General features: G+C 38.6%; 3 pseudogenes; 2 read left to right on the forward strand and 1 right to left on the reverse strand.

Moving 5' to 3' along the window:
• Positions 1–9521: 9521 nt before the first annotated feature.
• On the reverse strand, positions 9522–9795 carry LOC128579016 (cytochrome c oxidase subunit 7A2, mitochondrial-like; annotated as a pseudogene).
• Positions 9796–12829: 3034 nt separating this feature from the next.
• Positions 12830–14064, forward strand: LOC128579017 (heat shock transcription factor, Y-linked-like; annotated as a pseudogene).
• Positions 14065–18216: 4152 nt separating this feature from the next.
• LOC128579018 (SUZ domain-containing protein 1-like) lies at positions 18217–47927 on the forward strand (annotated as a pseudogene).
• Positions 47928–72089: the final 24162 nt, after the last annotated feature.

Raw genomic sequence — 72089 nt, forward strand, 5'->3', positions numbered from 1 at the left:
TGGAGAAAGGATAATTGGTGGGATTTCACCAATTGCACCTTACAAGGGTACATGTGAAACTTAGTAAATGTAGAACATAAATGTCTTAACAAAATAACTACGAAAATGCCAAGAAGGCTATGTTAATCAGTATGATGAAAATATGTCAAATGTTATATAAAAACAGTGTATGGTGCCACATTATTTCATTAATCTACACAGATATTATTTAAGTAAAAAAAAAATAAATAAAAAAGTTACCCAAACAGAGTACACATGAAAGAAATCTTCCTGCAGGAGCACTCAAATATCCTCAGGCCATATATTCTGGGAAGAAAACAAATTACCCCTACCTCAGTGAGGAGCCAAGAAAAGAAAGAGAAAAAGGCCAGACCACTGTAGCTTGGCTAAGGTGTCAGCCACATACACCAAAGCTGTCAGTTTGGAATCCTGCCTGGGACTCCAAAACAACAATCATAGCTACAACTAAGCAATGGCCGGGTGTTGTGGTGGGTGCCTGTATTCAAAGCTATTTGGGTGGGTGAGGCAAGAGAATGAATCCCAAGAGTTGGAAGGTTCTGTAAACTGGCAACACCTTCAGGCTCTCTCTCAAAAGAGGGAAGGGGAAAGAAGGGAAGAAAAGGGAAAGGAAGGGAAGGGAAGGGAAAGGAAACGAAGGGAAGGGAATGGAAATAAAGCAAAAGGAAGAGAAGGGAAGGGAAGGGAAGGGAGACAGCTGTAATTACAAAACAGAAACCACCAGGTATCTGTTAGGACCGGGGCCTTTCTGGTGGATAAATTGTTCTGATATCATTCATTCATCTCCTTGTATTCAGCTCAAGAAAGCTAGAGACTAAATGATGTCAGTGGTCTTCCACCCTTCATTTCTACACATCAGAGTAAAAATAAGAATAGTAATTAAATGAAAACCTGGCTTGAAAGATACAGTGCATGCTAACTGAAATACAAAAAAAAAAAAACACACAGAAAACTAACTTGAGATTCCACTTCCATGAGGTGGAAAGTAGAGGGTGGATAACAGAGACCGGGAAGGAAGAGTTTGACAGTGACAGCTTCAGTTTGGGAAGCCGAAAGAGTCATGCAGACTGATAGTGGTTACACAACAATGCAGATGCACTTAGTCCCTCATAACCATACACGTAGAAGCGATCAAAATGGTCATTTTTAATCAAAATGGTCATTTTAATGCCCTCATCAATAAAAAAAGATGCCCAGTATGTTTATACTACACTCCTGGCCAGGAAGCACATATGTGTGGATGGGCATACACAAACTCACACACACACTCACACAGTCACCCTTGCTGAGATGGCAGAGAGCAGAATGGGGAACAAACAGACCCAAAAATGTGCCTCTTTTTTGGTGGTATGCACGTCTACTTACGTTTAGCTATAGAATTAGCTCAAAGGAAAAGGAAATTAAAGAAAAGTTGGATCCATGTGCCCCACACTCCCAAAGATGCGTCTACAGTCAGAACTCTCTGGCATTGGCAGTCACAGAGGATGTGCACTAGGTCACTTCCCACAAAGATCCAGCAAAAAGAGTGATCCCAATGTAGGGAAACATCTTCCTAACTCTCAGGACTGCCACAGGAAACCAGAACTCACTTTATAGGGATACCAGTGCAGCAGAGTGAGCAGGGACAAAGGCATGGTGGCTGGGAGAGAAAAGCTTTTGATGACTTGTTACCCTCAGGATTAGACTGAGTCCAAGTGGAAAACATGCCTGCGGTTATTGAGTACCCAAAGCAGGCAGGCTTAAGATCTCCCAGCTGGCTGGTGGCAGAGGGAAGTGGCCAGTCCGTGGAGGCAGTGACCTTCCTTTGACTCTGACAGGTGCTAAACCCTGGCACATCTGCTTATTGGAGGGAGTAGTACTGAAGCCATGTGGTTTCACCAGTGACTGGGTATGAAAGAGGAGCAAAGTAGAGAAAAAGACTCAGTTTCCTGGTCCAACTGTGCTACTGGGTAGGTCTTTCTGACTCCATAGAGCACCTGCATGAGCCAAATATGAGCAGCCAGAAGACCTCTGCCATCTAGTTGCTAGAAACCTCTTGAACTCTCCCACTTGAGAGTTCATACTGACCAGGTCAATTGGTTTGAAACCCCTAACCTGAGCCAATCACCCACTAACCCTCTCGGGTGGTACACTGGTTGTGTAGTAACAGGAAAAGTTAATTTTCCTCTTTCAGTTGTTGTGCATTGTGGGGGATAGTGTATTAGTTGCTTGCATTTCTTAACAGCTAAGACTTCACCAGAGTGACTGATCCACTAAAATCAGAAACCAGTTGAATACAAGACACAGCCACCTCACCCCACCACATCAAGCTGGTTTCCTCAGCCTCAGACTGTAATACTGTACAGTTCCTCTGCAAAACTAAAGGGAAAAAAGCTGAGGTCATCAGTCCCAGATCCTGAACAAGGGGCTGGTTAACCACAACTCCAGGAAATCCCAATCCAATTCCACCTTACATATCACCTCGCCAACAGTGAAAAGCATGAGGTGGAATCAGTGCAAAATCTCTGGCAACATAAATAATCAGAGTAAATCAACTCTGCCAAGGAATGATGAAGCAGACACAGAACAAGATCCCATTTATAAACGAAGGGGTGAGATTTCATAAATTGTCATAGATCTCAGCAATCTCTCCCAGTTCAGAATTTGGATAACAAATAAGATCAACAGAATGGAACAAAAGATGCAATTAGAATTTAAAGCAGTAATTCAAAACATGTGTCAAGTATTAAATGAATTCAAAGACAAAATGACCAAAGATTTTGACACATTGAAGAAAGAATTTGCAGCCCTCAAAGATCTGAAAAATACAGTAGAATCCCACAGTAACAGAATGGAGCAGCCAGAAGAAAGGATCTCTGACATTGAAAACAAAGCTTTTGAATGCTCCTAAAAGCTCAAAGTGAACACAAAAATGTATCCTTCTCTCAGAGAGCTCTGGGATAATTGGAAGAGATCTAATATTCGCCTTATAGGAATTGCTAAAGTAGATGAGATTGCTGCAAGGATACAAATGCTTTACTTCATGAAAAAATCAAAGAGAATATTCCAGACATGCCAAGAGATTCTGAAATTCAGATAGCAGTTTCCGAACACTTTTGGCATGACTCAAACCCACCCAACCCACCCCCCAAAAATTTCTCATAGACTCATTATAAATAACTTCTCCAAAGTTAATAGGAAGGAGAAGATTCTGCAAGCTGTGAGACATAATAATACCATAATGTACAAGAGAAAGAACATTAGAATGACAGCAGATCTCTCTGCTGAAACTAGCAAGCTAGACAAGTGTGGTCAGGGACCTTTAATCTCCTTAAAAAAAAAAAAAAAAACAACTTTCAAGCTGGGATCCAGTATCCAGCTAAATGGAGTTTCATTTATGATGGCAATATTAAGTACTTTAATGACTATTACATGCTGAAGAAATTTGCTACAAATAAACAAGCTCTCCAGGATAGTCTCAGACCTATCCTCCATAATGAACAACACAATCCTCCACCACCAAAGTAAAATCACTCAGAAACTTGTGATCAAATTCCAATTTCCATAGTGGTGAAAGGATTAAAAATGTGCACTGGACTTTCGAAAAACTTGATACACAAAACTCTATCTGGCTTATCAATACTCTAATTAATGTGAATGGCTAAAATTGCCCTCTAAAGAGACACAGTTTGGCTGACTGGGTACAAAAACTCAGACCTGACATCTGCCACATTCAAGAATCTCACCTTACATTTGAAGATAAACATGACTCAGGGTGAAGTGATGGTCATCTATAATTCAGGAAAATGAAAATCAGAAAAAAGCAGGTTTTGCAATTTTATTCACAAATACATTAGGCTTTAAATTAATAAAAGTAAGGAAATATAATGATGGTCACTTCTTATTTGTTAAGGGCAAGACTCTCCATCATGAGATTTCAATTATCAACATTTATGAACACAAACAGAATGTGCCTCAATTTATATGAAAAACTCTGACATGAGCAACTTGATTTCCCCCAGCATCATAATTGTCAAAGACTTTTAACACTTCTTTGGCAGTGTTAGATCCTCAAAAAGAAGCTAAGCAAAGAAATTTTAGACTTAACCATTCAACATTTTCATCTAACAGACATCTAAAGAATAATATATCCTAACAAAATAGAATACACATTTTTCGAATCAGCCCATGGATCATCTTCCAAAACCGATCACCTTAGGTCACAAGTCTAACCTCAGAAAATTTAAAATAATAGAAATTATTCCTTGCATTTTCTTTTACCATCATGGAATAAAGTTGAACTCAGTAACAACAGGAATCTGCACATGCATACAAAAGCATGGAAACCAAATAACCTCATGAGGAATGATAGCTAGGTTATAGATAAAATCAAGAAGGAAATTACCAAATTTTTTGAACAAAACAATTATGAAATCACAAACTATCAAATCCTCTGGGATACTGCAAAGGCAGACCTAAGAGGGAAATTTATAGAATTGTAAGCCTTCCTCAAGAGAACATAAAGACAGAAAGGCAACATCTTAGTGGAACATCTCAAACAACTGGAAAATGAAGAACTTTCCAACTCCATATCCAGTGAAAGAAATAAATAACTAAAATTAGAGCAGAACTAAATGAAATTGAAAACAAAGGAATCATACAACAGATCAACCAAAGAGTTGGTTTTCTGAACAGGTCAATAAAATAAATAAACCTTTGGCTAACATAACCAGAAGTAGAAGAGTAAAATCCCTAATTTCATCAATCAGAAATGATGAAGGCCAAATAACAATAGACTACTCAGAAATGATAAATATATATATATAAATGGCACATTTTCATCACACTGGTTAACATAGCCAAGAGGTCTATGAAACTCGTGTATGGTGCCCCATGATCACATTAATGTACACAGCTATGATTTAATAAAAAAAGAAAAATTATGGTATATGTAGACTATGGAATGTTATGCACGCTTAAAAAGATGGAGACTTTACTTCTATGTTTACATGAATAGAGCTGGAACATATTTTTCTTAGTAAAGTATATAAAAAATAGGATAAAAAATACCCAATATAGACAGTATTATATGAAACCAGGTGTAATCACCACACTTTCATATGAAAGATAAAAACAACTAACTCCAATGATGGAGGAAAAAAAGGGGGATGGGAGTAAAGGGAGGAGGTTGTATGGAGAGAGACTAAAAAGTAAGGAAACACCTATGGTGCATATTGCAAGAGTACGTGTCAAATCAATTAAGTATACAGTATAATGTCTTTATGAAATAATTAAGAAAGTGAGGTGAAGGTTATGTTAACCAGTCTGAGGGAAGCATTCCATATTGTATACAAAATCAGCACATTACACCTAATAAATGAATTAATGTACAGTTATGAATTAATTAAAAATATTTTAAAACCATAAGAAATAAAAATTACATTAGATGATAGAGTATCAGAACTACAATGTTAGCGTTTATTGAATCCTGGTAAAAATGGGTTATAGATGATGATAATTAAAGGTTGATAAACTTAAGAATAAAATTCTGAGAGAATATTGATGATGATAGATAATAATTGCCTCTAGGAGTGATGGAATTGACATTCCAAGAAAAAAAGTTATTGCTTACAGACTTACCCTGTAAGAAACATGAAAGGCAACATTTTGTAATGGAGCAGATCATTTTGTAATGAATGAACCAGAAAGACAGTATCTAAACTAATCAATTCACAGTAATAGAAGAGTTATAATAAAAGAGATAGGAGATAAAACTTCTAAGTAGGACAGTGCCTGTGGCTCAGTGAGTAGGGCGAAGGCCTCATATACCTAGGGTGGCAGGTTTGAACACAACCCCAGCCCAACTACAACAAAAGAATAGCTGGGTGTAGTGATGGGCACCTTTGGTCCCAGGTCCTCTGGAGAATAAGGCAAGAGAATCACCTAAGCCAAGAGCTGGAGGATGCTATGAGCTGTGATGCCACAGCACTCTACCAAGTGTGACACAGTGAGACTGTCTCTACAAAAAAAAAAAAAAAAAATTCTAAGTCGGAAAGAGAGAAGATGATAGGAAGAAAACAAAGTAGTCATACTCACCCATGAAGAACATTTTGATGACGAAATATGGCAGTCATGTGTAGGTGATGTAATTACTTATCTAAATGTGTTGTATATTTTTTTTTTCCAAATCAAGTCCACCTATACTCAAATGGTAAAAAGGACAAATCATTCCTAAAATTACTTTATAAACAACTATAAACTTAGTGACTAAGTGAATAAGAAAACAGGGGAAAAAAGAGAGGAGAGGTGGGTGGGAGGAAGGAAAGTAGAAAGAGAGAAACTGCAAAAATAGGTGAAAGGCATAACAGAAGGAATGAATAAATAACAACAGAGATGTCTGTGTTTTAGAGTTTGGGGGTGATGGACAAAAAAAATCCAAATTATTAACATAGGAAATGTAATCTGTTCTCTCCTATAATTCAAATATGACTTTAATGTATTTTGTACCTTTGTGTCCCCTGAAGAAACTTCCCTCTCATCTAAAACCTATAATCCAAATATGAATATAATGTATTTTGTAAATTTGTGCCTCCTGCAGCAACTTCTATCTCATCTGAAAACATAAGAGACACTGACCTAGAGAGTGTATTTTTTTGAACACATTGAGGAAAACATCTACATACCCAAGAGTCTTACTGTTTTGAAGTAGATGAACTATAGTTCTATAAAGGAAAATTAAAATCAAGAATCACAAAGCAATGGACTTTAGGCATATTAATAACGAATAACCATACTTGTTTATATTGTACAGAAATACTTCCTTAGCAGATGACTTAGTGAATCAAGTAACAACACATATAGTGCATCTCTTCTACTTTGAAAATAGGTTTCCGTGGGACATTTCTTAAACTGATAGAGGCCATCTACAAAAAACTTACAGCTAATAGCAGCATCTCAGGATACAAGATCAATACCTACAAATCAGTAGCCATTTTACATTCCAACAGTCAAGCCAAAACTAAAATCAGACCCTCCTGCTTTTACAGCAGCTCTAAAGAAGATGACATCCTTAAGAATGATATCTGACAAAAAATGTGATCATTTCAAGAGAATGATGAAACTTTGAAAAAAGAAATAGCAGAAGCTGTTAATAAATTGAAAAACATACCATGCTCTGGGCTGGGAAGAATCAACATTTTTTTTTTTTTCCAGACAGAGCCTCAAGCTGTTGCCCTGTTGAGTGCTGTAGCATCACAGCTCACAGCAAACTCCACTCCTGGGTTTCCGTGATTCTCTTGCCTCAGCCTCCCAAGTAGCTGGTAGTATAGGCACCAGTCACAACACCCTTCTATTTTTTGGTGGTAGTTATTGTTGTGTGGCAGGTCCAAGATGGATTCTAACTGGCCAACTCTGGTGTATGTGGCTGGCGCCTTAGCTGCTTGAGCTACAGGTGCCAAGCCAGAATCAAAAGTGTTATATTGTTCTTACTACCCAAACCAATCTACAGATTTAATGTAATCTTTATTAAAATACCACAGACATACTTCCCCCAAATAGCCAATATATTATTTAGAAATAAAAACAAATCTGGAGCCATCACATTAGCATACTTCCAGTTATTATAGTTCAAGTTTATAAAGATCAAAGCAGCATGATATTAAGCACAAAAATAGAAATGCAGATATATGGGATAGAATTAAGAATCTGCAGATGAACATATCCTCATTTGATTTTCGATAAGCCTAACAAAAACAAGCACTGAGGAAAAGAATCCCTGTTTACTAATGGTGTTGGGAGAATAGGTTAGTCACATGCAGAATGAAATTGCACTCACACCTCTCATGACCAACAAAAATTGATTCTCATTGGATAAAAGATTTAAATTTAGGACATAAAAAAAATAAAAATTTTAGAATACTCGGGCGCTGCCTGTGGCTCAGTCAGTAGGGAGCCGGCCCCATATACCAGGGTGGCAGGTTCAAACCCGGCCCCGGCCAAACTCCAAAAAAAAAATAGCCAGGTGTTGTGGTGGGCGCCTGTAGTCCCAGCTACTCGGGAGGCTGAGGCAGGAGAATCGCCTAAGCCTAGGAGTTGGAGGTTGCTGTGAGCTGTGTGAGGCCATGGCACTCTACCCGAGGGCCATAAAGTGAGACTCTGTCTCTACAAAAAAAAAAAAAAAAAAAAAAAGAATACAGTATGGCAAAAATGCTTTAACTATTGGCCTGGGTAAAGATTGTATGTGAAAAACCCGCCTGTCATTATAGCAACACTAGTAAATAACTCGGATTTGATTAAGCTAAAAAGCTTCTGCATAGCTCAGGCACAGTGGCTCATACCCGTAATTCTAGTAATTTGGGAGGCTGACACAAGTGAATGTCTTGGGCTCAGGATTTTGAGACCAGCCTGAGCAAAAGCAAGATCCCATCTCTAGTAAAAATAGAAAAATTGCTTGAGCTCATGAGTTGGAGATTGCTGTGAGATATACTGCCAGGGGATTCTATCCAGGGAACAGCTTGCAACTGTCAAAAAAAAAAAAAAAAAGAGAGAGAGATTTTGCATAGCTAAGGGTACCACAACTCAATGAAACAGACAGCCTACAAAATGGGAGTATTATTTTTTATGATTTTTGCATTTTGAATCTGACAAAGGCCTAATAATCAGAATCTACAGATAACTCAATTTAACAAGAGCAACCTCATTTCTATGTGTGTAATAGACTTCAACAGAAACTTCTCTGAATATAACAGATAAGTGATCAACAAATATGTCAAAATTCTAGTTGTCTTTATCACCAGAAAAACCCAAATCAAAACCATGTTGAGATATCACTCAGCCTAAATCACAAAGTTCCCAAATTACAGATTTTGGCATGCATGTGGAGAGAAGGGAAAACTTCTTCTACACTGTAGCTGGGACTGCAAACTAATACAACATTTAGAGAAAGAAGTACAGAGAATCCTTAACAATCTACAAACTTATCTTTCATTTGATACCACAATCCAATTACTAGTTATCTACATAGAAGAACAAATTATTTTTGTTGTTATTGTTGTTTGTTTGTTTGTTTTTAGAGAGAGAGTTGCAGTTGTTTACCCTTAGTAGAATGCTGTAAGTGTCACAGCCACAGAAACCTCAAACTCCTGAGCATAAGCAATTATCTTGCCTCACACTCCCAAGTAATTGGGACTACAGTCACCTACACAATAAGAGAGAGAGAGAGAGAAAGAGAGAGAGAGAGAGAGAGAGAGAGAGATTTGTAGTTGATATAGTTTAACAGGCCAGGTCTATGTTCCCAGCCCCAATGTATATGGCAAGCACCCTAACCACTGAGCTAAAAGGGCAAAACCAAGAACAAAAATAAATTTACCTCAAAGATCTTTGCACCACAATTTTTTTTCCCCCAATGGCTAAAATTGCTTTATGTGTGGCAATTAATACAATTCAAATATTGATCCCCAACAAAGAGTTCAGTAACTCATCAGTTTACTGGTCCATACAGAGCTAAATGAAAGTGAACCAAGTAATCACTTGGATGACTGAAGTAAATCCTGCTTCTTGGGAAATGAAGCCACAGCCAGCAGATATATGGCACCTGCTGTTCCACCAACTGTAAGAACTATGGTGGTTCTATACAGTTGGAGGGCATAAAACCAACCCTCACTTTACATGATCTGGAATCCCATTATTCTCCTGAAACAGCTTTTGCATCTCTGGAACTTTATTTTCAAAATGCCTGCGTGAAGCAGTGCTAATGGTCCTTTGCCAAATCTGACAGAGAGCCAACAGATTCCGCAGCATTTTTCCTCAGTTACTGCCCACCAACCGCCACAACCGGAACCAGTGCGGGGTGCACCAGAATTTTTATTGCAGCACATTTCATAGTTGCCAACTTGTTGAAGCAACTTGAGTGCCCATCGACCTATGAATAGATTGAAAAATTGAGGTATATGTGCACTATGGAATACTATTCAGACATAAGAAAAGGTGTAGACTTTTCATCTTTTATGTTTACCTGGATGGAGTTGAAACATATTCTTCTTAGTAAATTATCTCAAGAATGGGAAACAATTCTAATATGAAACCAATATATAAGCAATATCATGCCCATACAATTGTTAAAACATAAATATAGTGTAGCAAGTAGGGTGAGGAGGGTTGGGGGAAGGGTGATTGGTGGGAGGCAGGAAGGCATTTGGCAAGGTCTCACCTAATGTGCACAAGGCAAGGGGGATCAGCAGAAGGTTTCTTGTGTAATTTGAACTTTATCTTGAAAGGTAGAACAATGTAACCTAAATATTTGTATCCTTGTATTAATTTAAAATTTAAAAAATTGTTGAAAAATTTGGGTACCATATCTAGTGGGAGGACCTGTTACAATGTCTTGAAAGGTTTAATAATGTGGAATTGTTTTTTCTTTTTCTTTTTTCTTTGGCATAGTCAGGGTTTGACCCCACCACCTCTGGTATATGGCCCCGGTGCCCTACTTCCTTGAACCACAGGTGCCACCCAGAAACTTTTGTTAACACACTGTCAATACAGAAAATTCTGAGTTTAGAAAAATACTCTGTTAAACTGAACAAACTTCTTATCCTTTACTAACATAAGTGAAGTGCATTCTAAAATATGACATATATTAAAATCATTATTTGTTTCTCCCATACATATTAAACATTTACCAAATTAGAAGATAGGATTTTAGTACATCACTTTTCTTTCAAACACAAACTTAAAGAAGTTATGTTCTAGTGTATATGGTACTATGATTGGTGCCCGTTTATCTTTTAAAAGTCAAGTTTTTTTATTCAATATTAGTATTATTTTGCAAAATTAAGTTCTATTTCAAAGCTACACCATTAGATTGTGGCATGCAAAGATTCCTTAAAATATTTTTAATGTAAATATTTAGGTTTTGGGATAAAAGTAAATTTCCCTTTAGTTATATGCACAAATTTACATTATTTTCAATACTGTATTCTTATTTTTATCTCTTACTTTTCAGAATCTTAACAGTAGACCCAAACACTTCAAAAATCTCACACATTATTTTTATTTATCAGATGTTTATAGACTCATCAAATAAAAACGTGTGTTTTGTGTGTGTGTGTGTTTGAATTTTATCTTTGAGACAGAGACTTGCCCTGTTTCCCAGGCTGAAGAACAGTGGTATGAACATAGCTCACTGAAATTTAAAACTCCTATTCTTAAGCCTCCTGTATATCTGGGACTTACCGGCATGTGCCATCACACATGTTTAATTTCTCATTTTTTTTTTTTTTGGCTGATTTCAAACTTTTGGCCTCAAACAATGTAGCAACTTCCTTGGGCTCCACAGTGCTAGAATTTGTATTCATGAGCCATAGTTCCATGCAAAATCATATTTATTCTACTGATACATGTCTAAAATATTTTTGAATACTGACCTTAATACATAATTTTTCTACTGAAATCTAATTATGGTTCATTTTAATCATAAGTGTTACCTTCATTTTTTTAAGGTAAATACAACACAATATAAAACTAACTATTTTAACGTGCATAATTTAGTGGTACTAAACTTTCCCATCACCCAACAGGAAACTCTATGAACTCTATACTCATTAGTTAGTTCTCCTTAAACCCTAGACTCATGGAAACAGTCACCTGCTTTCTTATGTCTATAGACATGCCTTTGTTACATACAGGTTCTGCACTGATTAGAGTTCCAAATTGATACAGCTTTTAAAATTATTTTTTATTCCATTTTTTGTATTGTCCTATTACCCAGCTCTATCCTCCTGACGCCATTCAAGTAAAAATGTGTGTTAAATGTTGAAAACACCATTTACTTCAACGATTTCTTAACAAACACAGAAGGGATTTTTATGGTTCTCACCAGAAAGAAAGCCAGTACTGAGACAGCCGGATTGTCAAGGAGGAAAGGATTTACCACAGGAGATGCATCTGCTTTGTGGGAAGGGACATAGAATGCTTCAAATCCACCTCCAAGTCTAACATGTTCAGTGAGTTCATGAAGGTAAAAATAATACATGAGGGATGTGAATGCCATCACGTGTTAGGGTTTGAGAGCAGGGCACACAAATGCAGTGAGAAATCATGCCAGTACATACATCCAAGGAACAAAAATATTGAGCAAGTGTCTCCTAGGTTAGGGGTTTAGTATTGTAATGAGCTGGGGGAAAACAATGGTGATTCCTTCAGCATGTGCACAGGCAGCTCATTGTGTCCTTGGGCATAATGTGATGATACTGATTATTTTTAAGAAACACACAGATGGTATAAGGCCCTGTAGTTATTTCAGTGCTTTAAGGAGGATCTGCCATTCCTAGAAAATAAACTCAAAAGCAGATCCTCCTTAAAGCACTGTGACTGAATGTTATTAAGTTTTGGTCAGTACATTTTACTGGTCTGCAACTTGAAATGTAAAACAACTATAAACCCCCATCACCACTAGAACTATAACAAAACCAAAAAATATATATATATTTTCTTGTTTACAACACTGATTGCAGAAGAGATCTACGTATTAATTTACTTATTTCTTTAAAAAATTCTGTAGGAATGAGATTTTATACATCATACTAAGTAAAATAAGCAGTTACACTTTATTTTAATTAAATAAATTTCAATAGAAGGAAGCAAATGCTCTTGAATAAGTGTTACAGACTTATTGCTAGGATATAAAAGTTGTTTTGTGACATTACACCCATTCATGTTGAGAGTCATTGTGATGATATAGACTAGCTTACCTGTGCAGGTTAGCTGAAGCAGCATTTGATCTTCAGATTGAAAACTGTGCATAATAGAAGAGTATCTGAAGAAAAAATTATCTGACATGGCACAGGTTTCTTCAGAAATTCAAGATGCTTCTCCTGAAGATAGATCAAGTGACTCAGAAGCCTACCTAGGACCTCCATCATGTGAGCACATATTCCCTGAGGACGGAGAGCTAAGAGCCATGATTGAAGAAGAAGCTTGTCATGTTTTGTCTAAAGATTACTTGAAAAAAAGAGAACATTGTACATTTTGTGTCTCTGAACCAGATGAAGATAATGACTTTCTTTCTCTCACCTTTCTCAGAAAAGTTTGGAAGATAGTTGAAAGTGACAAATTTAAGTCTGTTTGGTGGGATGAGAATGGAACATTTATAGTCATTAATGGAGAACTCTTTAAGAAAGAAGTTTTGTAAAGAAAGGGCCTTTTCAGAATATTAGAAACTGATAGTAAAGAAGAGTTTAGTTTGACAACTAAACCTTTATGGATTTAGTCAAATAAGATAAACTTTTCAAAGATCTGCTTCTCTGGCTGATTTTCTGGCAGAAGAAAAAGTGTCTGTTTTAAGCGAGGTATTAAACTTTTTTCAGTTATCACTTATATAACGAAAATATAAAATTTTATGTTGTGCATCAGTAAATTGTTGGTATAATACAGTGAAATCAGATTTTGAAAATAATATTAATAACAAAAACTAGGGTAACATTTATTTTTGCACATCATTGAGGATAGTTCAGGCATAAATGTTTAGGATTTTTAAGAATTTTTAGTAACAAGTTTAATGTTAGTTAACACCAAATAAAGGTACGAGCCACCTAATGAATTATTTACTGTGATACTCAAGCATTTTTTCAGTTGAAAACTATAATAATTAAATGTTTGTTTCCTAATAATTACATTCTTAAAAATAATCAACAATGTACATGCGTTATTTGGTTACATTAAATTTGATAAAGCTAAAATTTGAGATTTTATATGTTTGTTTTTTGTCTCTTGGGCAATAAATGTCTCTAAACTTTTCTTTTGATTTCAGCTACTGTTCTATCATAATCCAAATTTTAAACGTCGCTGCCCACAACTTTTGGTAAGAATGAAAAGTTGGGATTAAAAATTATTCGCCAGCATCTTATTCATCAGTGCAAAAAGAAGCACTTTAGAGCAGGTAATAACATGGATTATAATTCTAGTTTAGTTGCTGAAACTACAAGAGAAAATTTATTGTCAACTTCTACAAATTTAAATGAGCCTCTAATAATGAGATCAGGAGAGGTTCCCATATTTGATGGATATGCTTGACTAGATCCTGGAGAAGTCTGATTCGGGGCTCCTCAATCTCTTTACCCTCCATATCCCCAATATGCCAAGCATCCACAGCTTTCTGGACAACAGAAGGCTCAAAAGCTTTTTTTTTTTTTTTTTTTTTTTTTTCCCTCAGTGATTACAATTTTATTTTATTTATTTTTTATTTTTTTATAAAATCATAACTGTATACATTGATATGTTCATGGGGCATCATGAAGCGAGTATAAAAAGCTTTTTAAAATGTGTTGAGCCTGTCACTATGGAAAGAAATTGTGAACAAAGCACTGAATCAGAATACTTCCGTCGTCTTTCCTTTACCGCTCTGTCAGTTCACCCTTTCCCTAGAGGTATGTGAATCTTTTCTCCCTGCTCTACCCACACCCATGCCTCCCCTTCCCACCAAGACCCAACTTCTTCTTTGAAGATATGGACATAGTTAGGTCACCACCAGACAAAATAGCAACACAGAGCAACAGCCCCATTCACTGATGAAGGTTCTCTCCCTGACCCAAAGCTGTCCAGGTCCCTCTGCGCCCTATTCTTGGCTAGGCTTCTGCCCTGCAGTACAAAGACTAAAAAAACACTAATATAGCCTCTAACAGCTTCAAGGGACCCTATCCTCCTGACCCCCAATTTAATTTCAAATGCCTACTTGAGGAAAATGGAGCATGTATAAAGTTGATTTACTGTTTGTTTACTTAACAGGTACAGACAGGGCCTCTGTATCCCAGGCTCTGTGGGAAAGTAGAAAGAAGCCTGACTCTGGTAATTTCCAGCTAGCAGACACATCTGAACTAAGTGCATCTACCATTTTGTACTTGAGACCCTCCCAACCCCCCTGCCTCCATCATTTACTGGCTGAAGTTCAGTTCAGTTCAGGCTAGGGACTCTTCCCTACTGAAGTAACACATGACTGATGAAATATACCCCTACCCCTTTACCTTTTGTGCCTGGCTTTGTTTATCTTTGACATCACACAACCCCATGCCTGTCTATCTTTCAACCTGTTTCTTCTTCAACAAAAAGCATTCCTTACCCATGAATCAAGTGGGATATGCAACCTCTATCCGAACATTGCCATCAAATGTGATGAAGCACTGCATACATATCTTCTATAACTTATCTCCAGTCAATGTGTACCTGTGTCTTTCTGTGAGGATGATGATGAGTGGGAGACATTCCTTCAGCTCGTGGGGACTTGTCCATTGATAATGTGCCTAAAACGACAAAGATATGCAACTCATCAAGAGCCACACCTTACCCAGATTCAGTGGGCAGCATGACCTAGTTCAGCTGTGTTCAGACAAACATAACTTCTTGTGTGAAGAACATGAGAGGGCAATTAACTACTCAACTGGGGGGGGTCTTGTCGTGAAGGTAGATACCTCAAACCAGGGAATTTCCATTGTATACTCTGTCTTTCACCTCCCAAACCCAGCCTCACCATCGGCTTCCTCATTTATTCTCATCAGAAGCACCATGATCACTAGCACTGCCTCCTCAATCTCTTGAGGCTCCCTTGAATACACCATCACATCTCATATCTTGCATGTGTTTATGGTATAAACACAGGCTACAGAGACTTGTTCTAGTACTCATCATTCCAACCTTCAAAATTTCACACAAGCCCCATCGCGGTTGACAGATCACTTCAGCAACATCCATTATGTGCTTCTTTCTTTTTTTCCTAACTGCCTGTCAGCTCAAGGATCATCAAATTCACTCAGGACCTAATTAAATATTCTCAGTTTCTGTGTTACACTGCCTTTTACCTTTTTATTTCCAGTACATATAAAAGCCTCAGATGATAAAGGTCTGGGGTTGCAGTGTCCATCTTGAACTTTACTCTCCAATTACCTCTTTACAGCTCCACATTAGACAGAAATACTTTCTAAAAGATTGCTCTGAAAGTGTTCCCACACAGTCCATCATTAGCTTTCCACCTGCCTCCTCAAAAAACAAATCCCAGATCATTAATCCCATTTCCATGATCACCCTGGGGGAAAGAAAAAAGCCAACAAGACTGAATACTAGGTTCCCAGCAAGTGCTCTTAAACGAGTGACTTGGTTGATGTGGTCATTCATTTAACAACAGAGGAAACATTGGCCCATCCAGAGAAGTCAATTACTATGTGGCCACAGAAAAGAGTATGGGAAGCATATACCGAAAAAAAGTCTAAAACCATAGCACAACAATCACCCCATCCTCTGTCTCTCTCTGGAAACAGCAGCACAAACAATACAGCTTTCTACTATGGAGTTGAAAGCTGTGCCAAAAAGAAGCCAAATAATCCAACAAAATAGCAAGTGCATCCTAGGTGGACCCTCAAGGCTGGATATTGTCTCTCATAGATACCACACATTTATTATTGTTCAGAAAATCACTGGTATTTTAATCACCTTGGTTCTGACCTAGGTTTCTCCTTCTTTACATTGCTCCCCTCTATCTTAGAAGGCCAAGCCTATCTATGGCTTCAACCAGTCTCACTACACCACAAGAGCTGACATATGCCAATCAGGCACTCCTGTCTCTGCTGCTTCAGACTCTTGCCTCTGGTGAAATGTCTAATTATGTACATAAGATCCATGGGGTACTGTCCTCACCATAAAATACAGCCTGATTTTCAGGTCAGTAAGTTAAGTTCCAATGACTATAAGATTCCTCAGCTAACCTAAATTCATGCCTATTTGTCAGATCCTGTAGCCTGATCCTGTAGGATCAGGCATATCGCTCCACTGTAAAACTCAGCTCATTTACCTCTTAAAACAAAGCTTAGAAATAAGTACACTGACATATGTGCAATGATGACTTTAGGCACTGTCATTTAACTCTTGTCTTATGTGGAAGTCCAAGAATAGTTCATTCTTCAAAGAGAAATTTAAAGAGCCAGCTTGTACCATCCTGGCTTCGTTTGGCTAGTGTTTGTAGTCTTACATCTATGAGAAAGAAAATGCAGGAAAACTTGCATAACTTGACCCAAGGACTTGGTTCAGAGTGGTCAACATAAGCAGGGAGGCCTACTGTACTGATACATACATGAGGGGTACATGTCCGGTCTATCAAAGTTAGGTCAATGTAGGCAATCAGAGAAGAAAAATTGTCCACTCATTTCTACTAGATTAAAATTCTATGGAATGGAGTAGATAAATTATTCAGAAGGGGTTGGTTGTGTGACAAAATCTTCCTCACCACAGCAGCCACACAGATCTTTTGACAATTTTAACACCCAAACATATTTAATAGTTAATTCTCTCATTTATTTTTTTATCTGTAATGAGAGGCTTCTCTGTTTCATTCTCTTTAAGACTTCAGTCACTCCCACCCACATTCCTGTCCCAAAACCCTATCTTTTTCTCCCTAGCCTTTAGGTCCAGGTGGACATAATAAAAAATTATCTCTCCTCTCTTCCCTCTTTAAAGAGAGTGAGATGGTTTTCATTGTTATTGTCTCTTCCCCAAAGGTCTCTATTAGATGAGTGGCATACATTTAGGCCCCTGATAAGCAGTTACTAAATGATTGCACATCCTGGTTCTCAGCCAAATCAGGGTTCAACACCAGTGTTCAACGGTCAAGAAGGAAGAGGTGAAGAAGTCATTTTGACTCATGCTTTCTGAAAAGGATGTACCAAATTTTCCTTTGAGGACCTCAGGAAAGAACACGAGGTCAATTTCTGTTCACATTCTTAATAATAAGCACTGTCCATAGGAAATACCAAGCAGTTGTATGTCTGTAGTAATTACTTATGAAGCAAATAAAGTAAAACTTAGGAAAATAACTGTTAGTTTCTCCAGTATCCAATGCTTCGGTGCTGTTAACATTTTCAAGTGCTCCTTGAAACACTGGACCTAGAAAGAACAGCAGGCTTTCACAGAAATTCTACTCTACTAACGGGAAAATGCATTCTAATCTTCAGCTGGTAAATACTGCTAACAGGAAATAATTACTCTGAGGACAAAGGGTTGTTCCACCTAGTTAGCCTTGTACATCTGTAACCAAGTATTAATTACCTCCTGGCAGAGGAGCAAGGCCCACCTGAGACAACCGAGACCCCGAAGAACTCACCAACCTTTGTAAACCTTGACGGGGACCCCTTAGCATCAACTAGGAAAGCTCTCTGAGCACATCTAGGACCTCTCAAATTCACAATGCCAGCAAAAGGCAGTGCAAGGCTCAGTAATCAACCACGAACTCAGGGCTTAAACCCTATGGTCTCACCCACTCACTTGGAAGTTAACCGCAAGCCTGGAGGAAAACAAGTATCAGCTCACCAGCAACAAATGCCCTCTTCTCCAACCTCAGCTCTCCCAGCCGAGTTTCATGGTGTAGAACAAGCAGCAGTCCCACCCGCTAAGAATGGACGCCCAAATGAGAAGGATGAAAATGAGTTTGGTAAAGCACTTCTCCCAAGAATGGAGGTAGATAAACCAGGAGGAGGACAGAAGTCACTGTGCTATTGTAAAACCATAGGCCAAACACACTCTACAGTCCTTACTTGCAGGATGTCAGAAAAGTGAGAATTTCAGTTGTACCCTGCTACCTTCAAAACATCAGAAAAACTAACTTTACTTTCTAGACTCAAAGACCAGAAATGAAATTACTACAATTATCAGTTTCTCATACTAATTCACAAGTGAAACTTGAGATAAAGAAATTTTACTTACTAAACCTTGAAGCCCAGAACTGAAATTCCTGGCACTATGAGTTTCTTATATTAAATCTCAAGAGTTAACAGTTCCATGGGACTTTTCGTTGCATCTTCCTCCCTTCCTGTCTGCTCAGTGATGGCAGTGCACTTACATCTTTAAAATTATCTGTCAGTGACCCAGGAAGTAGTTAAGAAGTAGGATTTGAATATTTTTTTAGTTACATCACTCATCTGAAACAGCCTATATGACCCATTGTAGTTCTGACGCGTTGTGACTGAAAAGGAAATCATTTGTTTCTCTGCATTAGTTCATGGTGATTGTTGCACAGTTTTGTGATTTGTAAAACCTCCAAAGTTATGCACTGAGGCTCCAGTCACATATGCCTGATCTGGCAGGCTCAAATCCAGCCAGAGTCTCCCAAACTACAATGATGGCTGCAAGGTAAAAATAGCTAGGCATTGTGGTGGGCGCCCGTATTCCCAGATACTTGGGAGGCAGAGACAGGAGAATCACTTAAGCCCGAGCCCAAGAGTTGAAGGTTACTGTGAGCTGTGATGCTACAGCACTCTACAGCACTCTGTCACTCCAGAGCAACAGCTTGAACCTCTGTCTGGCAAAAAAAAAAGAAAACAGCTAATCAAATAATAAAATTAGGCATGTCATGAAAGTATCAGATGAAAGTGAGCTTTAAAAAAAAATTTTAGGTGATCCTTATCTAGGTTTAAATAAAATTCTATCATGAGACTTTTGTTCACTCCCACAAAAAAACAGTTTACATTTGTCCACTGTTCCCCAGACCTCTTGAGCAAAGGAAAACTTCAACCATTTTGAAGGAATGAGGAAAATATATGGAGTTTGCTTGGTATCTTTTAGCTGCATGTTGCCATGTACTAAAATCATGCTACCTTTTTAGATAAAGTTTTATTGACTCCAAAATGATTAGGTGTGAGGAAATGCAGCCAACAATTTGGCAAAATACACTCTACTTTAACTCAGGGCTTCCCTTTATGATGGACCTTCTATCTAGATACTAAGGAATTTGGCATTTGGTGAGCACTTCTACTGCATCAGATATGCATTTTTACATTTCACATCACCTCATAGTGCTGGAAGAGTCCTAGGGAAACTGACTAGGAGAGTGGTAATGTAGACTCCTATCACCACTGCCCATTCAGAATATGTTTGAGATACCACCACCACTCCCTTTCAGTACCACCTGCAAAATTTAAGGGTGTTTCATGAAGACTTGGGATTTCCTGAATAAAAAGGATTGCATAAATACATTGTGACTTTTGAGGGCCTGAGATGGTTCAGAACATAACCAGAGAGGACTTAATTTTGACCTTATTCATTAGCTTGAGACTGGAACCGAGAGAGTCAGTGGGATTGAAATCTTGATTCTGTTGGAAAACTGTGGGGCCTGAGAAACTCCACATTGCTTTTCACCTTGAATAACATGTTTGGGGACCCGGTCATATGTCCCACTTTACTGACTTTTTCTGCATCTCTCTCTCTCTCTCTCTGTTTTTTTTTTTTTTTTTTTTTTTTAGAGACAGTTTCTCACTTTGTCACCCTGAGTAGAGTGCTGTGACATCACAGCTCATAGCATCTTCCAGCTTTATATATTTATTTATTTATTTATTTTTGTAGAGACAGAGTCTACTGTACCGCCCTCGGGTAGAGTGCCATGGCGTCACACGGCTCACAGCAACCTCTAACTCTTGGGCTTACGCGATTCTCTTGCCTCAGCCTCTCAAGCAACTGGGACTACAGGCGCCCACCACAACACCCAGCTATTTTTTTGTTGTGGTTTGGCTGGGGACTGGCTTTGAACCTGCCACCCTCGGCATATGGGGACAGCACCCTACTCACTGAGCCACAGGCGCCGCCCAACTTCCAGCTTTTGAACATAGCTATTCTCTTGCCTCAGCTTCCCGAATACCTGGACTACAGGGGCCCACCAAAACACCTGATTATTTCCTTTTTTTTTTTTCCTGTTATCTTCCAACTGTGTTTTAATGACATAATTTAAGCAAGCTCTCTTTTTTATTCTCCAAAGTCATTCATATACATATGCATATACATACATAACGGTGATGTATATGATATTACATTATGATATTTGTAATGTATTTATATTTATGTTGATTATACATATGTAGACCAGAATTTTCCTATCCCATAATTAGTTATCTTTTTATTTCAAGTTATTTCATGCTAATTCAACATCATCAGAAATTACATATTTTGATAGTACATTTTCCAAAGAAAATAAAGAACTACAGAAAATGAATTATGATAGTACTATTTGGCACATTGAAAACACTATAATTTGACAGAAAAGGGTTCTTATAAATATAAAAATTATAAATCATAAAAAAGGAATATTTTTTTTTCATTTTTTTATTGTTAAATCATAGCTGTGTACATTAGTGCAATCAAGGGGTACAATGTTTTGGTTTCATATATAATCTGAAATGTTCTCATCAAACTGTTCAACATAGACTTCATGGCAGTTTCTTAATTATTGCACGTAGACATTTGTATTCTGCCTTTAATAAGTTTTGCCTGTACCCATTCTAAGATGCACCAGAGGGGTGGCCCCACCAATTACTCTCTCTCTCCCATAATCATTTTCTTCCCTTCCTCTTCCTTGGCCCTTTCCTCATAGTCTAGTGCTATAGTTGGGTTACAGTTTGGCTGGGGCCAGGCTCTTACCCACCACCCTTGGTATATGGAGCCGGTGCCTACTCAGCCACAAGTGCTACCCTTTTTCTACATCTCTTAAACACAAAAACTGAGTTTGTTACTCAAGTGTACTCTCTTGCACAACTACTCATCCTCTTCTACCTTCTGCCACATATGCCACCCAAATTGAAATGGATACACCTTCTCCTTAGTTAAGATTACTTAGTTAAGTAATCCCACTTAGTTAAGATTCTAAAAATTAATTCTGAGAATTTCGATCATTTACCATGATACCACAAGGAGGGTCTGTTCTAGTGAGAACTAACAATTGAATCCATACCTCTTGTACTTTCAAGCTCACACTCTTGCCTTGCAAAAACAAACAACAAAACAACTACTTATATGTTTCTATATAATCTTTGAAATGAAACTCAGAAGAACAGATTGACGAGTGTGACTGCTTAGTGCTGAGAGAGGATACCTGGAAAAACTAAGGGAACAGAGTACAAGCTAAAGGACACAGCTGGGAGATCTTCCCCCTGCTGACTCAGCTCTTAGGAATTTGTAGAAACTTAACCTCCCGAGAAGTGGAAACCAATGCTTGTTTCAGCTCTCACAAAACTAAGAGCCCACTTTGCCAGCTTAATTTAAACTGATCAGGGAGAAAGATACCCGTGGGCCAGAGATTTCTGACTAGAGGTAAAAGGAGAAGACTGAGTGAATTTGGTAGCACAGCCATTTTGAGACTCTTACAAATGGTCTGGATTCAAACCCTTCCTCTTTTCAACACAGACTTTGGGTATTCATTCCCTCTACTGGGCCTTGTATTCCTGTAACATTTCTGATACCCTGACTTGGAAGTAAGACCCTGGGAGAAGAAAACAGGCTCAGGTGAATCTGGTTGTGTCTGTCAACCCTCTAAACCCCCAAGGTGGCCCTGTCAGGCTGGAAGATGTGAAACACTGAGTGTGTCAGGGAGGCAGCTTTGTCCTCCTGTATGGAGGCCTCGATAGGGCAGAGAAGACCCCTGGTTGGTGGGTATTCAAGGAGTTAAACACTGGTAGGAACTGGCACCTTCCCTGGGAGATGTCTTAGGCAAGAAATCTCTGAAAGAAAGAAGCCCCTTCCTTTTTACAGGGTAGAGATAGAAGAAGCAGCATTAACATGCAAACCTCTAATAACAGTGCACAAAACACTTCCTAACATCTAAACCAATTCATCCTTTAGAAAACAATATACTTACTGTTTTGTTTTTGTTTTTTAAGATATGGAAAGAAATGCATACTAGATGCTCTTTGCTATTTATGTTAATACTTCATTGATCATCCAAGCCTTCTATGTCTCTCTTAGGACAAGGTCCACCCCTCTTCATCTCTCCGACTTTCATGCTCAGCCTTCTTAGTCTTGCTGTCATCCACGCTCGCCCCTCTTCATCTCTCTGACCTGCACGCTAGGCCCTCTTCATTGCTCCCACGTCCAGGCTTGTCCCTTTCATCACTCCACGACGTCCACTTTCAGATGTCTTCCTGTCTCCTAACTGAAGGGTGTATTGCTTTATCTCCTTTTATAGTATGAAGGGCATATAAGATCCAATCCCATACAGGGAAGTGTGTGCTTTGTAATAAAACACACATGGCCCATTCATAGATGTTAGTAATTCATACACACAAAACCTCAACTCATCCAACACATATGTGAGAGCCCGTGACACACAGAGAAACTCCAAATGGATGTTCTCCAGAAATCTGTAGTGTGTAGATATCTATACACACACACACGTGTGTGTTCTTTTTTTAACCTCTCTTTTAGTTCACCTGTGTTCCAAATTCAGTCCTGTCTTCCCTCCAGAGAATCACTTGCACTTAATATTATAGGAAATCAGCCTTATTGCAGCCCCTCTCAGAGTACAGTCCTTCTTCCCAAATTGGATCTGGAATTTGTTATGGGAGTCAGTAGAGAAGGTCTAGAATTGTGTTTAGTGCACTTTGGCCAAGTGTATGTCCCATAAAAGAAATGAAAGTCACAAAAAACAAAAGTTATGAATTTGTCACAACTCAATTGGCATAAATTTCCTTTCAAAAGTTGAGAGACAGAGAAACTCCAAAGTATTTTGCAACATAATTTATTCCAAATTTTCACAGGCAGAACAAATGAAAATACATTAATGGCCAATATGTGGCCTGCACCTCCCAGCACAGAGAAGCAGCTTATCCTCAGGTCTCCTTACTCCTTTACTCTGAGAAAGGGTGGGTAATCACTTCATCAGAAAACATTTCCTCTGTGGTCCTGTTCAAAGATAGTACACCCCCAGTCCATAATAAACCTTGGAAAATAATAACAGTAGTGTCTGTCTAAAAGTGGAGCTGAAAATAACACTTCTAGAATGCAACCATCAGGAAGTGAAATGTAAGAAACCCATTTAATGGGCCTCTAAAATTTTATTTTTCTGTCTCAACAGTATAGTCTAGCAACAGTGTAAAGTAGTCTCTCCTGGGGTGTCCTAATATGTTTTCCTTACTTGTGTAAGCAAAAGGTATTTTGACTGATTTGTACTTTTATTTAAATGAAATAGCCAGCTTGTTAGCATTTATACTAGCCAGCCTTTAGATTACTGAATTAGAGCATAGAATTCCTATATATCTGGTTCAATACTACATACTACGATTTCCACTCCAAAGTACCTCATCTGGCTAAGATAGCATAACTACTACAAGACTGCTTAAACACATCTGCAATTTATCTTTGTAAAATGGAAGCTGGAAGAAAACCTATGATACATGCACTATATTATCTTTATTTGCATGAACTAATCCAATTGCATTGAACTAAAATTCCAATACTGTCATTAAAAGGCTTCAATGTGTGTGCCAAGCTCTGCTGAAGCGTGGGAGGAAATGGCATTCTTCTCTTCTTTAATGAGAACTTTGAGTAGAATTGTGATCTGTGAATTTGTAAAGATCCATACCTGGAATATTCATGTTCAGTGTGAGACAAAGAATCGCATTTTCTTTAGAAATTTATTTCACCAACATTCAAGAGTAATTGTGGAAAATTGGGACATAAGAAGATTCCAGGCATCTCTGGCTGGTGAGATCAGTCTATATTTTTCCCTTTGAGTATACAGAGAGTCAGCAAGGGACTTCTGGACGCCAAGAGTAGGACAAAAACTATGCAAAACTCGCAAGTGGTTTCACGTGTTTGAACAATATAATCTGCCCAGAATCTGTACATAACGGCAGCAATGAGACTGCAAACCAGAAATGCCTTACCTGTGAACTGTTTCGGTGTTTTTGGACTTGGCACTCACTTGAACTGCATTGGGTGGAGCTTAAGCAGGAGTGCAGAGAAATTTGGGCACTGTCTAGGGCCCAAGACTGAGATGCTGATCTAGACAGAACTAATAGTGTTCTGCTGTGGACTGTAGAGAGCCATTGTGAGAGAACTGCACCCAAAAATAATGTAACTCAATTTATAAGAGAAACTCTAACAGACATGAGCAACTTGATATCCTTCATTCCCATAGTATTTGGAGATTAAACACTCCTTTAGCAGTGCTGGATAGATCCTCCAAAAAGAAGCTAAGCAAAGAAATTTTCAATTTAAACTTAACCATTCAACATCTGGATTTAAAAGACATCTACAGAACATATCATTCCAACAAATCTGAATACACATTCTTCTCATTAGTCCATGGAACATACTCCAAAATCAACCACATCCTAGGCCACAAATCAAATCACAGCAAATTTTGAAAAATAGAAATTATTCCTTCCATCTTCTCAGACCATCATGGAATAAAAGTTGAACTCAGTAACAACAGGAACCTACATACCCATAGAAAAAGATGGAAGAGTAACAACCATATGCTGAAGGATAGATGGGTTATAAACTAGAATAAGAATGAAATCACCAAATTTTTGGAACAAAACAACAATCAAAACACGAATTACCAGAACCTCTGGGATACTGCAAAGGCAGTCCTAAGAGGGAAATTTATAGCACTGCAAGCCTTCCTCAAGAGAATGGAAAGAGAGGAAGTTAATAACTTAAGGAGACATCTCAAGCAACTGGTAAAGGAAGAACACTCCTACCACAAAACAGCAGAAGAAAAAAATAACCAAAATCAGAGCAGAAAAAATGTAATTGAAATAAAAGAATTAAACAACAGATCAATAAATCCAAAAGTTGGTTTTTTGAAAAGAACAATAAAACAGATAAAACTTTGGCCAACCTAACCAGAAAAAAAAAAAAAGAAAAAGAGTAAAATCTCTAATTTAATCAATCAGAAATGATAACAGTGAAATAACAGCAGAGCCCTCAGAAATTAAAAAAATCCTTAACAAATACTACAAGAAACTCCACTCTCAGAAATATGAAAATATGAAGGAAATTTACCAACACCTAGAAGTATGCCACCTACCAAGACTTAGCCAGAACAAAGTGGAAATGTTGAACAGGCCTATATCAAGTTCTGAAATAGCATCAACTATACAAAATCTCCCCCCAAAAAAGCCTACGACCAAATGGTTTTACATCAGAATTCTACCAAACCTTTAAAGAAGCACTAGTACCTATATTAATAAACCTCTTCCAAAATATAGAAAAAGAAGGAATATTACCCAACCTATTCTACAAATCAAACATCACCGTGATCCCCCAAACAGGGAAAGACCCCCCCAAAAGAAAATTATAGACCAATAAAATCAATGAATATTGACGCTAAAATACTCAATAAGATCTTAACAAACAGAATCCAATAACATATCAGAAAAATTATACACCATGACCAAGTGGGATTTATCCAGTCTGAAGGCCAGTTCAATATACATAAATCTATAAATGTAATTCAGCACATAAACTAAAAAATAAGGACCATATTGTTCTTTGCATTGATGCAGAAAAAGATTTTGATAATATCCAGTATCCCATCATGATCAGAACACTTAAGATAATTGGTATAGAAGGGACATTTCTTAAACTAATAGAGGCCATCTAAGCAATATTGTATTGAATGCCAATATTGTATTGAATGTAGTTAAGTTGAAATCATTTCCACTTAGATAAGGAACCAGGCAAAGTTGTCCATTGTCTCCATTGCTCTTTAAAATTGTAATGGAAGTTTTAACCATTGCAACTGGAAAAGAAATGGTGATCAATGGTATCCACAAACAGTCAGAAGAGATCAAACTTTCACTCTTTGCAGATGATATGATCGTATATTGGGAAAACACTTGGGATTCTACTACAAAACTTTTAGAAGTGGTCAAGGAATACAGCAATGTCTCAGGCTACAAAATGAACATCCATAAAACTGTAGCCTTTATATATACAACAATAAGCAAGCCGAAAAAACAGTCAAGGACTCTATTCCTTTCAAAGTAAGGCCAAAGAAGATGAAATATTTTGGAGTACACCTAACAAAGGATGAGAAAGATCTCTACAAAGAGAACTTTGAAACTTTAAGAAAAGAAATACTTGAACATGTTAACAAATGGAAAAACATACCATGCTCATGGCTGGGAAGAATCATCATTGTTAAAATGTCTATACTACCAAAAGCAATATACAATTGTAATGCAATCCCTATTAAAGCTCCATTGTCATATTTAAAAGATCTCTAAAAAATAATACTTCTCTGTGTATGGAATCAGAAAAAACCTTGAATGGCCAAATCATTACTCAGCAATGAAAACACAGCAAAAGGAATCATGCTACCAGACCTGAGACTGTACTATAAATCGAAAGTGATCAAAATACCATGGTGTTGGCACAAAAACAGAGAAGTAGATGTGTGGAACAGAATAAAAAAAACAAGAGATGGGTCCAACTACCTACAATATTTGATATTTGACAAGCCAATTAAAGACATTCCATGGGAAATGATTCTCTATTTAACAAATGGTGCTGGGTGAACTGGCTGGTAACCTGTAGAAGATTGAAACTGGACCCACACCTTTCACCATTAACTAAGATAGGATAAATGATTTAAACTTAAGACATGAAACTATAAAAATACTTGAAAAAAGTTTGGGGAAATCTGTTGAAAGAATCGGCCTGGGTGCATATTTTATGAGGAGGACTCCCAAGGCAATTGAAACAGTATCAAAAATACACTACTGGGACCTGATCGAACTAAAAAGCTTCTGCACAACCAGGAACATAGTAAGTAAAGCAAGAAGACAGCACTCAGAATAGGAGAAAATATTTGCAGATTATACCTCCAATAAAGATCTAATAACCAGAATCCACAGAGAACTCAAACATATTAGCAATAAAAAAACACGTGGTCCCATCTCAGGGTGGGCAAGGGACTTGAAGAGAAACTTCTCTAAAGAAGAAAGACACACGATCTACAAACCCATGAAAAAAAGCTCATCATTATTAATCATCAAAGAAATGCAAATCAGAACTACTTTGAGATATCACTTAACCCCAGTAAGAGTAGCCCACATAACAAAATCCCCAAACAAGAGATGTTGGCATGGATGTGGAGAAAAGTGCACACTTCTACACTGATGGTGGAAATGCACACTAATGCATTCCTTTTGGTAGGATGGTTGGAGAATACTTAGAGACCTAAAAATAGACCTGCCATTGGATCCTATAATTACTTTACTAGCTTTATACCCAGAAGACCAAAAATCACAATATAACAAAGACATCTGTACTAGAATGTTTATTGCAGCCCAATTCATAATTGCCAACTCAAGGAAGAAGCCCAAGTACCCATCTACCCATGAATGGATTAGCCAATAGTGGTACATGTATACCATGGAATATTATGCACCCTTAAAGAAAGATGGAGACTTTTCCTCTTTCATGTTTACATGGATAGAGTTGGAACATATTCTTGTTAGCAAAGTATCTCAGGAATGGAAGAAAAAATATCCAATGCACTCATCCCTATTTTGAAGCTTAATTATAGCTTTCACATAAAGGCTATCACCCAACTATGGCACAAGACTATGAGTAAAAGGCCAAGGAAGAGGAATGGAGGGGAAAAGTTAGGGTGGTGGGAGGGTAATGGGTGTGGCCACACCTACGGTGCATCTTGGAATGGGTACAGGGGAAACTTACTAAAAGCAGAATACAAATGTCTACATATTATAACTAAGAAAATGCCATGAAAGCTATGTTGAACGGTTTGATGAGAATATTTCAGATTGTATATGAAACAAGTACATTGTACCCCTTTTTTGCACTAATATACACAGCTATGATTTAACAACAACAACAACAACAACAAAAGATGAAGAAGAAAAAAGGAAAATTGGGACATAAAAAACATTTTGCGTTTTGAGAATTGATCTATTTCTAATGTTGCTCATTCACCTTTTATCTTTGGAAACTTTACCGAAGAAGTACAGGAATTATTTTGGGAAAGATGAAAACTCACAAGTCAGAAGACCGGGGTTCCTCACCCCCTTTACATGGACATGTCCTAGCCAGTTTTCTTTTTAAAAAATGCAATGGTTGCCAAGAAAAGCTCTTAAGCTCTTAAGAGCTTTTATCTATGTAATTACTTATGTGTGCTGTGATCAGAAGTGTCTGGGCACCTATGGTAACCATTTTGAGCACCTCTTGTAATTGCAGAAGTCAAATGTGACTTGTATTCATCTTTCATTATTAAAATGAGTATAAGCATTTTAATACTGATTCACTTGCTTAAAACGTGTCTACATTTTTTTGTACCATTGATACATTCATTTATTTACAACAGCCAGAAAAATTGCTTCCACTTTCATTTTCATAGTCAATAAAAAGGAGTGTTTCTCACAAAAATTAGAGAATCTCGTAAAAATTAAATTAGACAATTTATGGTAAAGTCAGTTGAAGAGTGCCACACAAACAGAAAGGACTATCAACGTTACTAACAGTGTGACTCCAGCGACAGTCACACTTTCCAAAGCAAAACGCAGACTTGTATATTGGAAAGAAATCTAGAACATCTCGCCCCCCATTCAAAGAACTTTATTTTCATAAGAATATCATTTCCCTGCTCTCTTGCTTCCTCCGCATAGATTCACTTCAGTCTTCCCTCTCTATTGAGATAGTCTTTCCCATCAAATTTTATGAAAGGGGCACCCTGCATGCCTTTGCCATTCAAAAAATATCACAGCCTCTGACACACACGAACAATGAGCACTCGAAGGACGCCAGCGCTGTTTCTCCTGTTCTGCACTGTTAAACTTTGTTGCCAGAGGCTTCCTTATGGTGGGTCATCCTGTGCATCGTGTGGTACTGGGTTATGTCTGTCCCTCACCCTCACCCATCCGATGCCAGTAATGATCTTTCCTCAATGTCCCTGGACAGTATCCTATGTCCTGGAGGGACAAAATCACCTCTAATGAAAAACTATTGGGCTAGTGTGATGGAAGATTTGAATTTTGAATTGCATTCAACTTAAATGAATTTAAACTGAAATAGAAAACATCAATGAGGGGATCCCACATTGGACACATTGCCTTAAAATTTACGAAGACTATTATTATGCCACAGATAATTTTTAAAAATATGATAGCTAAAAAATATGCAGGGAAGTTTAGAATATGTATATATATGTATATACACACACACATAGAGAGAGAGAGAGAGATACATATTTATATTTTTTTTTCTGAAAGGGCTAAAACTTGATTCACCAAGGTAAGCTGTTATTTGATTTGCATACAGTATATATTTGTTTGTACTCTGTAAGTCAGAGCAGTGAAGGCAGAGATCAATACTTAGCAATGAGGCTCTGTGCCTATGGCTTACATGGCTAAGGCATCAGCCCAGCCACACACACCTGAGGTGGCAGCTTAGAATCCAGCCTGGCTCGCCAAACAACAATGACAACTGCAACCAAAAACAACAGCAACAACAAAAAAACACAAACAGTCGGGCACTGTGGCGGGCGCCTGTGGTCCCAGCTACTTTGGAGGTGGAGGAATGAGAATCGCTTGAGCCCAGAAGATTAAGGTTGCTGTGAGCTGTGATGCCACTGCACTCTACCCAGGGAAAAAGCATGAGGCTCTGTGTCCACAAAACAAAATAACAAACAAACAAACAAAAATACTAGCAATGCATACAAACATAGAAAAGTAATAATATGTGGGGTGGGGTCTGCCACAGCGGTTGTATCCCTGGGTTGGAGGGATTAATGAAAAAAACAGATACCTAATGGTAGTAGGGTCCAGAAGAAAAGAAACTAGAACATCTAGCCACAACCCTGCAGTGTTCTCTCTGGGCAGGAGATTCTCTCTCTCCCCACCCAGGTGCCAATCTGGATCATTCCCAGGCAGTAGGACTGACCTGAGCCACCACTCTCTGCAGACCTGCTCTGGTGGTTTCTCAGTGCACCAGAAGTTCTGTAGTGTTTACGAGGGTTCACCTGATACATGACAAATTCAGTGACTATTGCTTCATTTGAGCACAGAACACAATTTCCAGCACAATGGGACACCTTCTTTAGGTTAAAGACTCCTACAGGTTATTGAAAGTCCCACAGGGAGTCCAAGTTCACACACAATTGATCAATCTTCTTTTGCACTTCAAAAGAGATTGATGTGCTGCTCTTTCTGCATTTTAGGAATGTAAGAATAGCCTCTGAGAGAAATAGTATTTAGGAGGGTGAAAAACATTAAAAGTTCTGTTTCATCATCATATACATGGAAGTTGAATCTATTCCATTTCTGATGCCAGGAATGGTCATTTAATGGATGAAGGTGCAACATGTGCTTTTGAAACAAAAGGTCCTGCAGTCTAGATAGCAACAGGCAAATTTGGGTAACTTTGGATATTATTCCACATGAACCCACATATTTTTAAACAGTCAAGTGAGTAAAATAACAGCCACACCCTCAGGCTATTGCGAGAAGGCTGAGGTTCTCCCAGACCATCAGGCATAATGCCCCATTTCATCTCTGTAATTCCTCATTTCCTCCCAAGGCCAATAGCCATGCTCAAAGTCACAGGAAACAGATGAAAAATCACTCTGCCTTTCAAGAATCTCAGAAGAGCCCCAAAATTTTTCTTCTGAAAGAAACACCAACTGATCTGCAGAGACAGACATATAAATAAGTTAGGAAACACAGCTGGGGTGGGGTTGTGGAGACAAAATGGCTGACTGAAGCCACCTTTCAACAGAGGCTCCCATCCAAGAGGAGAGTTAAAGGACAGAAATTTAGCAAGTAACCTGGTGGATTAGAGCTGTACCAAGAGAGAAGTTTGAAGAATGCACATCTACCCTGCTGAGGTGAGCTGCGACCCCAAGGATACAAACAAAAGTTACAAAATTCATCACCAAGCAGACTCTCACCTCCCCCATGACAACAGCTTGGAGTACCCCATATAAAAATGAGCAGAGTTCAAAAGGCCTCCCATTATACTCCACAGGAGAGATCCTCTAATAACTGAACCTGCATCCCTACTAGGGTACCATGGCACTTTCCTGCCAGGCATAAAACTGTGTAAAACTTTATATATCTAATACCAGCAATTCTAAGCTGCCAGCATTCCCTACACTCTCACTTTGAAGTCTGGAGTCCTGTCCCCCAGAAGTCCAGTTTCTTGGGATTTTTCTCAAGAGGTGTGAAAATGGCATGGAATGCTGCTGGCCAGGGCTGATTCTATGACACAGGAGTGAGAGGAGGACTGTCAGTTGAGAGAGAACTATCTTGGAGCGGTGGTGCCCCAATGCACAGTGCAGCAGCCATACTTGGCAACAATAGGGCTCACCCCTGGATATTTCAGAGTCACATCTCCTGTCTTTCTGGGCAAACAGAGGAGGCCAGGAATCTACTCAGGTGATAACCATGAGTGGAACAGATCTTAGATGGAAATGCAGTTCCTGTGAGTAAAGTGTTTGCACGAGGCGATACCAGCCTGGGTGGAGCATGGGGACAAGAAAACACACACACAGTGTCTCCAGACTCCCAGTGTGGGGTTGACCCAGAGGAATGCTTTACTGAGCCTAAGATGCACTGACTCCTCAGGGAATCATCAGCCTAGACAAAGGAGGGCAGGTGGCTAGAACTGACAGCTAACCATGATGTGAATACAAAGCTACAGCAGCAAATACAGGGCCTGAGGTACAGGTTCTGTGAACTCAAAATAGCTTCTCTTATGCAGGGAAATTTATCCGGAACAGAAAAAAATTCCACAATGTTATTCTGTTCTGTCAGTAACATCAATCAGGGACGGGGCTGGAACTGAGCAAACAGCCCAGACTCCATCAACCGCCCAAGGTCGTCAGGCCTAAACTTCCCCTGACAGATAGTGGCAGAGAACAGCAGCCTGGATGATGAGACATATATTTTCTTGGGATTCAGGCAAGTGCACAACCCTGATGTATCTGCTCATTGCAGGCAACTAGGTCACAGCCCTGTGGGGTTTTCAGTGACTGGATGTGACAGAGGTGCAATGAGGCATCAACCTTCCCAGTCTAATCTATTTTGCTGGGTGAATTCTCATGACCTCACAGAGCACCAGGGCAAGTCAGATTTGAGTTCTCAGTATACCCTTGTGATCTAGTTGCCAGAGACCCTTTAAACTCTCCCACATGAGAGAGGTGTTGACAGAGACAATGATTTGGGCCTTTGAACTGAGCCAATCGCCCAAGGACTATCCAAGTGATGCCCTGGGTGTGTGGTTATAGGATGGTTTGATTTTCCTTTTCCAATAGTTGCCTGTGGGTAGCAAGGTGACTTAATTCCTACCATTTCTCCACAGCTAAGACTTCAATGAAGAGTACCTGTTTCACTAGTGTCAGACAGGGACCACCTGAAAACAAGATAGAGCCACTTAGGCTCACTACAACAAGAAGGTCTCCAGTTTCTCAGGTTGCATTACTGTACAGGTCCTAGACAAAGCTCCAGGGGAAAAGGTATAGAAATCAGTCCCAGCTTTTGGGCAAAGGGCTGGTTAATCACTACTCCTGAAGCCCTGAACCCAACATTTCCTTATCCACTTATCTACTAAAATGGTGTAAAATAATAATGAAGTGCAATCACCAGAAAAACTCTGGTAACATGAACAACCAGATTAGATCAAACCCCCACCCCACTCAAGAAAGATATGACACATGTAAATGAATATAACATTCACAAAAAGATGGCCAAAATCTCAGAAATTGAATTCAATATTTGGTTTGTAAAGAACATTTATGAAGGAAAAGTTGCAATTAGGAATTCGAAGAGCAATTCAAAAGTTGTCAAAAAAATTCAACGAATTTAAAAACTAAACAACCAAAGATTTTGAAAAATTGAAGCAAGAATTTGCAGCCCTAAAAGATCTGAAAAATACAATAGAAACCCTCAGTAACAGAGTGGAACAAGCAGAAGAAAGAATGTCTGACATTGAAGACAAAGCTTTTGAACGCTCCCAAACTCTCAAAGAAGAAGAGAAATGGAGAGCAAAAATGGATCATTCTCTCAGTGAGATCTGGGATAATTCAAAGAAGGCTAGTATCAGCCTTTATGAAATCCCTGAAAGTGATTAAGTGGTTTAGCAAGGCACAGAGGCTATTCTTCATAAAATGATCAAATAAAATTTTCCAGACATGCCAAGACATTCTGAAATTCAGATAGCAGAGAGTTTCAGAAGCCCACCATGACTCAACATAAATAAGGCATCACCCAAGCATATCATAATTAACTTCCCTAATTTTCATATGAAGGAGAAAATTCAAAAAGCAGCCAGACATAAGAAAACCATCACTGGGGTGGCACCTGTGGCTCAGTTCGTAAGGCGCCGGCCCCATATACCGAGGGTGGCAGGTTCAAACCCGGCCCCGGCTGAACTGCAACCAAAAAATAGCTGGGTGTTGTGGCGGGCGCCTGTAGTCCCAGCTACTCGGGAGGCTGAGGCAAGAGAATTGCTTAAGCCCAGGAGTTGGAGATTGCTGTGAGCTGTGTGATGCCATGGCACTCTACCGAGGGCCATAAAGTGAGACTCTGTCTCTACAAAAAAAAAAAAAGAAAACCATCACCTACAAAGGGAAGAATATTAGAGTGACTGCAGATCTCTTTGCTGAAATATTTCAAGTCAAAAGAGATTGGTTATCGACTTTTAATCTGCTAAAACATGATAACATTCAACTGGATACTGTATCCAGCTAAACTGAGTTTCATTTATGACGGAGAGAAATTAAATACTTTAATGACATTTACATGTTGAAAAAATTTGCCATAACTAAACTAGTTCTTTAGGATATTCTCAGATCTATCCTCCATAAAGATCAAAACAATCCTCTACCACAAAAGTAAACTCACTCAGAAACTTTTGATCAAACTACAATTTCCATAGTAGTGAAAGGTTTAAAACTGTCTAGTGGACTTTTGAAAAACTAGATACCCAGGTGGTGCCTGTGGCTCAGTGAGTAGGGCGCCAGCCCAATATACCGAGGGTAGTGGCTTCAAACCCAGCCTTGGCCAAACTGCAACAACAAAATAATAGCCGGGTATGGTGGCAGGCGCCTGTAGTCTCAGCTACTTGGGAGGCTGAAGCAAGAGAATCACCTAACACCAGGAGTTGGAGATTGCTGTAAGCTGTGATGCTATGACACCATGGCACTCTACTGAAGGCAATAAAGTAAGGCTCTGTCTCTAAAAATAAATAAATAAATAAATAAATAAATAAATAAATAAATAAATAAATAAATAAATAAATAAATAAAATAAAAATAAGAACAAAACTAATCAGTGAAAAAGCTATGTAGATTTTCTTGGAGATATCTTTTCTACTCTTTTTCTATATTCTTTCAGGAACTACAGACTTACCTTGGAGATATTTAGGGAGCAATTCTAGACCATTAGAAGGCAGTGAATATTTTCATAAAGCAAATCTTGTAATAAAGTGAATATCACAGTACAGGAAGCCTCACAATTTTTTTGGTTTCTGGGAGCATATAAATGCTAATACTATGCTGCTGTAGTCTATTAAGCATGCAATAGCATTATGTCTATAAAATCATATATACCTTGATTAAAAATACTTTATTGCTAACAAATTCTAACATATACCCAAAGTGGGCCCCTGGTCTTGGCAATATAGGATGGCCACAAACCTTTCATTTATAAAAAACCACAATATCTGCAAAGTGCAGTAAAGTGAAACACAATCAAATGAGGCCTGCTTGCTTACCAGACTGTCAACATCCCCGAAATATATCACATTGTATCTCTCTGTGTCTTTGCCCATGTTTCCTGCTCCTAAAATGATTTTATCCCCCTCCCTATCTCTGGAACCCCTTCTGTGCTTGCTGACCTCCCACTCATTCTCCAAGACTCTTCTAATGCCACCTCCAGGGAGATAAATTTCAAGGACCTTCCAAGAAGTTAGTCCAAATTGGCACTTATCTAATTTTACTACAATGTCTAGTTTATAACTTTCTTTGTCATTGTGGACTCCATGAGAGGTGTCACATCATTTTCACTGCCATGTTGTTGTATGCATCCAGGAAACAAGGGAAGCAATGAGGGGGAAAATCCACATCTGGGGCATTGAGGGGTAATGAGGTAAGCAATGTGGGAAAACATCTTCATTAGCATTTTGCTTTGTCCCCTGCACACAATATCCTACCTGAAGAAAAGCAAGGAAAATAGCAAGGTGAGGGTTAGCAATTGGGAGAGGATGGTTGAGGAGGGGGAGAAATTCATGATTAGTTCCATACTTCTTTTAACATCCCACATTTATTTATATTCCTTTGAATGATGATTTATTTCCTTGCAGAAAATAGCTGCCTGTGAAACTTTAAATATATTCTGTGTTGACTTTAGCCATAGACTGATATACATGCTATTATGAAAAATAGTGAATTATATTCAAAGTTATCAACCAGTGGATTATTGCTGGGAAATGAAATGCCATCTGTGCAAACTATTGTATATTTAGCATTATCTGTAATCTTGATAGCATGCTCACACCCTCAATTATAATAATCCCTACAGTACTGCCATAGTTCTTGCCACCTGTTGTAACAGAATAGCCTATGTGGCTTATAACCAGAAGAAATGTCTTCCTCATACTTCTGGAGGCTGGGGAGTCTCACATCAAGGCATCAGAGGATTTGATGTCTGGTCAAGGCCCACTTCTTGGTTCACCTTGCTGCGTCTGCATGTGGGGGAAGGGTTGAGGGAGCTCGCCTAGGTTTCTTTTATGAGGGCTTCACCTTTATGACCTAATCACACAAAGACTCTACTTCCCAATACCAACATGTTGGGATCAGGCTTCAACATATAAATTTTGGAAAGATGCATATGTCTGATTCTGGCAGATACTGAGATTATTAATTGTTCCTGAGTTTCCAGACTGTGAAAGACTCATGTATGGTGGGGAGAGTTACTTAGATTATCTCAGTAGAGCTCTCCACACGGTCCTTATATTTCCTTAATTTGAAAATCATCAGATCTCCATTTCCCCATCTTTAGGGGCCACTTGGAGAATATTTTTGTGAAGGAAAAATCAGGAGAACTTCTGAATGTTCTTTTAGTGAACTACAGTCAGAAAAGATGGGGATGGAAATCCTGAGTAAATGGACAGGTGCTGCATCTCTAGCAAGTTTAGGTAAAATGTGCCTTGAATGACATGTGATTTGTAAAGCTTTGGAAGTCCTGTAACATTCTGTGTATAGCCTTTGGAATAGCAGAGCACTATTTTAATAGCTAAAGGTTAATCACTCCTGCTTTCAATGATATAATTCTGAATGAACTCATTTCCTAAAAACTGTGAAAGTTTTAGATGGAGACATTTGGGCCATAGGATGGTTCTCCTTCATTCCTCCAACCGCTTGCTCTGTACTTTCTTCTGCTGTTTAGATCCTCTTCCCAAAAAGGGCAAGAGGAAGGGCCAGATAGTAAAGCAGGCTTTGTGGCCATATGGTCTCTGTCTAAGCTACTCAATTCTTCTATTGTTAGTGCAAGAGCAGGCTGAGCAAATGAATGGTAGGGCTGTGCACCAACATCACTGTATTACAAAAACAGGCAGCCAACTTGTCATAGCCTACTGAGTTCCAGCTTAGAACTAGAAATACTGGGTTCAGTTGCTTTTGTTTTTATAATACTATTTATTTCATGTATAAAAATATGGGCAGGGAAAAATCTTTTCTTCCTCTGAGCTCTGGTCATACAAGCATTTTAACTTTGTTAAAGTTCAACAAGTTCACATTTATAATTTGTACATTTTTCTGTATTTGTGCTATATTTCCATTAATAGTTCTTTTAAAAAAATTAATACTGCTCAATTTCTTTGATTCCAAACATTTCTATAGGACCATAACCCTAACCAAGATTATTTCCTAGACATAGTTCTTAAGGTTTTTTATTTCTTTGCTTCCTGGTGTCTTGGCTGGGCTTTACATAAAATTCTCCACTGAATGACCCTCCAGAGAGCAGCTTTCTTCTTAGCTGTAATGTTTGACCAGAAATTTCACAACTGCCTACCTTCTAACGCACTCTTTCAGAAGGTCCTTACCATGTTTTTATCTCTTGGGATTTGGAGTAAACACACAATGCCAAGCCAAACAAGAACTCTGCTATACTGCCCCCCCAAACCTCTCTGGGCAAAACCAAAAACAAAAACAAAAAAAGGTTGTAAAAACCCATACTCTAGTATTTGAGGAATTTCAAATTGGCTGGTGAGATACAGTATGGAATTTTAGCAGAAAATGATTCCTCAGAATTTTATTATTAGGAGAAGAAAGAAGCTCTTTAATGCCACATATTATGCCTAGGCCTGATACTGTTTAAAATTTTTACCTTCCTTAATTTCAATCTGAGTATGTTTTAGCTGGAAGAGTAGATGTGCATCATTTTCAAAATCTACTGTTAATATTTTTAGAAATTGAAACAGAAGATATATTTTATTTTATTTACTCTATTTTATTGTACTTTATTGAGACAGCGTCTATGTTGCCCTCATAGAATGCCAGGCATCATAGCTCACAGCAACCTCAAACTCTTAGACTCAAGCAACTCTCTTGCCTCGGGCTCTCTAGTAGCTGGAACTACAGGCATCTGCCACCACATCCATCTACTTTTTATTTTTGTTTAGCAGGCCTGGGCCAGGTTTGCACCCACCAGCCCGAGTGCATGTGGCCATTGCCCTAACCATTTAGCTACTGTGCCAAGCCAAAACAAGATTTTAGAGCTTTTGTTTTAGTCACCTTGAAGAAAACAGAGTAGCATATGTTAAAATCTGAAGACGTATACATACCACTTATTTCTAAAATTCATTTCTAGAAATTTATCACCCCCTAATCAGAGAACTGTTCCTAGATGTTGTGCAGTGATAGCCATCAAAGATAGAGTAGGGAGAAGTTGGGAATAACATGAACATCTAAAAACTGAGGCTTATTTAAGTACATTAGAGCCTATTCCTGTATTGGCCAGCAGCAGCATCTCCTCCCGGGGGTAATGTGCCCCTGTGTCTACTCACATATTGGTCCTGTATTTCCTCACCTGTCAGGACTTCAGATTTGCAATAACTCTAAAGCCAAAATCAAACGGGTTTAATAAAAATATTATAGATGCTCTTGTGGAACGAAAAGCTTAAGTGTAAATTTGGCTTTGGGTAGAGATGGAGCCAGGGATCTCAAGGACGTCTGTCTGTTTGATTTTGTTCTTTCTCTGTCCGTCTTGGGGAGATGCTCTCCTCCATGTTGGTGCCACCCTCATCCCGCCCTTCTGATTTGCTACCCTGCAGTACATCCAGGCCTTCTTCCCTCCATCTCCAAGGCCAGAGGGAGGACAGCACCAGCTTTTTAGTTGCATCAGCAAAAGCTTTGAACTTGATTCTCATTGGCTGAGACTTGGATTTTGTTCCCGTTCCTGAAACAATTATGATGACGAACAGAATGGGGAAGGCATGGCTGGCACAGCTCGTGTGACCTAAGGGTGGGCTCAGAACACCCAGTCACAGGGAGTGAGTGTGGATGGGCAACTCCCAGTAGGAAAACTGGGACACTGCCACCCAAAGAGGGAAATGAAGTTTATTTTTCTGTGTTTATTGTTGTTCTTGTATTTATGGAATGATGTCAAATTTAGTATCACTAACAATAATAGTTAGGAAAAGGACATGTAAAATAAAATTAATTTTAATACTTACATTTTTATAAGATAATAAAGGGGGAACTATGGGTAGAAACCATGTTCCTCATTTCTGAAATGGGTAGAAGGCTCTAAATGATATTTGATGTATATTTTCTCTACTTCTGTATCAGGTAAAATCGAAGAGTATGTTAAAAGTGATGTCTTTTATTACATTAATGAGCAGAAAGTTCTAGAGGAAGAAGATCCCAATGTTAATTGGGAAATAGTGATGTGATTTTAGGTAGCATTTCTTAGAAACAAAGCTTGTGTGTGTGACTTATTGAGGGTGTGCCCTCAGGGAAAATTGCAAGGGACTAAGGAAAACAGAACAGGATGAGAGAAGTTATAGGCAATAAAGTGAATCCAAGAAGCTCAGGCTGATCTAAGTGGAGCATTCTGGATTGTGAATGGTATGAAGTTTGTGTATCTTCAAGATGGCCAGACTCTTGTGCTTTGCTCCCAATATCAATAAGCCACTGACTTTATGCCATAACCTTCCTCTTGCCCTTGGTGAGCACTTTCTTCGAAGGATGGATGCATTGGCTGGACAGACAGAATCTAGTCTGGGCACCAGCAGCATCTACTATAGTCAAAATCTAGTCTGGGCACCAGCAGCGTCTACTATAGTCAGCAAGGATGCAGTCTGTCTGCATGCTTCTCCTTTCTTTCTGGCATGCTGAATTTCATCTTCATCCTTGCTTCCTCATGGATCCGAGATATCTGCTCCATACATTAGTTTACCTCAAAGGCAACATTGGATGGAGAGAAATAACTTTCAGAACCTCCCCTCCCCACTCCCCTCTACCCCAGAATACCTGCATTTCACATGTCAGAGTTGGGTCTGGTGACTACATCTACCCACAAGAGAAGCAGAGAAGGAAAGACTGTGTAGAGAGCAAAAGGCAGAATGTGGTAAGTGAGGACCAGGTATGGGAGGTTGCTGCAGAGTATACATCTTTCTCTTCAACTATGCACTGTTTGTATGCACTCCTTTCTGGGTATCACTTAAAAAGTAGCTACTCAGTTCTTACACACCCCTTATCCTAGAGAAAAAAATCTCCAAATATCATCCAATTTCTATAGTTAGCTAAAAGCCTGATATCTCTGGGGCTAAGTAGGTCTGGATTTAGCTTCTAATAATTGGTAAACTATAGCTACACAAAAAAAACTTACCTGCCATGGAAATTGCTAAGATCATGCTACCCCAAATATGCCTATTTAGCTTACTGTTTATTTTGAGCTGAAAATGCTTGAAAGAAAGTAGTTGAAGAAAGGGCTATCTGATCTACCTTTCCTACATGTAGAACACCTTAAAAATTATTTGAGAAATATGCATTTGCTGAACCAAGGTGAGAAAATAATACTCATCACTGCACACTGGGAATTGACACCACAATAGATCTATACAAATAAACTTATTAAAAATAACTTTTACCTTCCACTACTTCTATACTTCTCCTTCCCCCCAAATTATCTCCTAATAACTTCCTTACAATTTACTACCCCCATTAGGTAGCATCTGATTTTTTCTTTGGTAGCTGGAATTAACCACTTAGAGTAGAACTGTAATAGAATAACATGAAATGATTAGGAGGCAAATTCAACTTCCAAGTCAATAGAATTACTTTGTGTTTGGTTTAAGGGTTCTTTCTTTGGTATCTAAAACATTCATACAGAAAGTTCTTGGAGTTATAAAAATGAGAGTCAAAACTCTTGAATGTGTGTTCTTCACCTCTGATTATGAGAGCTTTCTGTTTACTTTTGGACCCATGATCCTGACCAAAAGATACCTTTTAGTATTAGATTCCTATGAAATAATACCATATACTTGTTATCTATTAAGATACATGCAGTGTCATGTGGGACATCTAACCTTGCAAGGCATTGTCTGTTAATTGACCTGTAACTGAGTCTTCAAATAACTGCTCTAACTTTTTACAGTATAATGATGTGATGTGTACAATTCCAGTGAGTCTCTTGAGTTTTCATTACCCCGTTTTTGTTGATAGTAATCAGTGTTTATGTAAAACTTAGATTATCTAAATTATTGGTAAATCCATGGTAACACAGGGAGACAGGTAAACAAGGATAATCAGTTCGAGAGTAAGGGTATTTGGTAAGAATAAATACTTTTTCTCTTTCATTATGGAAGGAGCCCATATAATGAGCCTCCTACAAGGTAGTTGATATCTTTGTATTCTGAGAATCCTTCCAAATATCTTTTCTTCAAAGATAATCAGTCCTCCAATTTTCCTCCTTCCAGCCAAACTATTAAATTCTCTCCATAAATCTTTCTAGATTCACCTCTGAGGCTATTTGGATGTGAGATGCTTTTAACACTTTGTCATCTGTGGGACTGTCTCTTCTATGTTTGCTACAGTTTGAATGCTCCTGTCCCCTCCAAAGCTCACACTGCAATTTGATTCCAATACAACAGTGTTGGGAGGTGGGCATAATGGAAGGTGTTTAGATCATGAAGGATCCACCTTCATGGATAAATTAATGCCACTATGGAAGGGGTTTATGGGAGTAAGATCCCTGTCTTCTGCTCTTCTGCCATGTTCTCTCTAGGGGACATAGCAAGAAGACACAATCTTGTAACCAGAGACCTAACCTGCTGGTACCTTGATCTTGGACTTCCAAGACTCCAGAACTGTGAGAGAATAAATTCCTTTCCTTTATTAATTACACAGCCTTTGGTATTCTATTATAGCAATATAAAACAGACTGAGATAATGTTCCATCAGAGAGAATAGATTCTATGGGGCAATAATGCCATTGGGATCTGTTTCATTCAAGTCAACAAATGTTTACTGACTTACCACTCTATGTACAGAAACTCAGACTGTAGCATGTGTATCTTTCAGAGTCACATTAAAATTTTTCCTCCTTGGTATTTTTTGTTTGTTTGTTGCAGTTTTTGGCCAGGGCCGGGCCTGAACCTGCCACCTCTGGTATATGGGGCCAGAACCCCAACTCTTGAGAGACTGGCACCCACCTCCTTGGTATTTTTTAATAGGTTGCAGTGTATGACAGCATGAAGAAAGTTTCAGGGACAGGCTTAATGGGCTGTGAACCATTTGCTCAATAGACTTCCTGGAACCTGGTTTGACAAATACAATTTCCTTTCAAAGCCATGTGGTAAGATAGCTAGTTTATAATGTACTCCTAATAACTTGGATGAGCAATTATTTTGTGGTTACATGTTTATTATCTTCCAAGGCTAGCAGGAAGCCAAGACATTCAGTAAAACGATAATAGCAGCAAGAGGCATATTTTTGCTTTACACTATTTGTGCTTTCCCTGTAATTTTGCCATAAGCTCCATCTCTTCTGACCCATTACAAATTCTTTGACTATCATTGAATCTAGCAGATCAAAAAGATCAAGAAGCAAATTTGCTGTTACTATTTTCTGACCCACTGGATAAGATTTTCTTGTCCTAAATCCTGCTTAAAGCTGTAGGACTTTCAGAGATATGGGTAAATGATTCCAGACAGCTAACTCAAGTGTAGTAAATATTGCCTCCAAAAATAGAAGGGACTAATTTTCACTAGAAGAAATAGATTTGATATCCCAACATGTACCAGACCACTGGACCCCCAGAAAACGTTCTGCAGTGTTCCCTGTCTTTTCATGGCCTTTATCTTCCTCTAGAATATATGATCCTACAACAGCATTGAAAGTACTTGTTGCTGCTTGCCTTTCAAGTGTTATCTCGTATTATTGACAATGAAATGAGAATGCTAATATGGCTCTTATTTGAGTTATGTGAAGAAAGAATAATGGCTTCAATAAAAGATAAATAATTTCATTAGGTATCTGTTAAAGTCTTGTTTGAATAAAGAAAGAAGTTTGTGTTGGGAGGGGTTGGAATATTGATGTTCTTGGAATCTTTGTATATTTCAATAAATTTATATTATGTATCATTGGGATTATACTCTTTCCTTTTCCAGATCTTAAGTTTAGCTGAAGTTACTAGGAGGACCTATAAATTCAGTTACATAATAAGGGACATCTGGTTCTAAATTTCAGTTTAGCTTTTTAACTAACCTGCAGTATAGGAAATACTATTAAGGCAATCATAGGAAATTGCCAGATTTTTGTCTGTATCAAGGGATAATTTAAGGATTTGAGATTGTTATTTCCTTGATATAATCTTTCTAGTTCTGTTATATTGAGACAAAACTCTGGCTTTGACTTCTTACCCTTCTGCATGTTATGTGGAAAGTTCACCTTGGTAATCTAAGGCATTGCCCTTAGAGATCATGTTATTTTAGGTAAAAAAAAAAAAGAAAAAAAAATCTATAATTTAATTAGTTGTTTTGCCACCTTAGGTTCTGTGAACCAGCAGAGTATCATGCCTGGCTTTTACTACCTTCAACCTCCAAGTAACTAGATAATGAAACCCAGATTCCCTTTGTGCTGTTGCCCACAACACAGGCATTAGTCACACTTTTTGTGTTTCTTAACTACCTAATTGCAAACAACAGAAAATGACTTTAGATATCTTATATGCAAATAAATTTACTGGAAATCTACCTGTAGCTCACAAATTGATGGTAACATTGAAGAACTGAGCTATTTTTTTCTATTTTTTAACATTTTTACATATATATGTGTTTATTAAGTTTCCAATTTTTGCCTTCACTAAGTTAGAAAGGCTTAAAATTTAATAACAATAACAATGTTTAAGATAAGGACTAGAAACAATAAAGAGGTTTAAAAAAAAAGTGGATGAACTAAAAAATCTAGCTTTATGCCCAAGAACCATCTGGCCATTCTGTCTGTGCCATGTGTCACAACCACAGACACAAACTGCAGCCCTCTGAGGACTCAGCCACCAGAAATCTCATCTGACTATTAAGTCAATCATAAGAAATTGCCAGATTTTTGACAGTAGGTGTGTCTTCAAATTTCTCATGATTAAAAGTTCCAAACAGGAGCCTCAAACAGTGGCCATGCACCTGCATATGCACCAGCTGAATGAATGAATGTGACCTCTACTTTTTGGTTTTCATAGTGGGAGAAAACATCAGGATTCATGATGAATCACGGGAAAGGGAATGCTAGTGACCCCCTCCTAGAAAAGGGCTGGGAAGTACCCTCAAACAAAAACACAGTGGTTTATTCTACTAACTTGTGGATATTTTGTGATGATGAAATAAGGAAATATATATAAGAAAACTCTAAATGCTGTTTATGTCACACAAAAAGAGCTAAAAATTTATTTAATTGTTAGTATCATTAATAGTTGGAAAGGCCAAGAGCATTTGAAATTTTAAAGTATGGTTATAGCTTAGAGTAATAGAGTGTGTAAAAATCACACTGATTATTGGGAATAAGGCAGGCATCAAACAAAGACCAATAAAGTTAAACACAACAGCAAAATAAAAACCAAATGAAAGTTAATTAAAGAGTGCCCATAAGGTCTGTGGGCTATTTAAAACTGTTGTAACATTGTAAATATCTGTGATTTGACTCCACTGGATTTCTTTTTGTGGGGACATGTGAAAACTAATGTTTGTTCAAGCAAATCTTGATCTTCAGATGATTTGCAAGCTAGGATAACTGGTATTACTGAAAATCAGCTTGGAAATGTTTTCTTGGAACTACAGAATGAAATTTTTTGTATTAGTAATTATGGTGGACATGTTGAAAAACAACAAGAACAATAAAAACTGTAAGTCTTTTTCCTTTCTAATTCTTTTTATAGATTCTATCACATTTTAAACTGTACATGAACTTTATGAACACCCTGCATATTCCTGGTCAAGAGAACCCACAGCAGTGAAGAAATTTACTCATTAGGTTACAGGAAGGAAGAGTCAATGCATTTTTCATGTCTAATATCCCTTATGCAAAAATCTCAAGATCAGAAATGTTTTCAGATTTCACAGTGTTCAGATTTTGAAATATTTTTATTTTTTTGTATTTTTTTTTTGAAATCGGTTTTGTGGCTTTTTATTCATATTGAGATACAGCAATGCCTATTCCTTAAAATTTCTGAATTGAATGTCTACATTAAAATCTATACATTATGCAAAAAACAAAATGAATTCTATATTGTATAGACATATATTAGCAGTTTCATCGCTATAGTCTATGGCATCATCGCTTCAACTAACTTTTTTTTTTTATTAAATCATAACTGTGTACATTAATGTGATCATAGGGCACCATGCCTGATTTTATATACAATTTGAAATATTGTCATCAAACTGATTAACATAGCCTTACTGGCATTTTCTTAGTTATTGTGTTAAGACATTTATATTCTACATTCAGTAAGTTTCACATGTACCCTTGTAAGATGTATCATAGGTGTGGTCCCACCAATTACCCTCCCTCCAGCCATCCTTTCCCCTTCCCTCTCCTCCTTTTCCCCATATTCTTGGGTTATAATTGGGTTATAGCTTTCATATTTTTATATACAAAAGGAGATACTTAGGGGATGGGGCCCAAAATCAAAAATGAAATTCACCAATGTTTCATATACACCTTATGCACATAGTCTAAAGGGAATTTTGTACACTATTTTAAATAATTTTGCACATGAGAAAATGTTTGTGTACATGAACCATCAGAAAGCAAAGCTGTCATCTCAGGCACCCATGAGGACAATCTTTTATGTGCCATCACCATCATTTCTGGCCCTGAATTAATTTATATGCTACTGGTGTCATTTTTTTTACACTTAATACACACGTAAGTACCTAACAATTAAAAAAAGAGACATGCCGTTAAGACAGTGAAACAACAGTGTGTTTGAGGTAACTAAGCAGCACACTTAACATCACTAGAATACCTGTATCAGCTGACACACAGTGTCAGGAAACATGAGGCTTTCAGTCTCCACCTGTGATGCTATCTGAACATTGTATTATTATTATTTTTTTTAGGTGAGAAGAAATATCAGCAGAATGTGAAGGACTAAGCAGTGGGTCTTCTGGAGATGAGGAAGTATTCTCCTGGGTAGCTCTTTATTTATTAATTAAATTAGAGAGAGTCTCCCTCTGTTGCCCACACTCCAGTACAGTGGCATTCTCATCGATCACAGCAACCTCAAACTCCTGGGCTCCAGAGATCCTCCTGCTTTGGCCTTCCAGAACATTGGGATTCTAGGCATGAGACATGGTCTGCAGCCACTGGGTGGGTTTTTTAAATGTTTCCTCCAAAATCATCTGCCTCAATAACACTGTTGTTTGTTTTTCTGTCTTAGAAGTCTTTTTAAATTTTATAACCACATGATTTATGTTCCTGTTACAAATGCACACTGCTTTAGTCCTTCAATCAGACCATCATACATATGTTGTGTATAGGTACTTTTTCTGGAATCGTCAAGTTCATTGTCATTTTTACAATGATCACCTTGATTTAGAATCATTTCGACTATTTCATTATTGCTCAGTGAATGAACAACTAGAGCCTAATGATGGATGTTAAAATCTTTGATACCCACTTCTTCTGGCTTTACTAATGGACTCTAAAGATATATCTTTTTGCATCTGTGGGGAGGGCACACCACAGACGTATAGAATCCTTTAAAGTCACCACCATGTTCATCATTATCACCAGACATAGTTGCAGGCTTGCACGACTGCATCTTTAGTCACAGACCACGTGTTCGCAACAGCATCTAAGGCATCCATGGTAAACTCCTTTTGAAAATCCTCCACACCTAGGCCTATGTTCACTGCTGCTAGCATGCTGCTCAAGAAAGTGTTTATATACTTTCTCTTCATCTACCTAAGGATAACCTGCTCACATGACTGAATTAATAGTCACTCCTGGGGGAGAGAATATGACATAAACATTATTTTTGTTGAGAATTTCAACTGTAGGATAACCACAACAACTTGTAAAGAAATAACATCTTGTGGTTGTCATCTAGTCCAGCTTCCCTCTAGGGACCATGAGCACTGGTACAAAGTATTTGTAAAATCGATCAGAAGAGATGTACCGGTGATCCATGCCTTTTTGTTAACATAATAACAGACTGGTAAGAAATTCATTCCTTGGGGAGGAGGGAAAGTGGCGAGTAAGATGGAAGATCAGGAGGTCGCTGAGAGCTGGGAGGAGGCGGCGGACAACCAGCAGGAAATCCAAATCTCCTCTCAAAGTGCCCATTGTGATTCAGGAGGATAGCCTTCCCACGGGGCCCCCTCCACAGATCCGCATCCTCAAGAGGCCCACCAGCAACGGTGTGGTCAGCAGCCCCAACTCCACCAGAAGGCCAGCCCTTCCAGTCAAGTCCCTAGCGCAGCGGGAGGCGGAGTAGGCGGAGGCCCGGAAGCGGATCCTGGGCAGCGCCAGCCCCAAGTTGGAGAAGGAGAAACCCATCCTTGACAGGCCAACCAGGATCTCCCAACCTGAAGACAGCAGGCAGCCCAATAATGTGATCAGACAACGTTTGGGTCCTGATGGGTCACAAGGCTTCAAACAGTGCAGATAAATGCAGGCAAGAAAGGATGCTGCCGCTGCCACCATCACCGCCCCATGGGTCGTCCGCCACGGGTTGCACTGCGGTGGCAGACAGCTGGACTTGAGCAGAGGGAACAACCTGACTTGCACTGTCATCCACCTTGCTCCGCCCACTGTGACCTTGAACCCCATGCACTGTGACTTCCCCCCTTCCTCCCTCTTTACACTGTGATTGGCATTTCGACAAGGGTTGTCCCAAGTCAATGGAAAGGGAGACACACCAAGGACTCAAAGTAGAGAGTCAGGCAGTGCCACTTGGCCACTTGGGGTAAAGCTAGTGACAGCAATAACAGTTTATCATGCTCGTTAATTTGGGATTTCAAAACACAAATAAGAAGTCCTGCCTACCCACCCCAAGAGCTTGTCTTCATCACTGAAAAAGTAAGTTCCATTTGAAAATATCCTTTTTTTTCCAATTTTTGTTTGTTTATACAAATATTTGATTTGTAAGAAAAAGTGCATGGGAGGGGTTTTAGCAGTTTAATGAATTTTTAATTGAGAAAAGGTAGTTTGGTAGTCTATTTAAAAATATTTCTAGGTCTCCCAACACCATTTATTGAATAGGGAGTCTTTTCCCCAAGGTATGTTCTTGTTTGGTTTATCGAAGATTAGGTGGTTGCAAAATGTTAGTTTCATTTCTTGGTTTTCAATTCGATTCCAAGTGTCTATGTCTCTGTTTTTGTGCCAGTACCATGCTGTCTTGAGCACTATGGCTTTGTAGTACAGACTAAAATCTGGTATGCTGATGCCCCCAGCTTTATTTTTGTTACAGAGAACTGCCTTAGCTATACGGGTTTTTTTCCGGTTCCATACAAAACACAGAATCATTTTTTTTCCAAATCTTGAAAGTAAGATGTTGGTATTTTGATAGGAATGGCATTGAATAGGTAGATTGCTTTGGGAAGTATAGACATTTTAACAATGTTGATTCTTCCCATCCATGAGCATGGTATATTCTTCCATTTGTTAATATCCTCTGCTATTTCCTTTCTGAGGATTTCATAGTTTTCTTTATAGAAGTTCTTCGCCTCCTTCGTTAGGTATATTCCTAGGTATTTCATTTTCTTTGAAGCTATGGTGAAGGGAGTTGTGTCCTTAATTAGCTTCTCATCTTGACTGTTATTGGTGTATACAAAGGCTACTGACTTGTGGACATTGATTTTATATCCTGAAACATTACTGTTCAGCTATTAAAAAAAAAGGAGACTTTACATCTTTTGTATTAACCTAGATGGAAGTGGAACACATTATTCTTAGTAAAGCATCACAAGAATGGAGAAGCATGAAACCTATGTACTCAATTTTGATATGAGGACAATTAATGAAATTAATGACATGGTGGTGGGGGAGGATAGAGCAGAGGGAGAAAGGAAGAACAAGAGAGGGAAGAAGGGAGGGGGTGGGGCCTTGGTGTGTGCCACACCTTTTGGGGGCAAGACAGGATTGTAAGAGGATCTTTACCTAACAAATGCAACCAGTGTAACCTGGTTTCTTGCACCCTCAATGAATCCCCAACAATAAATTTAAAAAAATATATTTCTAGGACATTCACTAGAAACATTAACCAATAGGATTTTGATGAACTTAGCTTCTATATTTCTACTGTCACCCAGAAAAGGGGCAGGGCTCTGTAGACCCCCAGAGATGACCACTCCATGCCTATACCTCCCTCCCCCAGCTAAGTCCCAGGACATCTTGGTCTTGCCTGGAGACTGGGCTGGCTCTGTAGGCTCAGAGAGCCTGGGGAGGGTGACAACCCCACCTCTATTATTTTGGGACATAGGGAAAGTGTACAGACTTCCCCTTCCCATACCCCTCAGGGTGGTTCCCTACCAGCTAGGCTTGCTAATTCTAGAAGAAAACAGGGATTATCAGGGAGTGAGACTGCACTCCTGGATTTAGAAGTAAAGGATGTGAGATTGTTCAGTATTTTGCTGTCAGCACAGGAAGAGCAGGGGAGAGTCTGGCTCCAGGACTCTGAGCCTTCTTCCTTAATTGGTCAGAAGGTAGCTAGATCCTCCCACTCCAGCAAGGCTTGAACTCTTAACTGTCTGTGGTGCTCCATCTTTGTTGATGGCCCCAGCTCAGTAACTTTACTTGGTACATTTCCTGTGTGAAACTTACTAAATGCAAAACACAAATGCCTGCATACAGTAACTAAGAAAATGCCATGAAGGCCACATTAAACAGTTTGATGAGAATATTTCAGATTGTATATGAAACCCGCACATTGTACTCCTTGATTGCACTAATGTACACAGCTATGATTTAACAATAAAAATAAATAAATTTAAAAAAAAAGAAAAAAGAAAAGAAATACATATAGACCTGAATAGTTATATTGATTATCTTTAGGTGTTAGGATTACGTATTATTTCAAATACTTTGACTCCTTTTGCTTCATTTTATTTTTAAAATTGTACAATGACTATATGTCATTTGTATAGTGTTTCTTTTCCTAACTTGAGAGCAGGACTAGGAAAATCAATATCCCCATAACATCAAATGTTTAAAGCCTTGCTCCATTTAGAAAAGAAAATCACTAATTCCTCACATACTCCTAGTACACATTATTTTGAAATTTTTACACACTCTTCAGAGCACCCAAATATATTATTTTTCCAAAAGATCTTAGAAAAATTATACATAGCAATACTTCATTCCATTGACCAAAGAATTTCATTTCTCATTGTAACAACACATAGTAAAATATAACCAATAACAGCTAACTATTATATCATTGTATTGTTGAATGTGTAAAGGTCAACAATCAGATTGTTGATCATGGCTAAACTTCATTCATTTACTTAATAAAAATGAATTGAGTGCCTGGGTGAAGGACACAACTACAATTTGGACTCTACATTGTAAATGCAAACAATGTAACCTAATAGCATGTCCCTTCATATTAATCTGAAATATGTAAAAAGAAAAAAAGTGTATTGTCTACCTGCTATGACAATGCAGTCAGCAGATTGGACACTAGGAACACAAAGGCCACTAGATGGACACCTGGCCTCATGAAGCTCACAGTCTATGGGGAGCTGGTCAGTGACTAAACAGTCATGATGCTCTGTGTTTAGTATGAGGCTGGGGAAGGAGGGAGGCTCAGGGAAACCCAGACATCAACCAACTGTATTTGACTATTTTATTTCAGTCTTAAAGACTTCAGCATATCATAGGTTCAAATTCAAGTTTGGATGAAGATTTCTAGCAAAGATTCATCATGTCTTTTTGGCACCAGGCCACTCATTTTTATTCAAGAATAGATTATCAATAAAATCAAGATTGTTCCTTTACAATGGAGAAATTATTTAAAGAATGATATTATGATGGTGATTTATGAATTCATTTTATAGGATGTAATTTTATTATAGGATGCAGTCTTTGTTAAGTGCTTATGGGCAACATTGCTTAGAAAATCACAATGGCTAAAAACTCCCTGGAAATATGAGTTATACTCCTGCAGCCAACAGATATAAATTGATTGCTTAATATATTCCAACCATTTGCTAGACTTGGGGGGACATAAGAAATAATATACCTAGAGTCCTCTTTCTTTCTGGCTAGTGGTGCCCACTCTCTAATGCTTATCATCCCATATTTGGTAGGAGGTATTTAATAATGGCCAAAGGACTTGGTTCCCATATGAGAGAGAATTTTTAATGTTAAACACTCATGTTGAAATCCTTCCTCTCTTTTAAAACTAATCCATGCTAATTTACTAGCTTCCTATTTTTCTGGGTTTTGAAATAAAACTTCCATTGATCACATGTCTACCAGCTTGAATTTACAGCCCTATAATCAGGGATGATATTTAAAATGTTCCCTGACTGGTCCTGAACTGACATCTGTTGAGCACAGGCACTGACTGAACAATCCTGGACACTGACCCATCCGGATGGCCCGGCTGACTACCAGCCTTGTCCCCTTAGTTTCTCTAGAGTGGGATTCACCACCTGTGGTCATTCCTTAGGCTTTCACTCTAGTCTGCTAATGTGATCTACTAATCTATGCAGATGTTAGATACCCAGTAAATTTTCGGGTGCTTGCTTCATTCTGGGCTCTCCCTGGTTTTCCTGGACCCAGAACTTTCCTCCAGGTCCATCTCCATGGAAAATCAGGTACTATTTGCTCTGGTAGCTTTGAATCCAGGGTCTTTTCACCAACTTTAGACTCTGGTATTTTATTTTTCTATCATTAGTGTTTGTTAACTCAAAAGCCATCTGTAACAAATCTTTCTGCTTGGTCTAGAATCAGAGAAAAATAAGTGACTTCAACAAGTTCACAAAATATGAAATGGAAGAATTTTAATTCTAACACAGGTGAGGTGAACCCGATGCCATTGCCCATATGACAGGAGTGCATGGACTTGGTGGCCATCTCTACCACAGCCCTTCTGCCTTGCCTCCCACTGACAAGTACTTATTCACTGTCCGAAATACTATGGCTTATCCCAAACCAAGCCATATAAAGATGTGAACAATTGCTCAATGTAGGAAGTTATCTTTTCATAAGAACCATATATACCAGGCTCTAATTCTAACTCAACTACTCATTAGTTTTACAACCCACGTAAACTTACTTATCTTGTGAGTCTCAGTTTTCACATCTGTCAAATGGAGACATGATATCTATCTACTCAATAAAATGCATGACATACAGTAGATGTTCAAAGAATAAGGGCTATTTTGGTAAGGTATTCAGGAGCATTTTTATTTCAACAAACCTCCCTGGAGACATGACGCATTACAGAAAAAAATGAATTTCTGATTGGGAGGCAGTGGTGGAGTGGTTTGTACTACATTAGGCTGATCTGCCTTAATCTGGTGACCTTGCCATTCAAAACTCTGTGCACCAACAAAAATGCACATACAAAGTTAACAGACAAATACAAAACTAAATGAATAAACAGAGAGAGAGAGAGAAAGAAAGAAAGAAAAGAAAATCTGTGGATTTAATTTTTATTAAATCATAAATATATAGATCATGTATACATTAATGCATTTATGGGGTACAATGTGCTGATTTCATATAGAATTAGGAGTGTTTACATCACACTGGTTAATATATACCTCATGTGGTTTACTTAATTATTGTGTTAAGACATTTATACTCTATGCTTAATAGATCCGACATGTACCCTTGCATTATGCACCATAGGTGTGATCCCACCATTCACCCTCCCTCGATATGACCTCCCCCCATCCCTCCCATCCCCTATCCTCCTTCCTTCATCCTGGGTTGTAGTTGTGAACTATTGTTCATATGAAAGTGTGACTGATTGTAAATTGGTTTCATAATAGTACCGAGTACAGTGGATATTTTTTCTTTTTTTCTTTTTTTTTTTATTCCTTTTTTTTTTTTTTTTTGTAGAGACAGAGTCTCACTTTATGGCCCTCGGTAGAGTGCCGTGGCCTCACACAGCTCACAGCAATCTCCAACTCCTGGGCTTAAGCAGTTCTCTTGCCTCAGCCTCCCGAGTAGCTGGGACTACAGGCGCCCGCCACAACGCCAGGCTATCCTTTGGTTGCAGTTTGGCCGGGGCCGGGTTTAGAACACGCCACCCTCAGTATATGGGGCCGGCGCCCTACCGACTGAGCCACAGGTGCCGCCCCAGTGGATATTTTTTCTTCCAACCTTGAGATTCTTTACTAAGTAGGATATGTCCATCTCCATCCATATAAATGTAAAAGAGGTAAAGTCTCTAGATTTTTTAAGGCTGCATTCCACGGTATACATATACCACAATTTGTTAATCCGTTCATGGGTGGATGGGCACTGGGATAACTCCAAAAGAGCAAACCATTCTACTTTATATTTCTGTGATTCTCAATATGCTAAGTATGAGTGGAATCACATAGCATTTGTCTTTTATGACTGTCTTATTTCACATAGCATGACGTTCTCAAGGTTCAGCCATGTTATAGTATATATCACAATTTGCTTCCTTTTAAAGAGTAAATCATGAAGAAATAGAAAATCCAAATACATCTGTAACTTGTAAGGGGATTGAATCAGTAATCAAAAATCTTCCAATTAGGAAAAGCTCTAAACCTGATGGTTTCACTGATGAAGTCTATTAAACATAGAAAGAGCTAGCACATTATTCTCAAACTTTTCCAAAAGCTTGAGGTAGAAACAACATTAATTAATTCTTTCTTTGATGTTGGTATAATCCTGGTACCAAAGCCAAAGACATCACAAGAAAATAAAAATACAGACCAATGATCCTTATGTACACTGATGCAAAAAATACCTCAAATATACTAATAAACTAATTCAGCAGCATATTAAAAAATTGTGCATTATAACTGATTGTCATTGTTTTTTGAAATGCAAGGTTGGTTCAACATATATTATCAATGTAATTCATCACATTAACAAAATACCAGAAAACACACAGAATCATCTTAATTGATGCAGAAAAAAAGTACTTGACAAAATCAGCACCCTTCATATTAATAACACTAACAAATTAGAAATAGAAGAAAAATAATTAAAATAATAAAAGCTATGTAAGAAATAATTCAGCAACCATTATACTCAATGGTGAAAGATTGAAGTTTTCCCCTAAAATCAGGAATAAGATAAAGATGTCTACTTTCACCACCTCTAATCAATATAGTACTAGAAATTCTAGTCTGAGAAATCAGGAATGAAAAAGGAAAAAAGTCATCTAAGTCAGAAAGGAAGAAGTAAATTTATCTGTTTGTCGATGACGTTACTTGTAGAAAACCCTAAAAATTCCACACAAAAAATTGTGTTAAATGAATAACAAATATGAATAAACAAATTCAACAAAGTACCAGGTTACAGAGTCAGCACACAAAAATCAGTTGCATTTGTATACACTAATAATGAATGATTCATAAAGGAAATTATGTGGATAGTTAGATTTTCAATAGCATCAAAAAGAATAAAATACTTGGAAATTAAGTTAACCAAGGAAGTGAAAGACTAGTACAGTGAAAGCTATAAATTAATATTGCTGAAAGAAATCAATGAAGACATAAATAATTGGAACCACATTCTGTGTTTATGGATTGGAAGACTTCATACTAATAACATGCCATCACTACACAGAGTGATCTAAAGATTCAATGTACTCCTTAGAAAAATATCAATAACATTTTTTTTATCAGGAAGAGAAAAGTCTATCCTAAAATTTATATGGAATCTTAAGGTAACCTAAATAGCAACCAAAATAACCTTGAAAAAGAACAAAGTTGGAGGAGCCACACTCCTGACTTCAAAACTTACTACAAAGATGGAGTAACCAAAACAATGTGGTACTGCCCTGGAGACAGACATGTAAGTCAATGGAATAGACCAAGAGCCCAATAAACCCACACATATATGGCCAAATGATTTTTGGCAAGGGTGCCAAGATCACTCAAGGGACAGTCTTTTCACCAAATGCTGGTGGGAAAATTAGATGTCCACATGCAAAAGCATAAAGCTAGACCATTATTACCTAACACCATATTCAAAACTTACCTCAAAACGTATCAAAGACCTAACTGTAAGACCTAAAACTATGCAAGTCTCAGAAGAAAGCATAAGGCAAATGCCTTATGACATTGGATTTGACAATGATTTATTGAATTTGACATCAAAGGCACGGGCAATACAAGAAAACCAGACAAACTGGACTTCATGAAAAATTTTTTAAATTGTGCATCCATGTATAACCAAATGTATAAAATGCCAATTCCTTATGAGATGTATGTGGATGGAGTGAAGTGAATGTAGGATGACTGTCCTGGGAGCTCTGTTATAAAGGCTGCCTCTTTTTTTTAGACAATTTTGGTTTTCAACCTTTAGGGCTCTATCACTTTGGAAAATAGCTTGACCATTCCTGAAATTGTTAAACTAAGTTGTTACCATATGAACCAGCAATTTCACTGCTAGAAATACACAAGAGAAATAAAAGCATGCATTCACATCAAAACTGGCACATGAATACTCAAAGTAGCGTTATTTATAATAGCCCAAATTGGATATAATTCAAATGTTCATCAATTGATAAGTGAATAAATAAAATGTAGCATATTCATATAATAGAATATTACTCGGCAATAAAAGGTAAGTACTAATCCATGCTATAACATTGATGAACCTTAAAAACATTATGTGAAGGGAAATAAATCAATCATAAAGGCAATATATGATATGATTTAATTTATGTAAAACTTCCCTAATAGATAAATCTATAGAGACAGAATGTAGTTCAGTGTTTGTCTAGGGGTGGGTGTGAGAGCTAGGAAATAGATTACTAATAAAATATGGCAGATTTATTGGCAATGATGAAAATGTTTCAAAATTTATTGTGGTGGTGGTACAAATGCGTCAAAACCAATTTAAAGTGCATTTTAAATTGAGAAGTATATGTTGTGTGAATTAAATTTCAATACTTCAATATTTCAATAAAAATTAGAGCTTTAGATTTTTTTTTAAAAAGGATTATAAGGATAATATTTATTTGTAAATTAGTGAAATTTTATACCTAGAAGTAGAAGGTATTATTTTGCATTACTACACCCCCAAAGAACTTGCATTAGCCTTCAAATATTAGTTGCCTGTCTTTCATTAGAAAAAAGAACCTATAGACCTACCTGTTGTACTGTTAAATTCATTACATTGTTTATGGAGTCAGAGGGCTATTAACTGATTTTGTAGTTAATTAATTAGTACTAGAACTCCCTTTCTGGGTTCCTTGGACACTTACATTTTGGACCAAGCAATAGAAAGTCACTGTTAATTGGCTGGTGGAATTGCAAACTAATACAACCTCTATTGAAAGAAGTACAGAGAATTCTCAAAGAAATAAAGTAGAACTTCCCTTTGATCCCAGAATCCCATTGCTGGGTATCTACCCAGAAGAAAAAAAAAGTTTTACCCCAAGGACATTTTCACTAGAATGTTTATTGGAGCTCAGTTCACACCTGCCAAGATGTGGAATCAAAGAAAGTGTCCATGACTGGCTTAACAAATTGTGGTGTTTGGATACCGTGAGGTACTACTCAGCCATAAGAGAAGATGAAGGCTTTCATCTTTTGTATTTAGCTGGATGGAATTGAAATACATTCTTCTTAGTAAAGTACCAAAAGAATGGGAAAGCAAGTATCCAATGTACTCAATACTAATATGAAACCAACATGTAAAACAACAACATGCCCAACACAAGAAAAAAAGTACATGTATATTGAAGTGAGGGGGAGGAGGTAAGAGGGAAGGCAGAAAGGGAAGAAGAGAGGGGGGATATCAAGTTATCACTTAATGTGCAGAATGTGAGGGTATACAGCATACCCCCGGATGAAGGGCTCAAGTACAACTTGAACTTTACCTTAGAAACAAACACAATGTAACTCCCCATTTATACCCGCATAATAATCTGAAATTTTGAAAAAAGAAGAAAAAAGTTAGCATTAGTTGAGTTTGTGACTGCTGGGCTTGGGAAGACCCCAAAACAACCTGGAGATGGCATGTGCTGCCTACTACAAGCTCTTGCATAGCATGCATCCCTTAGAGAAGAATTCTAAAATCATTACTAAGAAAGCTTGTACAGGGAAGTTCCTCTCATCTGTGAAATATAGTCATAAAAGTTTTATTTTAAATCACAAGTCAGTTAGATTCTGAGATAAAAGAAAATCTTGTATGAGCCTTTCTCAACAGGGCTCCAGGGGAGAATTGTGCCCCAGTGGATGAAGGTATCTAGAGTCTAGAAGGGTTCTAATTATGTACTGCTCTAGACAGAGCCAGGACTCAAATCATTTTCTGCATTTGGCACAGCAGATGGTTTTGGTTGAGAAAGATATTCATTTGTTTGTTTTTCATGCTGTAATTCTACAAATACTAATTCTCCTAACATAGCTACTCCCCCCCACATAATGTCATATAACAATACATGTACAAGGTATGCAGTTATGATTTGAGCATCATCTTAATTTTTAAACCCAAGCATTAGAAATTGTGAAAGGCCCATATTAACCCCATTAAAAAATAATCTAACAAAATTAAATAATAACAGTTTTCTAAACCTTATGCAATAGTTCTGCATAATTTGTTGACATAATTTATTGCTATTCTTCTTCCAAAAGATCAAGTCTTATACAGAATCATCAGAGAAAGAGTAAAATCCACCAAACATTATCACTTTCCAGAAAAGCGTACTTACTTTGGGCCATCTTACTTTAAAATTAAGTATTTAACAAAAACACCACCATTAAGGTGCAGCCACATCAGGGTTGTTTGTCCAGGTTAATTATTGTTTTATAAGTGAAGTCTTATCATTAAGCTTTAGATCTATAGAATCTAATATTCCAAAAGCCATACCTTCCAACAGTGCCATGAATGTCTTTACGATTAACAAGTCTCATGCTTAGAAGTGATGGAGAGGAAAGTAAGCCTCAGAGACTGTCTGGGTCCAGCCATTTTGGCAGTGGATGAAGGCCCTCTGAATTCTGCATTTGTCTGTCCTGGACAGCAGAGCTGGCTTCCAGCTTTCAATAATTGGTAAATATTACAGTGTGGGCTACTCTGAACACTGTCCAGATGGTTTTAGGGGCCGCTTCTCAGAGGGGAACCAGAAAGCTAATCACAACTGTTAGCGTCATTCCTTTCTGTGAAGTGTCAGTAAAGGAGACTTATTTATTTCAAATTACTGCGCTCAAAAAATTGTATTTTGACACTATATACCAGAAACAAAGGGTAACCTACAAATAGCAGTAGGAAACCTCAAAATATTAAAAGTGCTAAATATAGTTCACTTCTTCTTATTAGATTTATTGAGTGCCTACTACTGTATACAAAAGGCACTTACCTGGCATTTAGTGACACTAAGTAGAGTTAGATAATGTTCATTTTTTCCAGGCCAATGCAGGGATCAGCGACATTGGGGGAAAACATGTCCTTTCTTAGGGTCTTGGCTGCCTTATTGGTGAAATTCAGGGCTGTAACTAGTTGGTTTCTAAGATTTGTTTTTAATGTACATGTCATATAGTGTTAGATGAATCTCTGTGTTTGTATCAGAATTTTGCAGATTATGTTTCTTGCCATCAAGTTTCCTTATTCTACCAAGTAGAACAAATCTCCAGCTAAATAACAATTTATAATTGTTATTATTTGTAATTATTTTCTTGGTGTGAGATACTTTTCTTCTCTACATATTTGTAGACATCTAAACATACATCTCAGATAGAGAAGCTGAAAGAGTTAGGGCAGATGGGGGATACCTTGGCTAATATGGGACCCCCAGATTGCTGATTGCCTCTTTTGTGGAGTTACAGGTAACAATAACATCAAGACTGTGCACAGAACCAAGAGCAGATATTGACAGGTCAGCCTGAAAAGAGGATCTAATGGGGAAGTGTCCCCTGAGACTTAGAGTGAAGAACCACTTGGCAGGAAAATGAGTAATATTCTCCCATCTGTCAGATTGCATGTACCAAGTTAATTCATTCATCAGTACTTGGCAACTATTCTTTGCCAAGTGCTGAGTCAAGGGCCTGTGATTTAGTAGAACCAAGGTGTAGACTCTACTTCAATGTTGCTGACTGTCAGGTGAGGGAAACGAAGGATTATAATATAATGCAAAGGGATGAGCTGTCATAGGCAGAGTACGAGGTCAATAAAATCACAACTTCTTCCAAAGTGCAGTAGTTCTCTGAGTATTTATGAAGTACTTAACTTGAGGACTAGGTTCCAGGGCAGGAAAGAGAGACTGGGTTGTTTTCTCACAGGTCTAGCAGAGTGTGGGGCAGGAAAGTACTAAGAAAAACTATATCACAGTTAAATATATATCTGGTTTAAAGGAAATGGTATATCTAACTAATGTATATTTATGGAATCCTTTTAATTCATAAACAAATATTTTATAAAATTTGAAAAGTATCTCCCAACATATGTCCATGTTTTCATCTAGAGACAAAGATATTCAGCAATTGAGATCTTCCTGTAGTCTCAATTACTTTTGTTCTTAATACAACTGAGCCCTTTTCCATACCATTCAATGTTTTCAAAAGGATGATTTTAATGGTTGCAGAGTACGTCTTACTACATCTTACACATTGAATTACATGCTTCTTTCTTGGAACCATCTTAATCTAGCTGGAAAATCTCACTTACCTCTGCAAGTAGAGCTCACTTCCTACCTTCTTCAGGGAACTGCCCAGTCTAGATTAATCCCCCACACTCCCAGAGCACTGTCACCTTATCATTTCCTCTCTTAAAATGGAAGCAACTTGATACCATGTATTATTGTCTCTCTCCTGCAGATGGGATCATCTCCCAGCAAGGACTTTGGTGAATAAGCTCTCTGTCCAGCCATTAGCAAAAAGCTTGGCATACAGTAGAACCTCAATAACGATTTGAGAACCATTTTCCTAAGTGATGTATGGAAAGAATGGAAAAACAAATACCACATGTACTCACTATTAAACTGAAATTAACCCATGAGCACTCCTGTGCCCAGAGGGAAGAAAAACTCAATAGAAATCGACTGGGGGTAGAGGGAAGGAGGGAATGACTTAAACCTACCTAATGGGCACAATGAACACAATCTGCATGGCAGGTACCTTTGTAACCATGACTCAAGTGTTATAAAAGAGATCCATGTAAGTCAAAATATTTGTATCTTGTAATGCTTTGAAATAAAAAAAATAGATTTTAGAAACATAATAAATCTGAAGGGGCTACTCACTGTTACAAAAAACTCTAACTGTCCATCAAAATCTATTTGCCCTTGTTTGGATACAGAACTGGACTCAGCCTCCTGGACTCTCAGGCATTATTTGTGGTCATATGACCAGTTCTTGCCAACTGAAGAGGATGGAGCTGATCTGAGCTGTTGCCAGTCCAGGCCCGTAGAACCCTCCCACACGAACATCTTCATGTTCCCTTCCTTTCTGCTGCTAGATGGGCAGATGGGGTAGGTCTCAGGGAGGATGAAGACCCAAGATAGAGGAACTCAGGTTCCTGAATGACCTTGGGGAGAGATCTCTCTCTCACCTGAGCACCCAGCCAGCAATGAGAATGGGGTGCAAAATGCAATGTTACACCATGGAATTTGGGGAGTTATTTGGTTATTTACCATAACCTCACCAGGATCTCAGGCCTATTTTCAGTTGTAGTTCATGCTATGTCCCACCCCCTTCTTGTTTCATCTATAATTTTGTTCACTACCTGCATGTGATACCAGCCTTCTGTAAGTGACACCTCCCCACATGAACCTCATGACATGTGGGTTAGATCTGTACTGTGCTGGGGAGAGAGGCTCTGGAGGCCTGGAGGCACACTGGCTTTGTCTAGAGTCACGCAGAGGTCACACAGAGGAGCTGAGTCTGGCTGTACCCAGGCCTTCTCTGGGGTAGACTGAGGCGGTGCTGGTGTCACCACAAAAACATAACAGGTGTCAGGGCTGGGATGGTGGGCAGACCAGAGCCCACAGGGTCACTCTCAGTCTTCTGATCACACAGGGGCTCAGGTAAGGGTACACCAAGAAGTGACTTCACTGCCTTGATGAGAGACCTCAAAAAATCTGTAGCCCTGTAGCCAGGCAACCTTATTCTAGAGAAAGCTCCTCCCCAGCTTAGCCAGCTGGAGGCGCTTCAGGGAGCAAGATAATCTCTGCCTGCTCTAATGCCGATCCTGCCTTCCCCAGGCTGAGTGCCTTCACGCAGGAAGGAGAGGGGAGAGCTGGGCTGGCTCTCATCTGCCCTGTGTCCACACTGGGCCCTCAGAATGTTATCTCCTCTACTCCAAGGGTGGAAATCTGTGACACATGGGTCTCTGTGTTCTGTGGTGACCCAAAGGTCACCTGGGGCTGAAACAGCTCAAGGATGGCCAGGCAGAGCTCTACTGTGTCCTGCCAGCTGCCAGGCACTGTGTCTGCAGAGCTCTAGGCAGGAGATCAACCAGGGTCATCTCTTCAACTCCATCTTTATCCATGAGGGGCAGAAGCAACAATAGGGCCAGTGTTTGCCAAGGTGAGGGTGAGCACAGAAGGATTTCTCACCTGGGCCCCAGAGAAGGACAGAGACGGCCCAGGCCCCTGAAGCTGCACTAACCTTCTTCCTCCCTGGGCTTGCAGTTTGAGGATCCCAGAGTACTCCTACCACAGGAATCTGAGCCCCACAGGAATCTGAGCCCCACCACACCTCACTGCCCAGCCCCTGCCCTGGCCGGGTGCACAGTCACCATCCACATGTTAGTATGAAGTCCAGAAAAGAGACTTTTATTTCAATTCAGTTAAGGTCAAGATTGCTTATTCCTCCTGTGATTTTACAGTGTTTTAACTCCAGATTCCAGGTGTCCATATCACAGTTGGCCTCACTTTACTTCCACAGCTTCTCCAAGTTGGGTTATTTTTATCCAGAAAAGGCAGGTGTGGGAGGGGAATGTTATTTTGTTTAATTCTCTGCTACATGTGTCTCAAGCGACAGATCTCTTGCACCCTCCAGCCCAGGACCAGGGGCACTCCGGGGCTGAAAGACGTTCCAGAAGGGAGGCTGCTCAACACAGGCTCTCAGTGCTCTGGGACGTTGTCCAGCAGTAAATGTCCCATGTGTCCTAACAGGCTGATCCTTTCAGCCAGGAGGAGTCTGTGTTTTCTCAGCTCTCCTGGGATACTTTTGTTAGGACTTCCCGGGGTGTTGCTCTTAATCTAGGGAGGTACTATTTTCAGTCAGATAACAAGCTGACCTGAAGGTACTTATGTTTTTCATTCTTCTCTTCTGAAATTCTACTTTTAACCATTTCCTTTGGGGGTTCTCATCCTGGACACAAGTTTCTAAGCACTTTGTTCTCTAGGATGAGCTCAAGCCCCTGACTCTCCTGGTGGTTCATGCTATGACACTGATTGTGTATCCCTTTGTGTCCCACCCCAGGCTGAATGCAAGGCAACTCTGAACCCTGATGGGACGCATGTGATGTGGGTGGTCCAGGCAGATTAGCTAGAGCAGCTGTTGGAGCCTCCAGTGCCTGCCATCCTGGGCAGCAACGCCTTCCTTACATCCCTACTTTCTGGGTCCCCCTCTGAGACTTTACCACCACCCAACAGGAGTGTCCTGTTGATCCTTAACTGGGGATGCTCCCTCCAGCGCACAGTGTGTCTCAGCCTCCTACAACCTGAGGGTCAGGGAATTTCCCTCGTCCTTTCCCAGCTGTAGTTTGCTCCTTTAAACAGTGGGGTGCTGTGAATGCCAACCTCATAGGGTTAGTGTGGGGACCAAATGGGATCCTCCAAGGAAAGATGTTCCCACTGCCTGGCCAGGGAAGCCGGCCGGGGGCCGTGCTGCTCTCATTCACCATTTTCCTCTTTCCTGTGAAAAAGCTTTTGCCACTTCCCTCTTCAAACCCCAGTGACTGGGTTGATCTGTTTTCTTATTTATTTTTCATTTGTTTATTGTTTGTCTCACTCTGTTCCCCAGGCTAGAGTGCCATGGCCTCAGCCCAGCTTGCAGCAAACTCAAACTTCTGAATTCAACCATTGTACTGCCTCAGCATCCCAAGTAGTTGGGACAACAGGCACCTGACACAATGCCTGGGTAAGTTTTTTTTTTTTTTTTTTTTAGTAGAATTAGGGTCTCCCACTTGTTCAGGTTGATCTGGAATTTTTGAGCTCAATCCTTCTACCTTGGTCCCCCAGAGTGCTAGGATAGCAGGTGTGAGATACAATACCCAATATATTTTTTTATTTTTAAGGAGATTTGTGATTCCATCCTTGGTGTTCTGGGTATATTGGTGTCAGGGAACCCTGCAAGCTGGGCTAGAGTTCTGACCACCTGAATATCAAAGAAGGAGCTGAGTGGTGCGCCTTCCTTCACTGGACATAGAGGAGGCATGCAGTGTGCACAGAGCCCATCATCCAGTGGACAGAGCAGACTCATCCAGTCTGGGTGCTATCACCCCACTGCTCAGATGAGCTAATTCCCAGATTCAGAGGCATACACTGTATTGTGTGCAACTAGGCTTTGTTAGCTGGATGCTCAAGTGGGAGGCAGGTGTCCTCCCCATGGTCACTCTGGAGCCCAGAGTTCTTCTATCCCTCTGCCTTCACTGTCCATGGGGCCACATCCCAATCTACGTCTAGCAGCAGAAGATGAAGAAGCACAAGAAATACATGGGAAAGGATTCTATGGATCTGGTCTAAATGTGATTCACAAAAGTTCCATTTATTTTCTATTGTGGAGAATTGGTTACATGACTAACTAAGGCTAGAGAGGCTGGGCAGTGCAGTCCAGTGTTTGTCTAAAGAAGTGGAGAATGGATTTCAATTAACAACTATAATCCTCTGCACCAGTTAGTAACTCACCTGGATTTATCGTGTTTTCAAATCTTCCTTGAGTGTCTCCAATATGCTGAGCATGGAGCTAAAGGGTGGACAAAATCCCAGCACAGTAGCATGTGCCTGCATTCCAGGTGGTGGGAGACTGATGCAGGAAGATTGTAAATTTCAGCCCAGATCGGATTCCAAGGAAACACCACAAAAATTGATAATCATAATATGAAACAAAATGGTAGCCAGAGCGTTTGTTCAGCAGAATCCTGGCCCTGAAAATTTCCATCTCTGTAGAAGGTGATAAGTCATGATGTGAAATGCTTCTGTCCTGAGAGATAAGGATAATGAGAAGTGCTCTGGAAGTCCAGTGATTCATTCTAGAATTCGAAGTTGCTTGAAGACGATAGCACTCGAGCTCCACTGTTGTAGGAAAAGCAGATTTGGATGTGGACGGAGATGGCAGCAGGAACTAGAGCAGCACGTAATTCACGTGCAAAATATATCAAAGAACATTTCACTGTCATTAACATCATATTTTCAAAAACATTAAATGGCATGAATGTGTCCATATTAAGTGCAAAATAACAGAATAGCGGATGTTTTATTTCTTGGGGAAAAAAAACTACATATAAAGTAGATGAAAGTGTACGGTTCACTCAGTGATAGTTTCTATTTTCTTAAATGGTGTGTTGTTTATGTAACTGGAAGGACTCCATCAATATGCTTTGCTTTGCTGAACTATCATCTTTAAACAATACATACACGGCTGTGACGTCACCTGGTTGTTCTCAACATTTCTCACTCAACACCCTGCTGGTCCTGTGAGACTGCGACCTGTCACTAGTCTCTCAGGACCTGCGCCCAGTGCTTTTAAATACCCACTGAAATAGGGTACTGGAGAGGAACCTCTCTTTTAATAATATGAAATTATAAATACTTCCACTAGCAATCACGCACAAGACATTGAGTCTTACAGAATTTGGTTTTGATCTAACTTGAAGCCTGTGAAGACCTGTCATCTTTGAAAACAAAGCTATGAAGTATACATGCTGTTTTTCCAAATGGACATTAGAGGGCAGTGTGTGCCTGTTTTTGACCGTGCCCACTTCACTAGGCTGTACAAGGTGCACTCCTTCAGAACATAGCCTTAGATAATTTCTTTGAGAAATATTTATTCTATTTTATTTCTCTATTATCATTTGGAGGCCAATAAAATTCCCTATAATAAATAAATATGAAAAAATCCACTGACTTGTAAACAAACCTAGTGACACATGTAGACATGAAAAATTATGTGTCCAAATCTTCCTGTATCTTCTCTCCATCCATCTATAAATGTCTGCGTGCATGAAATAGTTTTCGACCATTAGATGTAAGGTATTAGTGAAATTTGCCAATCACGTTACTCCTTTGTGATATTAATATTTTGGAAGCAAGTGGTCTGTTCTGTCATTTAGTGCTGATGTTAAATGTACAATTATAAGTTTGATGAAAGAAAAGCATTGGGTTTTGTTAGCCTAGGATGGGGGTAAAAATAAAATTCTTTTTAAAAGAAGCATAGGTAAAAGTAGAATTAGAAAAATCTTTATTTTTAGTGGTATGTAAAATAATGTTCTGACACCTGATGACTGAGTTGGATTCAGTGTAATTTATGCTTGATTTTGAGTCATTTTGTTATAAATTTGAATGACAATAAGTTCCCCAAACAAGAAATAATATTTAAGGTTGTATTTTATGATAATGTTTTCCAGAAAAATATGTGACTCCTTACATACTTTTGGATCAAATGAAAAAGCAAACTATCCTAATATAAAGAAAGCTGCCTGAACTTATAAACTTTTGTGTGATACAGTAATAGATGACTATGCTCCATGTTTTATGGCTTGCTATATTAAGAAATCACATCCTACATTTGTTTACTATGAAGAAGGAAGAAGCTGATGGTCAACTGGGTTAAATTTTGAAAATTCATCTAGAAGGACAGGTACCTTGAAATGAGTCACCTGCCTGTTAATGTATTTCAGGTATAAATTAAGAGTATCTTTGATAATTACCAACTTTCTAAATACATATAAAATTTGATCTTCATAGACGTAAATCTGTGAAATTACTAATGTGATAATTTTCTATAAAAAATAACCTTTTCCATTTGGATAGGAGTTCATTTGTAATTTATAATTCAATATAATATCAATATAATTCTACATCAAAATCAAGGAGAAAAGAGTGTGACTTTTGTCATAATATGAAAGAATAAAAACCTCCATGTCGCAAGTTTTTTTCAGCCCTCTTCTCTGTAGCATAAGTGGGACATCTGGGTTTTAATTCTATCTGTTGCTTCATTACTCAGCACGTGGCTTATTAGGGCCAGGTGCTTATAAATAGCCTTCTAGAAATCCACAAGTTATAAAACATGTTCATGTTATCTTTAAGTCTATGACTCAGTGATATTCGTAAAGATCTCTTTTCATTTTCCCTCATTCAGCAAATACTTACTGAGCATTCAATAAAGAATAGTATGCATCCATATGTTAGAATCACCTAACAAGGATAGCTAAATAAATCGATATTTATGTTAGAGCTAAAGGTATCAAGCTTTGGACAAAGCTGCTAATTTAGTTACTACTAAGACAGGCTGTGACCAATATATTCCACATCTATACGCACCAATATAGTAATTTTGGTGTGACTTAATGAAGTTCCCATCTAATTCAAAATATTTATCCAATACTTTCCTAGATTGCCTATAGTGTTCCATTTTCATTTCACTTTTTTTTTAAGCCCAGTTTTTCTAACCAATTCATGGAAGTCTAGTCACAACTCCTTGAACTTGTTCCTTTTAGTCCTTGCTCCTGAAACCCCTGCCTCATCACTCCATCACCATCTGTAAAATTATTTTCTTTAACACCTGATTTATTTATTCATTTTTTCATTTGTTTATTTTATTTTTATGTATTTATTCATTTTACTTCAAAATATTAAAAGGATACAAATACATTTTTACATGGATTACATGGATCATTTTTGTAATGCCTGAGTTCTGGGAATAAGACTGCCCGTCACCCAAATATGTTTATTGTTTTTCTTTTTTGTTTTTATCCCTTCATCTCCTCTCTGTTTTTTTATTCTTTATTAAATGATAACTGTGTACATTGATGCATTTATAGGGTGCAATGTACTAACTAGATATGCAATGCAGAATGCTTACATCTACTGATTAGCATAACCATCTCCTCACTTATTTGTTGTAGTAAGACATCTATACTCTATTCTTAATAGTTTTGAAGAGAATCATTGCATTATGCACATTAGGTGAGATACCCACAAATACGCTCCCTCCTCCTGACCTCCCCTCACCCCTCCCTCCTCTTCCCTCTCTCTTTCTGGACTACAGTTATATTTTACCATTCCCTATGAATGTGTAGGTGATTATGTATGGATTTCATAGTAGTATTGAGTACATTGGATATTTTTTCCCCATTCTAATGTATGTCTCTTCTTGAGATACATTACTAAGAAGAATATGTTCTAGCTCCATCCAGGTAAACATAAAAGATGTGAAGTCTCCATCTTTTTAATGGCTGCATAGTATTTTATTTGTACATGTGTTTTTTAATCCATTCGTAGGTCGATGGGCATTTGGGCTGCTTCCATGACTTGGCAATTATGAATTGGGCTGCAATAAACATTCTGCTGCTTCTCCCTGAACAGTTGAGACCATGCAGAGTTCTAGATTTTCTAGAAGTGTTCACACTTCATACATCTGTTCCATTGTTGTGCTTTGCATAAAGCCCAGGTGTGCCGATTGTTTTGTTTTAAAACCATTTGCTTCTCTCAGTGTCTCTCTGGGGGTACACAGTTTCCTCCCCAGTGCTCCTCTGCCACTTTGATTATGTCTCTCTGGTGGTAATAATGCCTGGTCTCTGTCCCATAATTCTAAGTGGGCTTCTGGCTCTGAAGCTATCTTGAAGACAGGTCCTGGTTTGCATTAAACTTTGCGTTCTGGAAGCCCTCATCCCAGAGAAAAAGAGTGTAATATTTTTCCACAATAAATTTCAACCCCCCAAACAACTAATGCCCTCACTGTTTCACATTACACTTAGCAATTTTGGAAAATCTAAGTAGAAATTATCTTAAGCATGATGCATTCTAATGTTGGCGTATGCTGTGGTTTAAAGGGCGTGTCCCCCACCCTTTGTATATTGAAGTTCTTTCTGACCTTCAGTCCTCCAGAATGTGACTTTATTTGGAAATTTGGCTTAGTGAAATTAGTTAGGTTAAGGTTAGATAATACTAGGGTTAGGGAGATCCTTAATCCCATATGACTGATGTCTTTATAAAGGCGGAAATTTGGACACAGAAGGAAACACAGAGAATGCCAGGGAGGATGTGTGCAGACAGATCCATCAAAACAACAAGAACAGGAGGATTCTCGGCAATCCTCATCAACCAGGACAGTGACATAGGACACACTGTGTCTTAAAGACTTCAGGGACAACCTTACAATTGCATGGCAGAAAACTTGATCTGAGAACTTCCAGCCTCTAGAACTGTTAGACAATATATTCCCGTTGTTTTACTCATCCAGTTTGTTCCATTTTGTTGTGGCAGCCTCAGCAAACTAATACAGTTTTCAGTTAAGGCAGACATTCACCCCTCCATGTCCCCAGACATTGACCTTTCGTGCTTTAACTCTGAAACCCCTAATGATGATTCTCACATTCCTGGAGTTGGTAGCCTTATTATAGGACTAATTTAAGACTAGAACTCTTGAAAATGGAAACTGTAAGAGCAAGAAAAAAAGGTAAAAAAAAAAAAAGAAGAAGAAGAAAGAAAGAAAAATTGAAATATCAATTCAAGTAACTATTCTGGAAATCAGAACATGCAAGGGAATACACACAGAAGAAAGATAAACCCAACAATTGAGTGGAGAGAACCAAGACATGGGTAACAGGGTGCCAGGGAGAAAATGCACTGAGATGTCCATATCAGAATCAATGCCCCTCAGGAGTAGGGAGCTGGGAGCCCCAGAACTGGGCAGTTTATGGGAAGATGAAGGGTGGGAAGGTGGGGCAGAGGCTAGGAGGAGGCTGTGCAGGCCTGCCAAGTCTTCCATACTAGATAAAGTCTATCTATCGTTAAGTTTAGCTTTCCATTAACCCTTGATTCAAAGATTCTTCAAATTTGATTACATTCATTGGCCTAAGCAAATTGGCATTATGGAAAACTTGAAATACACATGATTTTCTCTGCTTTCATCAATTTTGTGATGACTGTTCTATTCTTTCACACAATGAGAGCCAACAGCTGCCACGGACCGCCCTGTCGGTGGGCTCCAGTCCGAGGGAAAGTAGGGAGAAGGAACGAGGAAGGTTGAGAGATCGGCGAAGGAATGACACCTTCGCCGATCTCTCAACCTTCCTCGTCTGTCATTCCTTCGCCGATCTCTCAACCTTCCTCGTCTGTCATTCCTTCGCCGATCTCTCAACCTTCCTCGTTCCTTCTCCCTACTTTCCCTCAGACTGGAGCCCACCGACAGGGCGGTCCGTGGCAGATGGCGCCTCGAACAGGGACCTGAAGGACAGGATGCGGAATCACCCATCTGGATTCCAAACCGACTGGTCAAGCCAGCTCCTCCGGAAAAAACAATGCAGAAGGAAACGCCAGCGGCTGCTACAAGATCTCACCCGCCGCTTGGAGAAAATGAAAGTACACTCGCCGATAGCAAACAAAACCACCGGGCGCATTTCCACTGGCTCCAGGACGGCTGAAAAGGCCCAGCGGGGAAGGAAGCTGGGGGGCCCCCTGCCCTTCGTGGGGCAGGCCTGCCTCCCAAGTGTTACAGCCCCCAGACAGCAGCACTGGCGGAATCCCAAGGGTGAGGTTTAGAACCTTTATTATTGGCCCTTTGCCACTAGTAATTTGTATAAATAAGAAAAATATTTTTACAAACTGAATCTTTGTCAACGGATAAGATTCTTGCCTTTTAAACCTTCTAATTATCAGTTTAGCTGAGTGAATAAGTGACTTCATGGTAAACTGGGATCCTGTTTGGTAGAAAGTGAGTTTTTGAGAGTAAGAGAAATTAAACAGAAAGGAGAATGACATTGTGTAAAGAAAGAATCTTGTGTGATAAATTTTATCCTGAAACAGAATAGTTATGTGAGAAAGTAAAAGGCAGAGCAAAAGTTCAAGAAAGTTTAGAATGTTTGTAAGTGGTCTGTGCAGGTTAAATGAAACTCATAAAAGAGAATTTGTGAAAGAATTTACATGTGATCCAGTTGACTATGTATTTCCTTTAAAATCTTTTAACTTGTAAAAATAACTAATTGTATTGCGTCCTTTGATATGCAACATGATAAACAAGTAAATGTTATATTAATTGTAAAAAAGCCTTCATATGTAATGTTACCTGTAGATCTGCAAGACGATCCATGGTATGATAATGCAGCATTACAAGTGTTAGAAACACTTAATGAATTAATTAGGCCTAAAAGATTTATAACAACCTTAATTTTAGACATTGCAACTTTAATTTCTATAATCACTACTTTTACTATAGCTACTACAGCTTTAGTACAACAAATGCATACAGCACACTATGTCAATACTCTTAACAATAATGTAACTTTAACGTTAATGACACAGGCTAGTATTAATAATAAGCTTAAAGCCAAATTAAATGTGTTAGAAGAAGTAGTGTTAACTTTAAGTCAAAATATTAAGTATATACAGCAGAAACTACAAACAAAGTGTCACTCAACATTTCAGGCCATTTGCATTACACCTTTGCCATATAATGTATCTGACTCATGGAACAAAGTACAAGCACATCTTCAAGGTGTCTGAAAAGACAATGATATTACTCACGATTTACATGGCTTACAACAAGATATTACAGCCCTGAGTCAAGCTCACCTGCCAGTAACTTCTCTTAATACATTAGCCCAATCTTTAACTAATGGGTTTAAAGCACTCAATCCTCTTGACTGGATCCAGTATATTGTGCTCATAACCATTATTGGTTGTTTGTCATTTTGTGTTGTGTTGTTGTTGCCATGTCTCATACAGTGTCTGTTTTCCTCTATTAACTCTATACGCCAAGAAGTCTTTGAACTGCGGTTTAAAAACAAAAAAGGGGGAAATGCCACGCCCACGGCATATAGCCGTAGTGAGGCAGTGCTGTCCGCGTTATAGAACGACGGGAAGGTGGTTTGTGCTCCCCGGAGCTTTGCCCCCAGCGCCCCCAGTATGCACAGCATCAGAAATGTTGCCTAGCATGCTCAGTTACCCGCTTAAGTTTAAAGATTGTGGCGTCTACTCATGTGTTTGTCATTCTGTACCAGAAGTCTGTTTGTTCTGATAAACTATCAATATGTACTTTCTTAAGAATGAACACAATACACTGTTGATCCAGATATAACACCACCTCATGAGCTATTAGACTCAGTGGCACCAACAATGAGCACATAAAGATGTTTTCCCACCATAAATACCAGTGAGCTAAGACGATAAGCCTAAGGACACGAAATACAAATTATCTACATAAGTTACAAAGTCACTGAAACACATCCACCCACCATGAAGTCCTGTTCAGAACATCTTACTTCACCAACTGTCACACATAATAAAAATCAATAGAAAAACTAATACTTGTCAAGAAATTTACTCTAAATCAAAATTATAATTATCAAAAACAATAAGATCAAATAGTAAATGTAGAATTAGTCAAGCATTAACATAAAAAAGATATCAAGCTGTTCTAAAAAGATAATAAGAAACTAAGAAAAGAGTTGGAGGCGGTAACATTCCTGAGATAGGAGGAAGCGGGCAGAGTTGACTAATAACCGC

This window comes from Nycticebus coucang, chromosome Y, assembly GCF_027406575.1.
Source record: "Nycticebus coucang isolate mNycCou1 chromosome Y, mNycCou1.pri, whole genome shotgun sequence".
NCBI lineage: Eukaryota > Metazoa > Chordata > Mammalia > Primates > Lorisidae > Nycticebus > Nycticebus coucang.